The sequence below is a fragment of the Mchenga conophoros genome, linkage group LG18 (assembly GCF_057382185.1).
Source record: "Mchenga conophoros isolate Kocher_MC1m ecotype Shallow Benthic linkage group LG18, M_conophoros_male_GT1.1, whole genome shotgun sequence".
Taxonomy (NCBI): domain Eukaryota; kingdom Metazoa; phylum Chordata; class Actinopteri; order Cichliformes; family Cichlidae; genus Mchenga; species Mchenga conophoros.
Genome location: NC_140543.1, coordinates 5905971 through 5977885, shown reverse-complemented (window position 1 = coordinate 5977885; position 71915 = coordinate 5905971). Strand labels below are relative to the sequence as shown.

Below are 71915 nucleotides of genomic sequence, written 5' to 3'. Positions count from 1 at the left end.
GGAGTCGTTTGAGACACAGCAGCTGAGCAAATGATCATTTCATGCTGAAGACATCCTCAGACAGAATTAAATACATACATAAACACAGCCTGGTGCCAATAACACAGCTAATGACACTGCTGTATCACTGGCTTTACTGATTAAAGACCATATCTGAAGGAAATCTTTGAACACAACAGAAAGTGACCTTTTAAACCTGCCACACTGATGCTGCATTCAAGGACCATTAAACACATTTTAAAGGACTTAAGAACATGAAGAAAATGTGACTTGTTTCTCTGTAATGAAGCTGTTTTAGTGAAGAAAGTTGAAAGGTCACAGAGCGACTGCTGAATCTTCTGCTCTAAACATGAACTCTGAACTTTGTGATGCTTCAGGAGGAAAACTGCTTCAGTTATTCTCTCAGATTAGTTTCATATTTTCTGCATCAGATTTGAGTGAGATCCTGGAATGAAGACAGAAGAAAAGACTTTGTTCAAAGTTTGATTTATAGTCAAACCTTCCAGTTTATTCACACAATAAAACATCAACACAATATATGAATTCATTCATTAAAATCACAGTTTTTCCTCATTTGTTTGATGATTTTGACAAAAACAAACACAAACACACACACATGGTCTGCCATACTCATAAAGAGAAATGTCGACATTTTTCAAGACAAATATTCCAGAAACATTTAGAGGATAGAGAAGTTTACATTTTCATGTGGAGAAATATTTTAGTAAATCAAAATGATGATGAGCAGTGATAGCCTCCATAAACAGTCACAGGAAAGATCTCCTTTAAAAACTCAGAAACATCAAGAGAACAACTAGAAGATGTGGAGGTACCACCCATAATGTTTGACTGACAGCTGATCTCTGTGCAGAAATGATGGAGAGAAAATAAAATGAAACTAAAATACAGATTTAAACCCACAATATGAAAGACTTCAGTCTATTTCACTTTAATCAACTCAGCTGTGGCTCCAACATAGTAAACCCAAAGTCCAGCATAGAGCGGCTGAGTGAATGTGGTCTGGACTCTGTGGAGGAGAGTCATGGTTTCAGAGACGCTGTAGAAGGACAAAATACCTGCTCTGTGATCCAGGTACACTCCTACTCTGGAGGAACGAGGACCTGAGACACGAGTTTTGATGTTGTTGTACCGAAATGTAAAACTGTTGTTGTTACAATCTAATGACCAAGATTTGTCATTATGTCCAAATTTACATTTAATCCCTTTTCTGCTGATATTCTTGTATGCGACTGCTACATAAACTCCTCCCCCTCTCCACTCCACCTCCCAGTAACAACGTCCAGTCAGACTCTCTCTACTCAGAACCTGAAACAACCAAGTGAATCTGTCTGGATGATCAGAATAAGACTGTTGTTGATTCATTAATGTTGCTTTTCTGTTCCCCTCTGATAATAACAGCAGTTTGTTTGCTGTGTTTGGATCCAGTGTGATTTCACATGAATATTTTAAGAATCCAGCTCTGGTCTTTGGCTCTGGTGGATCTGACAGTAAATCATCCACTTCAGTGACTGTCAGTGAGATGTTTGTCCATTGCTCTCTCAGAATGTCCTGTAGTTTATCTCTGACCTCTGACACAGCTGCTGTCACATCCTCAAAGTAGCTCAGAGGACGGATATTGATGCTGGATGAGTCTGTAGACTCACTGAGTGCTGACAGTGAGGGGTAGTTGTGTAGAAACTGGATGTGATCCTCTGTGTGTGAGAGCTGCTTCAGCTCAGCATCTTTCCTCTTCAGCTCAGTGATCTCCTGCTCCAGCTTCTCCTGAAGCTCTTTGACTCGACTCACTTCAGTTTCCTGCTGGGATCTGATCTGCTGCTTCACATCAGAGCTTCTTTTCTGGATGAGATGGATCAGCTCAGTGAAGATCTTCTCACTGTGCTCCACTGTTTGATCAGCAGACTGATTGATGGCCTCCACCTCCTGTTGAAGCAGCTTCACATCTTTCTCTCTGTCCTGGATTCTCTGCTGGATGTTTTGTCGACTCACCTCCAGCTCTCTCTGCCTCTCAGTCCTTTCTGCTGCAGCTGAGACTGTGTCGTGGCCTTTATGTTCATCCACAGGGCAGAGATAACAGATACTCTGCTGATCAGTACGGCAGAACATCTTCATCACCTCATCATGACGAGAGCAGATGTTCTCCTGGAGCTTCTTGGAGGGCTCCACCAGCTTGTGTTTCTTTAATGGAGCCACATCATAATGAGGCTGAAGGTGTTTCTCACAGTAAGATGCCAGACAGAATAAACAGGACTTGAAGGCTTTCATTTTTCTTCCAGTGCAGAAATCACAGGCCACATCTTCAGGTCCAGCATAGCAGTGATCAGCAGGAGCAGCTTGGAGTCCAGTCTTCTTCAGCTCCTCCACTAAATCTGCTAACATGGTGTTTTTCACCAGGACAGGCCTTGCTGTGAAAGTCTGTCTGCACTGAGGGCAGCTGTAGATTTTCTTCTTTTCCTCTTCATCCCAGAAGCTTTTAATACAGTTCATGCAGTAGCTGTGTCCACAGGGAATAGTCACTGGATCCTTCAGTAGCTCCAAGCAGACTGAACAGCAGATTTTTGTTTGATCCATTTGATTCATGTGCTGTGCCGTTTCACCGTCTCTCAGTGACTGTCAGACAGTTTCACTTCCTCTGAACAGAAACAACCTCTGTGCTCTGAAGGGAAACAGATCTCTGCTCTTGTTCACCTTTAGACCCATCCTGATACAGACACATCTGTGAAGGGAGATATATTCTTACAGAGCGACCAAGAGCCAATCACATGATGCAGGGTGTGGTATGTGTGATTACATCATGCAGTAACAAGTCTAACCCAGTTAAAGTTTAATAGTTTATCTTTACTTGGTGCTTTGAAATTTGACAGTCAACACTCAGCGAGTTCATTTTATATTTCAAAAAGTTCAGCAAAGTTTAGGATGCTGTGATGAATAAAAATAAATCAAACTTTATATTTTGACATTTTCTAATCTTAGTTCATTCTCACACTTACAGAATGATGCATGGGAACAACTGACTCCACTAAATCAAACCTATGTTCAAATGAGATTATGATCATTAAATAGTAACAAATATTTAAATTTAGCAACAACAAATGCAGATCGGTCCACAATGTTTAAAAAACAAACAAACAAACATTATTTTGTAGTTTTTCCTGTGTACACAGTCACAGTGGAATTTAAATGAAAACTTTCAAGTTTAATTCAAGGTTTTAGTAAAATTTTGCCTGAACTGTTTAGTAATTTTTCACAAAGTGTCCATGTCAGTAATTCATTCAAATGTATTTTGGTCTTAAACTGATCCAGTAAATGTAACTTTTTCTCACCTACTTAATCGAGTATTTTAGTTGTTTAACTGTCATTATAACTAAACTGAACATCCAAAGCTTTTCTCACTGCAGTTTTGTTGTGCAGTTATAGCAGCACTTTGAATCATCCACAGTTTTATAGAACTGTCTGTTGAATTGTTGTTTTGTTTGGTGCGATGGTTCATTTATTTAAATATTGATGATAATTTGATATATTTGATTATTTATTACAGGTGCAAACAATTTTTTTTTTGTTTCACACATGGTACAGCAGTAATGCATTCCCATACACAACCTTCCTTTCAATTAAAGTAACACTGTTTCCATGCAAGAAAAGGAGCAGGAAGAAGAATAAATTCTTATTGATACCTGCCCCCTATCTGTGGTAATACAAGTAGGCAACCAAAATTACACTATGACAATTTTCTGCACATAACAAAACAAAGCAAACAGAACAATATACTCAACAATGAGCAATACCACTAAATATCAAACTAAAAGATCATTTTTCTGCAATTAAATTCTATTCTTTTCAACTTCTTCATATTGGTTTATCATTTTATTCTTATAGCAGATTTTAAATTGAGAAACATTTATACAACACTTAAGATGATCACTGAGAGAATTCCAGTTTCTTATGCCGATGACTGTTGGACACATTTGCCTTTGTGTGGTTCGAGCAAACAGGTGCTTAAAATAAAACTTCCTTCTGCCGTCCCCATTTTCTGAACACAATACAAATAAACTTTGTAACTTAAGAGGTAGTGTTTTATTTTTCGCCCTAAACATAATAGTTAAAGTCTGTAATTTCACTATGTCTTCTAGTTTTAACAATTTCGATTTTATAAACAAATTATTAGTGTGTTCTCTATATTTAACAATATGCGTAATTCGAATCGCTCTCTTCTGTAATAAATATAATGGTTTCATATTAGTCACGTATGTATTCCCCCATACTTCAACACAATAGCTCAGATAGGGTAGAAACAATGAAAAATATAATATTGTCATTGTCTTGTAATCTAATATATATCTAACATTACCCAGGATATAAATACTTTTAGCCAACTTTTTTTTAACATGTTCAATATGTGATTTCCATGTTAACTTGTCATCCACTATTACACCCAGAAAATGGAATTCTGTCACTCTTTCAATTAATACTCCCTCTATAGATAATACTATCTCTTCCTCCTTTACACGGTTTCCGAATATCATAAACTTTGTTTTTTCCAAATTCAGTGATAACTCATTTACATCAAACCATTTTTTCATTTTTTTCATTTCAATAACCATAATTTTAGCCAATTCTTTCAAGTTCTCTCCGGAACAATAAAAATTTGTATCGTCTGCAAACAAAACAAAATTCAACATTTTTGACACATCACAAATGTCATTTATATATAAATTAAAAAGTTTTGGTCCTAAAACAGAACCTTGAGGGACCCCACATTCTATTTTCATTCTATCAGATGAATTGCCTAAACACTGCACATACTGAAACCTATTATGTAAATAGCTGCTTAACCAGTTCAATACTATTCCTCTCACACCATAAGTTCTTAACTTAGAAATCAAGATGGAGTGTTGCAGAGTGTCAAAAGCTTTTCTTAAATCAATGAATAGTATATTTATTATGATGTGTTGCTGATGAAATGTCTTCAATAGTATTCATTAATGCTATTGCTGTTGATCTGTTCCGTCGAAATCCGTACTGACTTTCGCTTAACAGTTGATGTTTTTCAATGAAACTATCAAATCTTTGTGCAAAGAGTTTTTCAAGCACTTTAGAAAACTGTGATAGCAATGATACTGGTCTATAATTATTAAAACTATGTCTGTCTCCCGATTTATAAAGTGGGATAACTTTTACCACTTTCATTCGGTCAGGAAATACAGCCGAATAAAATGAGAGATTAAAAATATAACAGAGAGGTTCGATTATACAATCCAAGGTCTTTTTTACGATGACCATGTCTAACCCATCATGGATGTCTTGTTTTTAGATTCTGCTACAATGATTTCTTTTTCAGTGATTTCCCCTAAAAACATAGACTTTACCACTCCATCTCAAAATCATCTCAAATCATCTCAAACTGGTTTCTTGAACATGAAGATGAGTTCACTGTACTCCAATAGAGCATCTTTGGGATGAGGTGGAACGGCAGATTCAAGTCAACAATTAATGAGCATGACTTCATGACGCAGTTCTGTCAGCAACAGGGGTCATACCTGCTATAAACAAGGTGTACCTAACAAAGTGACCAGTAATTGCATATATGCTGTTATGATGAATGTTTATAATAAATATTAACTGAGAGAGAAAAGATACACCAACGCTACTCTAGGGTAATAACAAAACGAGGGAAATTAACAAACTACATCTAACTGTTTTGGATTCAGAACAATTATTTTCAGCCTTTTATAAGGATTAAAATTTAATTCTGGATTAATTTTGGCAGCTTGAACTAGTTAAAGAAGATGCTGCCTATCCTGACATTTATATGAAAAGTCAAAACTACTATTTAAGCACAATGACGACAGACTCCAGGCAGACAATCCTGTAAAACATGCAAATATGAAGCATCTCTGATGGCTCAACACAGTAAGAAGAAGGGATGGAAATGATGTATAACTAGTTGAATACTGGAATCAGTGTTTTAAGCTGTGATGTAATAAACTAGTGCTGGGAAAATGAAAAAGAAAGAAGACAAATGTTTCCCTTTTGTGTTTTCCTGATTATGTGTCCGATATTTAAAAAACAACAACAACTATCTATCATGTACAAACTCTTTACAGGAATAAACCTGAAACCAATTGTTCTGCTGGGGAAGTTTTGTAAGTGGTACGAAGTTTAAAAACCACCATTCACCTGAGGGAGGCTCCCAGGAGCTCAGGTCTGACTGGTTTCAGCGACCAGAAACTGGAATGTACGGTGAGCAAACTGTGTTAAAATGCAGTGACTGATAAAAGACGGATGAGCACCATCACCATCACAATTAGTTGATCAATATTCTCAATAATATAACAAAAGGCTTTCTTACAGACTGTATTATAATACAAATACAAACCACACATGGATTATTGCATGGTCCTGAAGCCAGCAGCGCCCTTGGTCATGAGATTGGTTTTAAATGTTTGCTGTATTATTGTTTTTAAATCATTGGAGTATACAGATTTTAAAAGTGTTTTATGATTACAATAGTTCGTAAAGTAGCAGAAGTATTCACACATCACAGTGACGGAGGTTAAAGGTTAATTATCAACCTTCTGTGGAGGAAATAAGGTGCTTGTTGTGCATTACGTTCAACATTTTCCTAATGTACCTTCAAACAGCTAATACCGCTTGAGCATTCCTGTCTGTGCCTAATGTCGAGTCATAGTCATGTAGTTTCTCTTTTCAAGTTCTTCTTGATGAAAATCAAACTTTAACCTTTGACTTTCATAAATGATGTGACAGACGTAACACCATGTTAAGTCTATTTGGCAAATTCTGATCAATTATGAAGGATTATCCAGAATATTCTGACCGGCTACCTTTGATAACGCAGAAACAGAAATCTTGAGTTGTGGTATCAGGGTGCTCAGCCCACAGATATTGAACTTCACATACCCCATCTGCCTCCATTTGGGACTGCAATGGCCTTAAAAGCCCTACACATATCTTCCCTACTTAAGTGCAGCCTTTTTTCTAATGGAATTACAATATCGGCATCTGGTCTCTGACTTCTCATCAATTGTGTGGGCGTCCTTTAGAGGACATTTCATCGGAATAAAGGCAAATACGGTGGTGCCTTTATCTGCAGAAATATGTGGCCTGTAGCCAGTGGGTGGGGCACCACATGCTCGCTCTCACTGTTAGATTGGATAGAAAAGTCTGCAGCAGGACAAGCGAATATTAATGACGTTAATACGTTAGTACCTGAAAGATCCCTTTGGACTGCTGTGCCATGGATAGTGGGAGGATCTTTCCATTGATGAGCATCAGTAGTCTAATCAGTTTAGATTCTTAAATTCGACTTCATTCTTTGACTTTTCCCATTTGTCTGCAGAACAATTTCACAACATTTTGAATTCCTCTATAAACATTAATCTCGTTTTTTTCCTTTTGTCTGCAACGCTTGTTCCTAGCATGTCCTCGTCCATGACAGCATTTAATCTTATCTGAGCAATTCCTCTTGGTCTCCTGTATCACTGCTCATCATTCGACATGCTTTTCCCAGTATATCCACGGCCATTTTTGTATTTATGCTTGTATTTTCTCCCAGACTGGTAAACATCAACAGAGCTCAGCAAAAGAACTTTTAGTTCCTATTTGAACTTTATTAATACAAGTGTTTAACCTTTTCATGTTTATAGTTTTATCTTTCTTTGTAAAGTCAGCTGTTCTGCTGCTCTCTATGTGATTGGTCAGATGCCCCCAACGCCACCCCTTTCATGTAAACAGGCTAGTAGCTAAAATGGGAAACCCTGATTTACCTTATAGAGTTGATAACTAGCGTCATGTGATCACTTAGTCTGATTGACAATGTTGGGATAAGTTAATCAAGATAACAGAAAGATTTCTTGAGTATGATGAACAATGAATTTAACTCCTAAATGTGACTTCCTAACACAGAATGTGATGACGTCATACGCTTTGTACTTTGATGTGTGGTGATTGGAAGTGTCTGTGTGGTGCAGCCTGGACAGACCAGACCAGCTGCACCACACAGACACTTCAAACCTCACCCGAGGACAAAAAGCACAAGAACAACAACAAAAAAAGAAAGAAAACAAACCTTAGAAACATGCAGGGTTACAGGAGAAGCCAGCCGTGCAGAGTCTGAATTTAACTCCTATTTATGACTTCCTACCAAAGAATGATGATGGGAGAATTTCGATTGATTTATTAACAGATTTATTACGCATTAGTTTTATGGGTCTGTTCCACTTAAGGTCAGATTGGTGTCTATGAACCAAAATGAGTTTCACACCAAGACTAAACTCGTGTCATGGTTTGCATTATGCAGTGGTTACAGTGGTGACACTTATTAGACTCTGAAGTCTGTGCACCAGTTTTTCAGGGTCCTATAGGTGCAATTGTTGCGACCACTGTAAATGTGACACCATCACAGAAAAATTGTATAAAATCAGAAGAAGAAAGAGAACTCTAATATGATGGCTGCACACCAGCTGGATCATTATAACAACATCACATCACATGAGTAACTTCAACATGACGAGACTTCAAGGACTCCAACAATGTTCATACAGTGAGGATAAATAATGTTTTTTTTTATTATTTATTATAAAAAGGACACAATATAGATATATAAAATGCAGCCAGAACTCCAATAACTAACATGTCCATTAATTTGACACGTTGATTTATATATAATTTCTTTTTCTCTCTTAGCTTTTCAGCTCCACATTTTTGCCATTTCTTCCACACTCAACTCTTTTCTACAAGCTGAGCACACAGTGAAGGTAGGGGAGGGCTGGTGGCATTAAGAGATTTGATTGGGCAATCTAGGGGCCAGTTAGTTCTTTCCTTTGGTGAAAGTTGGGCTCTTCAATTCAGCATGGTACAACTCCAAAGATTCTGCAACATCAAACCCTCTGTCTGCTAATATTACATCCAGTTACAAGATGAGCTTCCCGACCCCCTGAACTACAGATGCCCTACATGACTGTTAGGACAACTTATGTATTGCAAGTATGCAGTACTAAGAATAACTTGATGTTTCTGACTTTGCATTATGAATTGTTTATCCACTGACAAACATTTCAAGTTCTACTAAATTAAAAGACAATTTGTGGTAACCTGATTAGGATTCAAAAAGAATAATTAACAACACTTCTTGTAATGGTGTTAAAATCAGCCCAGCTTTTATTTTCACATGCAAAAAGTAAAAGCAAATCAGCCAACATACTGGACACATAATTGTCAATTATACGGTCACCATTGTTACTGGTATTGAAAGCTTATTGATAATTTGTCCAAGTAAGGAATGCCCTCTCACAAATGTCATGTGACAACCTCATTGGCTTACGGAACTGTGATGTCACACACATTTAGAATCTTACCACCACTGTGATCCTTCGATCCTTTGATCCTAAAACCTATAAATAGGGGTGAGACGCAAGAACTTTTAGTCCGTTATTCGCAGCATTTATGTTTGCAGCATTCAAACGAACGTTCGCCAGAGAAGCCCTTTTTGGATCCTTTTCAGAGTCACTGTTAACAGATTCCAACATGTCTCCAAGAAAGCAGAAAAAAAGAGAAAACGTAAAGCCCAGCGCTCCTCCTTGCAATCGAGAAGACGATACGCAACTGCAGAAGATGTGCTTGGAAGAAATGCATGAGGAAAATCTCATGAACAATCACAATACGCGACACCCGCCCCAGCCAGAGTACACCAATTACATCTGGGAAAGTTTTTTTAAACAACGAACGGAGATTATCTCCGTATTACTGAGAGAGCACTGTGAGAGAAGGACCGCTGAAGCAGATAAACTGTTCAGACAGCTTCTCGATAAGGAAGATATTATAAAGGAGAAAGAAATGGAACTCCTAGACATGCAGGGAAGGATCTTTGAGCTCCAAGCAAAGCTTAATAAAGTACAAGAAAAACCAACAGAAGAAATCCTCCAACAGAAGAAAAACGAGAAAGAGAGGGAAAAAAAGATTCAGGAGCTGCAAGTAAAGCTGGATGAAGCTCTGCAAAAAAATCAAGAACTCCTCCAAGAGAAGAAACAACTGGTCATAAAACTCCAAGGCACTGAGATAAATGAAAAAGTGCTGAAAGGAAGGGTTGAGTTTCTTCGAAAGAAAGCGCAACAGACCATGAAAAAGGAAGATATGGATTGCAAGCTTCAGGACAGCGAGAAACACAAGGAAGCCTTGCAAATAAAGCTTGATGAAGCTCTGCAAAAAAATCAAGAACTCCTCCAAGAAAAAGAACAAATGGACATAAAGCAGCGCAAACTGCAAGGCATGGAGGGAAAGTACAAAGCACTGCAGGCGAAGCTTGATAAAACACTGAACAAAAATAAAGAGTTGCTTCAAGAAAAAAAGCAACTAGAAATTAAACAGAAAGAAACGGACTCCAAGCTTGAAGGCGTGGAGGAAAAATACACCGCGCTGAAAATAAAGCTTGATAAAACAGTGCAAAGAAATAAGGATTTCCTACAAGACAAAGAACAATGGGAAATAAAGCAGAAAGAAGATAAACAAATTCTCCAGGACTTTGAGAGGAAAAACCAACAACTGCAAGACTGTTATAACCAACTGAACTCCAAAACAACTGAGCTGGAGGGGGAAAAGAAAAAAGTGCAAAAACAATGCTCAGAGATGCAGAGTAAGCTCAGTGACATGCTGAGAAAAAACACAGAACTGGAGAAACTTTCCAACAATTTGAAGTGCAAAAACACTGAGGTGCAGATGTTAAAGCAGCAAGTAGAGAAAACAAACAAAGACCTGCAGTGTACACTTCAAGAACTCGAGAGAAGTCAGCAGCTACAAGACGCACACAACAAATTACAACACAGTTATACAGAGATGCACGAGGCAAAGCTTATGCAGGAGGCCAAATGTAAAGAACTGAAAGAAAGGCTGGAAGAAAAACAAGCCAAATTAGAAGAAGTGGAGACAACATGCAGGAAACTTGAGAAGGAAAACACACAAACAATTGATGAGTTACGAACCCTCATCCTAGAGAAAAGAGTGCTCGTGGAAAAGATCACGGAAAAGAAGAAAAAACGCTTCCGCTTCTTCTGGAGAAAGAGCACTCCTGCTTTTTCTACTTTTTCTACTTTTCCTTCTGCTGATGTCACCCCATCTTCCTCCTCCACCGTTGCATCGTAATTTTCACCTTAACTCCTAACACCTGCCCCATCTCCCCCCCCCCCCCCCCCCCCCCCTCTCTCTCTTTCACCCTCACCCCCAACCAGTCCCGACAGTTGACTGGCCCCTCTAGAGCCTGGTTCTGTCATAGGTTTCTTCCTTTAAAGGGAGTTGTTCCTATCCACTGTCGCACCCAGTGCTTGCTCAGAGGGCATAGTTGGGGTTCTCTCTCCTCTCTTTCCTCCTTTCTATCCCTTTCCTTTACCCTCTTCTTTACCCCCCACCCCTCCCCCTTTTCTATTCCCCCGCTTTTCTATTTCCTTAATAATTTAATAATAAACACAATTGGCTACATTTTAAATGTGTCTGATCAACGTCTTCATTCAAGAATGAATTGTCTTTCTCACGGAGTCATGTGTATTTTGTGTTTTCCTCGGGCTGGTGGTCCCCGCGGTCGTTCAGCCCCGGAGTCCAGAGTTTTAGTGTTTTAATCACATTTAGTGTTACATTTTAGATCACCACAATAGGATATCCATAATTTAGGATTCAGGCATTTGTTTTAGTTCAATATCGTAATCATTCTATGACTGAGTAGTTTACAGAAGCTTCAGTCTGCACCAATAACTTCTGTTGGAGATATTTGTTCTTATTTTTTATTATTTTGAAATTAGTTAAAGTTTGTTGTTAGTTTACTTATATTTTGGGGTTTATTTACAAGTTTATTTGTAGGTTAATATTTGTTTCAATGTTTTGTTTGTTTGATGTTACCTTGTTAAATTAGTCAGTAAAAGCTGTAGGGCCATTTTGTTTCTATAAATAAAGAGACTGGTATAGGACCAGCATGCACTGGGGTGAGCCTATGGTTTTTTTTACTAGAGCAGGAGAAGCAGCAGGACGTAACTAAAAATGGATCTTGTTATTGCTTGCCAAACTGGATAAAATAAACCATAAAAACACGACAACAATCAGCTGTCAAACTGTACAAGAAGTTCACAGTAATGTAAAAGAAGTTATATCACTTTATTTTTAAACGTACGCACTCAGGGTCAGGACTGAAGACACTGATCGAGAAAATACTCTAAATATAAATATTCACCTAAACATTCAAAATTATTCAATTGCATGAAAAGAAATATGAACTCTCTACAATACTGGCTTCTGATTGGTTGAAAAAGCAGGTGCTGAACTTCAGAAGAGCTAAACCTGCAAAACTGTGTAAACCCAGAGTGGATGCTGCCCTCTGACCTTTCAGAAGTACGATCTTTTTATGAAGACACAGAGGCAGAGTTATTATTCATCAGTTTAAAGATGATATTCGTTACATGTTCTTCACTCGTTGTCTAGTAAAGTCCAGAGAATGAGACACATGATTTCAAAACATACAGCTGCATGTTAGAGATCACAGAGTTCTTCAGTCTTATGAGAACTCATGGAGACTAAATGTCAGACACATCAACAGTAAATGTCGTTCCTCCCCCCGTGAGTTTGTGTCTTCCACACTTGTTTACACAAACATCTGAGGTTTGAACAGTGTGCAAAACCACATGTTACAAAGCTGCTGAGCTACTGAATACTGGAATATTTCATTCAATATCACCATCTGACCAAAGGACAAACACAGAGAGGATTAGAGCGCCAAACTTTGTTTCAAACTGTTTCAGAGTTTAGAGGCAAAAAGCAGAATTTCTACCTGGACAAAGAAATCAAAGCAGGAGCAAAACAAGCTTTTTACATTTATTCAAAGGCATTATGTGAATGTACTCTGAGCCACAGCCTCCTAAAGTAAAGACATTTGATCATCTAAACCAGACAGAGTCATGTTTTCAGCAGTGTCTGTGTCCTCCATATAGACCATGCCATGGTCCACCTAGGGTGACCAGGTGTCTGACTTTATGTGGGACTACACAGCGCTCAGTCCTTGTTTCCCTGTGCCACACACACATTGAGCCAATGTCCAGTTTTTTTATTGACTCTAGTTTCTGTCGATCGGTAGGCCCACAAAAAAACCCTGTACAGGAAGTAGATTTCATCTCTCTGATAAAAGGAGTTCTAATCCCTGATCCTATGAGTCTGACCCAGTAGATGATATTGATATGATCATATTTATGCCTTTGTTGTTCAGGCACGTGCAGAGGGGGGGGCTATAGGGGCTTGAGCACCCGCCCCTTTCCTGATGGGTGCCCAAAGTGCCCTTTTGTTGAGGCAACTTTTTAAAAAAAATTTTTTTCTTTTGTGTGCGTGCGTGCGGAGTCCTGTCTGTGCCCCTCAACAATAATATTTAACTATTAATCACAGTTTTGCTAAATAAAAGGATCTGGCTTGCATCAGTCACATGATCACATTTAACCAATGATCGCCCTTGACGACAGAACGCGCTGGTTACGAGCCGGGAACGAGCTCACAAAGAGCACGCGCATTTTTAGCGGTCCGGAGCTGTAGGAGAAACACAAGTTAACTCAGAGACACAGACTGATGCGACAAAACCAGTAAGTAGGTGTACAGCGTACACTGTAGTGTATAGCACACAGGAGTATTGGCTTATTACGGACACGTTGGTAAGTTGTCTTGTTGCAACTGACGAACTGAAACAAACGAGCGTGCTGTGTGTGCAACAGAGCGACAAACATTACCTGTCCTTTTATTAACTACACAAGTTGTGCTGGTCACAGCTGCTGGCTACCTGTGTAAGGCTGTCATGGGTCTGTAGCTCTGTCACCGTTTTAGGGAACATATTTAGTTTTAAAGTATTTAGAACATATTTAGTTTTAAAGTAAGTTTCCGGGCTTTTCCTGCCTTTCTGGAGGGATTATATTTCACTAAAAAACGATCTAATATGCATGTCCACATAATAATAATTATAATTATACTATATTAAAACACACACGCTGTATTTTAAAGAACATACATTAAGAAGCAGATTATATTAGATTTATATTTTAAATAAGACAAAAGTTGGATTTTACAGCAGTAAAATTATTGTATCTCTACAGTTTAAAAATGTAATAAGCTTTGCCCTGCACAGAGTGGATAGTGAAACAAATGGAATCATCATAATGACATTATTTCATATTTATTACTTCCCCCTCCTCATTGCTTTATTATTGTAGCTCTAGTAATGAATAATAATGTAAGGATTCTGGATCAGCACCATGATGCCCATAGTATATACAGTATTCTGAAGAAGGTCTAAAATGTCACTGTGTGTGCGTGCATGTGTGTGTTTTATTTAGATGGATTTAAAAAAAAAATATTACTCATGATATAACATTGTCCAGACATGCCTAGTAAGGACATGAGGAGGAAACATATCTATATTTACATATCTATATTATTGCTAATATTTACTGCAATATATCTATATCACTAAAGCACTTCTGGATGGATGCAAACTGCATTTCGTTGCCCTGTACCTGTGCATGTGCAATGACAATAAAGTTGAATTATATTCTATTCTATTCTAAACAGTAGGAGCTGTGTGAGGCTACTAAAGGCAGGGCTATAACATTTTTCTGTCATCATTTTATTATAGATTAAGTGCAAGAGTTGTTAGGTGTGGATAATTAGATTATAGTTTATTGCAATAGCAAGTTGTGCCTTGTTCTCACATAGCAAGTGGAGAGTGATATATGAAATGATGGGATGGAAGGAAGAAGAGAAGCAAAGAGTGATTCACAGGCAGAGCCTAAATTATTTCTCACAGTTTTTTGTTGCCTTATGGTTCCAAGCGCTGTCACCAATCTTTGCATTTTGTTATTATCTCATGACACTTGTTTAATCAGCTACCATCTCTCCTATGGACTTTTTAATGTCTACAGTCTCAGATCAACATAGCCCTGCCCTTCCCATATTAGATTCTTGATGAATGTGTGTTGTTGTTATTCAGCCTGGTTCAATGTGCCCCTTTTTAACTTTGAGCACCCGCCCCTTTAAACCTCTCTGTACGGCCCTGTTGTTGTTTCACAAAGGGTTAAAAACATTCACAGGTTGGACTGTGGTTCTCCTTTTAGCGTCTCTGCTGGAATTTTAACTGTGAACCTCTTAGATCCAAACTTCTGAACTGCTCATCTCACAGAGGACAAAAGGGAAGAACCCCAAATCTCTTCTTCACCTCACTTTTATACCTGCTCACCCTTTCTCCCCCCTTCCCTCAGTGGACGTCACATCTTCATACTTGGGCCAATCAGGTTGTTGACATTTGATCATCTGATGTCCACCCACACCTCATCTCTCTCTCTCTCTCTGACTCACAAGATTTAACACAAAGTTTAAACTTTAAAATCACTTCATTACATTTTCTTTGTTATTCTTAACACAGAAAATTCACATTCAAAAACTTAACACAGAATAAAACAGAGTAGCCAGTAGTGGGACATGGTTCCAGCAACTCTGATGGTGACGGCCCGTTTGAAGCTGAAGCTCCGGCACGTGTGTCAAAAAATCAACACACTGCTTCAGAAACGCTGTGCTGAGGCTTGGTTTGACTGAACAGAGTCACGTGATCAATGACGACTGAAGCTTCATTCAGCACGTCACTGCTTCAGTACCTGATTCAAAGATTTATAAGGAATTGAACCATTGGTGGGATTTGTGCTGTGTTTTGGTGATTTTGTGTGAGCGAATCAGTGTGTGACATAATTATAGACATGGAGCCAGGAAGAGAGGACGCTCTGCCTGTTCCTCAATAAAAACCAGTTCATCAGCATTTCTGCTCCCAGGTCTAAAATGTACATAAGAAATATGATGTACACATAATTATAATGATATAACTTATAGTATATTATATATAAACGTACCAGTCTGCTGGTTAATTACATGATCAGGTGGAGGCAGTGACCTCACAACCTCCTATAAGCTTTAAGTTAAGGTTACTTTATTTATACCCACAGGTAAATTTGCTTTACAGAACAATGATAGCATTTGGCCTCCCTTCACAAACACACACACCTAATGAAACCTGACAAAACACATATTTAGTAATTAAACAAAGTGAATCAAATCAAAAACAATTCTTATTGAGTTCAGTGACAGCAGCAGGGACAAAGCTGTTTTTATAATGCTTTGTCCTGCATCTTGGAACTAGAAACCTCCGTCCTGAAGAAAGAAGCTAAATCCACCCCGTAGAGGATGGGAACCATTTTTAAGGATTGATTAAGCCATCTGTGGTACCTGTTTAGAGTACAGGGAGTCTAAACAGGCCTGTGACTCATCTATCAGACGGCTGGACCATCTCACTCACTAATTCAGTCAATTTTTCTCTGTGACAGAGGTCTGACTGAACCATGGCACCAAACAAAAAGATAAAACAGACTCAATAAAAGAACAAGAAAACAAAGTTCAAATCTTTCGCTCAATGTGGAAATGAGCAAGTTTCCTGAAATCAATAACCATATCTTTTGTTTTAGATATGTTCAATTGGAGATAAGACTCCTCCCACCACTGAACAAAGTCATCAATGATTGGACCGTGGTGAGTTTCACCCTCTTTCAGTAAGCTGACAATAACAAAGTCATCTGTAAATTTAATGATGGCCCTGTTTTCATATCTGCTCTGACACGTGTTTGTAAAGAGAATGAATAATAAGGGCGATAAGAGACCCTGGAGGAGAAGCTGTGGAGGAGAACACTGGGTCAGACAGAACCCCATTTATTCTCACTCTTTGTGACCTGTCAGTTAAAAGATCTAAAATCCAGCAAACCAGGTTTTTCCTGATTTCAAACTCTTCTAAAAGTCTTTTCATTAAAATATGGGGCTGTATTGTATTAAAAGCTGAAGAAAAATCAACGAAAAGAAGTCTTGCAAAAGTCCCTTTACTCTCTACATGTTTAAGAATCAGATTTAGTCCAAAGCGCGTCCTGCACTCCTCTGTTGGGCCTGCACGCAAACTGCATTGGATCCAGCTGATATTCAATCTCTTCCATAATCACATTTCTGATGATGTTTTCAAAGACTTTCATGACAACTCAGGTGAGGCAACAGGCCTGAAGTCATTCAGGACGTTTGGACGACTAGATTTAGGGACATGAACGACGACAGCTTCCTTCCAAAGCGAGGGCACATTTTGTATTTGAAAGGATTTATTGAAAATAAGCTGAAATTTAGGACTGAGCTCTTTAGCACAAGATTTAATTAGGCGGCACTAATGTTATCAGGGCCCTGGCTCTTGTTCACATTAACTGTATGAAAGGCCTTTTGGACATCGCTGAGTTCAGTGATGAAGTGTTGAGTAACTTTCAGTTTCTGTTTCAGTTCAGAAGAACTAAAACGAGCATCAAGCATATTCAAATCTCTGTCTGGCTTAAAACCGTCTACAATGATCTGACTGCTGCTCTGGGGATTTTGAAACCCTGATATGGTTTTCATACAAGTCCAGGCAGACCCAAAATTTTTTGCAGCAAATTTTCTTTCAAGAAGGTTTTTGTAGATCTGTTTTGCTTTCAAGAGCTCGATTTTCAAGTCTTTGGTGACTGCCTGAAAGTCAGTAACAGCCCCCTCTTTAAAAGCCTGTCTCTTTTTCCTTAAACAGGATTTGATGCATTTGGTGACCCATGGCTTATTGTTAGGGTACACTTTAGCACGCTTAAGGGGTATAATCATGTCTTTACAAAACCTGCATATGAGCTAACATCCACCAAAGCATCAAGACTGAATAAAAACTTCCCAATCTGTCAATTGAAAACATTCCTGCAAGGTAAGCACAGATTCTTCTGACCACATGATTGATTGATGATAACACAATTTTATCACCCCCCGAAAATTCATGTTCAAAGCAACATATCAGCCCGATATCACACAGAACTGTCACATGACATCAAACACAAGCTGTCAGCTCTGCAGAGTGGGCAATCATAATGAAGCAGTTCATTATAAGCTGCAGACTCAAGCTGCTCTTCATATATTTGTCCACCAGATGTCACCAAAGAGGACTGTGATGAAAGCTTCGAGTAATGAACCGTTTTTCATTACAAGCTTGGCCAACTGACTACAATCTACAATAAACTAATATGGCTTTTCAATCCTCTCTTCAATCACTTGGTACCACCAGGAACCTTTAAATGGGCACTCAAGCTGCCTGGAGACTGTTTTGTCGTGCACATCAGAGAAACCACAGGTAAGACAATCTTATCCAAAAGGTCAGTGTAACAGTATTGTTTTCCACCAGCTTAACCAAACTTCCCACACTAACTGGAATTTCTTTTCCCAGGCAAACATTAAACAGCAGCAGCTGGAAAACTGGAAAACCTAAAGCCAAATAATCAATAAGACATAACCAACTTTTGTATGAGTGAGTATTGATAAACTGAGCATAATTAAACCTCAGTGAAACCACATATAAGTTCTGGTAACTGGCACATATTTATGTTTAATATGTTGTTTTATATTTTGACAAGTTTCAGGTGTTTGTGCGACTGTGTTAACCATCAGTAAAACCACATATAAATCACACTTCTGTGTTTAACAATTACAACACTTGATGCTGTTTTTCTGATTCAGGATTATGTGTGTGATGAGTTGGCCACACAGTTCTTATCTTTCTGCTTCACACACACACAAAACTGCCGAGGTTGAAGCTGGCTTCAGTCTCTTTCTACCCCAGGTCTCACCACATTTCCAAAATGTAAACTCTGAGTCTCATAAGAAATGTGGTTCAAAAAGATGTGCTGATCTATGAATGCATCCTTACTGAAAGCTAAAGATGTCCAGCAGACAGAAACAGCAGCTGAATGAACAGTTATCATGAGCGAGTGTACAAACACTATCACAGGAAATAACAGAAATAAACTGTAGTTTCCATTTATACCTGTAGTATTTTTTCAGCTCCATGTCATCTTCCAATATGTCAAAATATGATTTCATTGTATCTTAAACAAATACAAACTTCTTTCTTTTCCCAGAATTTAGACAAATGAACAAAAAATAAATGATTATTTATTTAGGTATTAAAATAGGAAAAATCAGTTTAAATTAGAGCACCATTAAAACAAGAAATTAGCACAGAAATGCCAAAAGACAAAAACAGAACAATAAAGTGTCTTTAAAAATGATTCAAAAACAGTTGTAGGAGCAGTTTTATGAACCATGTTCTGTTAATATACTGACTAACCAGCAGCAACACTCTGTGTTTATTTCCATCTTTACAGTCAGGCAGAAACATCTCACAGCAGCTGGAAAAACCAGTGAGCACACTTTAGAGGAAAAAAGTGAAAGTTTATGTTCAACTGTAAAATATTCTCTGTAATGTAAATTGTTCTGCTCTCTGACAAACCATCAGAGGTGCAGCACGTGTATCATTTGGTGTTTGAAGCAGAAACAAAAGCAAAGAGTTAAAGGAAGACACATTTGAAGAAGAAGGAAAATGAAAACAAGACGTCACTGAGCAACAACCTGACAGAACGAGAGCAAACAGTTTACTATCAGAACTGAGGCTGATCATTAACAGGGAGCAGCAGGTAACAAGGTCATCAGCAGTGGAGGAAAGTATGGAAGTAATACTCAGCTTCATATTTGAAGATACTCGAGTATCTTAGCTGCAGGTCTGGAACAATGGTTTTATTTCCTTTCCCATTAAACATCTCACACAGCCCCTCATCTGTGACCCTTAGCAAACCCACTGGATATCTACCTGCACATAAAGGAGATCAGATCAGTTCCATCTAGACCAGCTGTAACAGGAAAATGCTGCTTACACTTTGATGCATCACTTTCAGTTTGTCATATAAGACAATATATCAGATTGAGGCATTATTTTCCTGCAGTGAGTAAATCTACTTTGTACTTTACTCTTTTCTTTTAGGTAAAGGCTCTAAACAGCACTTGTACACTGTGGAAATCCCATAAGAACGTCTCCTGAACTCTGAAAAATAACAAAAAAAGACTAAAAGGAGGTCATGGGTGCTGATGATGATGATGATGATGAGGAGGAGTAGCATGCATTTAAAAAGTGACTGATGTCCTAGAATACAACAGAACAGTGTCTCTACAAACGTATGAAAACATGACAGTCTTGCATTAGTTTGTATTCTTATGATTTCAAAAAACGAGGGAAAAATCTCCTTGAAATGCACAATTCCTTTTTGTTATTTCTTAGTGTGTGACGTATTTTATTGGCTTTATGATTGGTGCAAACAGTTTCCTGATTCATAATGGAAATAGATTTTAGACACAGGAGGAACACGCAGTGATCAGCAGGAGCAGCTTGGAGTCCAGTCTTCTTCACACTGAGGAGGGACATATATGCAGGAACAGTTGTCATAACTGTTACAACCACCAGATGGCGAAAGAGTCCCACTGCAACTTTAAGCCATGAAGGATGTGTCTTGATGTTTGCTTGTGATAAATCTGCTTTATGTGAGTCTTTTTCAGAAAGTAACAGTAATATGTCTGATTATATGTCTTTAATCAGTAAAGTCTCGCTTTGCTAGAAATAAATCAATAAATAATAAAATTGTAAACATGCAGCTGTATGTTAGAAGTCAAAGGGTCCTTAAGTCTTCTGTAAATTGACGGGGATCAAATGAAGGACACAAGTATCTGTTCTTACTCTAATAAATGCTGCTTTAATATCCAACAGACTATTTTCCTTCCTCATCAGCAGTAAACAGCTCGACTGCGTCTGTGCATTTGTGTCCTCCATACTTGTTTCCACAGACATCTCAGGCTTGATGCCACGATGCAGTGTAGAAACCTGACAACCCTCTGACTCATGTTCAAATGTTCAAGGACATTTCTCAGGATCATGTATGACCCCTTTTTAACATTTGGACTTTCATTAATAATATTTGTGTTTCTGAGTCATTTTTGTGGAGACTTCTGTCCAACGTAGTGTCCAAATGAAGCCTGAAGCTTTTCTTCACCCTCTTGTCAGATGGTCAGCAACAAAACTCTGTTCCAACCAATGTCTGATAAGAGATGAGACACAGCAGCTGAGCAAATGATCATTTCATGCTGAAGACATCCTCAGACAGAATTAAATACATACATAAACACAGCCTGGTGCCAATAACACAGCTAATGACACTGCTGTATCACTGGCTTTACTGATTAAAGACCATATCTGAAGGAAATCTTTGAACACAACAGAAAGTGACCTTTTAAACCTGCCACACTGATGCTGCATTCAAGGACCATTAAAAACATTTGAAAGGACTTAAGAACATGAAGAAAATGTGACTTGTTTCTCTGTAATGAAGCTGTTTTAGTGAAGAAAGTTGAAAGGTCACAGAGCGACTGCTGAATCTTCTGCTCTAAACATGAACTCTGAACTTTGTGATGCTTCAGGAGGAAAACTGCTTCAGTTATTCTCTCAGATTAGTTTCATATTTTCTGCATCAGATTTGAGTGAGATCCTGGAATGAAGACAGAAGAAAAGACTTTGTTCAAAGTTTGATTTATAGTCAAACCTTCCAGTTTATTCACACAATAAAACATCAACACAATATATGAATTCATTCATTAAAATCACAGTTTTTCCTCATTTGTTTGATGATTTTGACAAAAACAAACACACACACATGGTCTGCCATACTCATAAAGAGAAATGTCGACATTTTTCAAGACAAATATTCCAGAAACATTTAGAGGATAGAGAAGTTTACATTTTCATGTGGAGAAATATTTTAGTAAATCAAAATGATGATGAGCAGTGATAGCCTCCATAAACAGTCACAGGAAAGATCTCCTTTAAAAACTCAGAAACATCAAGAGAACAACTAGAAGATGTGGAGGTACCACCCATAATGTTTGACTGACAGCTGATCTCTGTGCAGAAATGATGGAGAGAAAATAAAATGAAACTAAAATACAGATTTAAACCCACAATATGAAAGACTTCAGTCTATTTCACTTTAATCAACTCAGCTGTGTCTCCATTTTGCAAAACCCAAAGTCCAGCATAGAGCAGCTGAGTGAATGTGGTCTGGACTCTGTGGAGGAGAGTCATGGTTTCAGAGACGCTGTAGAAGGACAAAATACCTGCTCTGTGATCCAGGTACACTCCTACTCTGGAGGAACGAGGACCTGAGACAGGAGTTTGGATGTTGTTGTACCGAAATGTAAAACTGTTGTTGTTACAATTTAATGACCAAGATTTGTCATTATGTCCAAATCTACATTCATAACCTCCTTTTCTGCTGATATTCTTGTATGCGACTGCCACATAAACTTTTTCTCCACTCCACTCCACCTCCCAGTAACAACGTCCAGTCAGACTCTCTCTACTCAGGACCTGCCACGGTCCAGTGAATCTGTCTGGATGATCAGAATAAGACTGTTGTTGATTAACTGCTGTTGCTTTTCTGTTCCCCTCTGATAATAACAGCAGTTTGTATGCTGTGTTTGGATCCAGTGTGATGTCACATGAATATTTTAAGAATCCAGCTCTGGTCTTTGGCTCTGGTTGTGACAGTAAAACATCCACTTCAGTGACTGTCAGTGAGATGTTTGTCCATTCCTCTCTCAGAATGTCCTGTAGTTTATCTCTGACCTCTGACACAGCTGCTGTCACATCCTCAAAGTAGCTCAGAGGACGGATATTGATGCTGGATGAGTCTGTAGACTCACTGAGTGCTGACAGTGAGGGGTAGTTGTGTAGAAACTGGATGTGATCCTCTGTGTGTGAGAGCTGCTTCAGCTCAGCATCTTTCCTCTTCAGCTCAGTGATCTCCTGCTCCAGCTTCTCCTGAAGCTCTTTGACTCGACTCACTTCAGTTTCCTGCTGGGATCTGATCTGCTGCTTCACATCAGAGCTTCTTTTCTGGATGAGATGGATCAGCTCAGTGAAGATCTTCTCACTGTGCTCCACTGTTTGATCAGCAGACTGATTGATGGCCTCCACCTCCTGCTGAAGCAGCTTCACATCTTTCTCTCTGTCCTGGATTCTCTGCTGGATGTTTTGTCGACTCACCTCCAGCTCTCTCTGCCTCTCAGTCCTTTCTGCTGCAGCTGAGACTGTGTCGTGGCCTTTATGTTCATCCACAGAGCAGAGATAACAGATACTCTGCTGATCAGTACGGCAGAACATCTTCATCACCTCGTCATGACGAGAGCAGATGTTCTCCTGAAGCTTCTTGGAGGGCTCCACCAGCTTGTGTTTGTCAAATGCGGGGGATATAAAATGAGGCTGAAGGTGTTTCTCACAGTAAGAGACCAAACACACCAGACAGGATTTCACGGCTTTCATTTTTCTTCCAGTGCAGACATCACAGGCCACATCTTCAGGTCCAGCATAGCAGTGATCAGCAGGAGCAGCTTGGAGTCCAGTCTTCTTCAGCTCCTCCACTAAATCTGCTAACATGGTGCTTTTCAACAGGACAGGCCTCGCTGTGAAAGTCTGTCTGCACTGAGGGCAGCTGTAGATTTTCTTCTTGTCCTCTTCATCCCAGAAGCTTTTAATACAGTTCATGCAGTAGCTGTGTCCACAGGGAATAGTCACCGGATCCTTCAGTAGATCCAAACAGACTGAACAGCAGATTTTTGTTTGATCCATTTGATTCATGTGCTGTGCCGTTTCACCGTCTCTCAGTGACTGTCAGACAGTTTCACTTCCTCTGAACAGAAACAACCTCTGTGCTCTGAAGGGAAACAGATCTCTGCTCTTGTTCACCTCCTACAGGAAATGAGGCTCACCAGCAACTGCATTTACACCATGTTGTTTAGACCCATCCTGATACAGACACATCTGTGAAGGGAGGCACTAAAGAAATATTCTTACAGAGCGACCAAGAGCCAATCACATGATGCAGGGTGTGGTATGTTTGGTTACAGCATGCAGTAACAAGTCTGACCCAGTTAAAGTTTAATAGTTTAACTTTACTTGGTGCTTTGAAATGTGACAGTCAACACTCAGTGAGTTCATTTTATATTTTAAAAAGTTCAGCAAAGTTTAGGATGCTGTGATGAATAAAAATAAATCAAACTTTATATTTTGACATTTTCTAATCTTAGTTCATTCTCACACTTACAGAATGATGCATGGGAACAACTGACTCCACTAAATCAAACCTATGTTCAAATGAGATTATGATCATTAAATAGTAACAAATATTTAAATTCAGCAATAACAAATGCAGATCGGTCCACAGTGTTTACAAAAACAAACAACCAACCAACCAAACAAACAAACAAACAAACAAACAAACAAACAAACAAACAAACAAACAAACAAACAAACAAACAAACAAACAAACAAACATTATTTTGTAGTTTTTCCTGTGTACACAGTCACTGTGGATTTTCAATGAAAACATCAAGATATGCTTGAAATGAAAACTTTCAAGTTTAATTCAAGGTTTTAGTAAAATTTTGCCTGAACTGTTTATTAATTTTTCACAAAGTGTCCATGTCAGTAATTCATTCAAATGTATTTTGGTCTTAAACTGATTCAGTAAATGTAACTTTTTCTCACCTACTTAATCGAGTATTTTAGTTGTTTAACTGTCATTATAACTAAACTGAACATCCAAAGCTTTTCTCACTGCAGTTTTGTTGTGCAGTTATAAGCAAATCATAATCAAAGCACACAAACACCGCTTTTCGATGTTTGTGAAAAAAGAGTTTGAAAAAATGAAAAAAAAGCTGAGAAAACTAATAAAGGCAAACAGGAAAATTTTTGTTTGTCTTAAAAACATTTTCAAGTACCACAAGAGTGACACCGTGGCCTCAGATGAAAGTATGGTTTTCAGCCTCCCAGGGTCAGCCCCAGAAGGTCCTCGTCTCCAGAGTACAGAGGCTCATCGAGCCCCTGCCCGAAACACACTGCTCCGTTACATACGTTCTTCTCCAGTCAACTTTGACGCCATTAGATCAGACGTTAATCAGTTATTTGAGAAATTAACAAAGAATGAAGAACTCTTCACCATTCACAAATCAGTAGAAAACTTTAGAAATAGTGGTGGAACCAGAGATTTTACTGTGGAGTTAATAGGTAAAGTGTTTGATCTACTTATGACGGATCGACTGTATGAAATCCCCGAACCTCTAATGGGTAGATCACTGTCAGACACCGTCATCTCCAGGACTCCACAACCAGCACATGGCTCAAAGCGGCCCTTTTCTGCTGAAGTCCTCTATGTCCTCGTAGAAGACGCAGTAGAAAAGTTTGTACAAAAGCTTTTGCTCTGGGTGGAGAACGAAGACAAAAATCAAATAATTGAGGATAAGGTTTCTGTGGCTGTGGAAGACATCCAGAACTTTATTAAAAGAACAGGGACCCCAACAAAGGACACAAACACAGATTCAGATGGCAGTGGAAGAGAATCTGTTCAATCACCTGTAACACCAGAATCTGGGAGCATTAATCAAATTCAAATTCAAATTTTATTTGTCACGTACACAGTCATACACAGTACGATATGTAGTGAAATGCTTGGACAACTGCTCGTGACCTAAAGAAAACAAAAAAGGAAAAGGCTATGAATAAGATAGGAAATAAATATGAAAAATTTAAAAGGGTAAATTTAACTAGGAAGGAATAAAATATAAATTAAGGTTAAAAATGAAATAACTGTACAACACAAATTAGAATGAAGGGTAAATTTAACTGGGAAGAATAAGATAAAATATATAAATTAAAGTTGAAAATAAAATAACTGTACAACAAAATACACAATATAGAACTATATAAGAATGTATGAAGAAATATAAATAAATATATACACAATAACAGCAGCTGTACAAGTATTAACTTGAAATGAAGAATATAGTGTCCAGTGTTGTGCAATCCACATTATGTCTTGTGCAGTGCAAATATGCTTAAAGTGATTTAAGTGATGAAGTGAAAACAATGTCCAGAAAGTCCAGTGTGTGTGTAAGAACCATATGTGTGGGTCAGTACTGTGTGGTGGTGTGATTGAGAGACCGTATCGCCTGTGGGAAGAAGCTCCTCCTCAGTCTCTCTGTGTTGGTCTTCAGGGAGCGGAATCGCTTTCCTGACCTCAGCAGAGAGAACAGTCTGTTGTTGGGATGGCTGAGGTCCTTCACGATCTTCCTGGCCTTGGTCCAGCACCGCCTGCTGTAGATTGAGTGCAGGTCAGGGAGCTCGGAGCGGATGGTGCGCTCAGCTGACTGCACAACCCTCTGTAGAGCTCGTCTGTCCTGCATGGTGCTGTTCCCGAACCAGGTTAAGATGTTTCCCGTCAGGATGCTCTCTATGGTGCACGAGTAAAAGTTCCTGAGCACCTTGGAGGGCAGTTGGAAGTCTCTCAAGCGTCTGAGGTGGTAGAGACGCTGATAGGTTTGTAGCATAAACCTATTAGCTGGAACGTTAAGGACAATCTGCTACGCAACAAAAAGCAAGACACAAGGCTCTGGTTTACTCATGCATGAGGGAGGTATCTGGCTGGAGCCAAGTGTCGTCCCACCACTTGACCTCCGTCAGAGACTCTCAGCCAGGTTCCCCACAGCACTCCTTTTATTGTGGTTACATGAATATGCATAGGGTCATTAACATATAACATCTTACATAGGTATACATGTGAACAAAGAATACTGTGTGTGTGTGTGTGTGTGTGTGTGTGTGTGTGTGTGTGTGTGTGTGTGTGTGTGTGTGTGTGTGTGTGTGTGTGAGGTCAAGATGTGACCCTGTGAAGACTCCCCAAAGCTGGTGCCAGGACGTCTGAACAAAAGGCTCTTATACTCAAAGAAATATACGTGTGCTTGCTATACCATGAATCAATAAGGAGAAGATAAACTCTCCTAGGGAGTGTGATCCATGCCAGGACACTGTGTAGAGGAATGTACGCACCCCCCTCTACACAGAGTTAATACAGACCTCTTTTAGGATGAGACATTCTTTCAATCTACAATTGATTATACACTTCTAAGCATATGTGAGTAAATATTTCTAAGCATAAATGACAATCAACAATACAAAACCTATCAGACGTTGACGGGCCTTTTTCACCACGGTGTTGATGTGACAGGACCATGACAGGTCCTGCGTGATGTGAACTCCGAGGTATTTGAAGCTGTCCACTCTCTCCACTGGGCACTCGTTGATGACGGGGGTCTGGTAGTTCCTCTCCTGCTTAGTGCTGAAGTCCACTATCAGCTCCTTTGTCTTACTGACGTTTAGAAGGAGGTTGTTCCTCTGGCACCAGTTCTCCAGATTCCTAATCTCCTTCAGGTAGGCCGCCTCGTTGTTATCAGAGATCAGGCCCACCACGACAGTGTCATCAGCAAACTTGATGATGGTGGTGGAGCTGGTAGTGGCCACGCAGTCATATGTGTACAAAGAGTACAGCAGGGGGCTCAGAACACACCCCTGGGGGGCTCCAGTGCTGAGAGTGGTGGAGGCTGAGACATGTCCGCCCATCCTTACTGCCTGTGGTCTGCCAGTTAGGAAGTTGGAGATCCACTGACACATAGATGAGCTGAGTCCCAGATGCTCCAGCTTGGTGGTGAGTGTGGAGAGAATTATGGTGTTAAATGCAGAGCTGTAGTCTATGAAGAGCATTTTAACATAATTCCCCCTTCTAGTGTCCAAGTGAGTAAGTGATGTGTGGAGGAGATGAGAGATGGCATCGTCTGTGGAACGATTTGGACGGTAAGCGAACTGTAGTACCCCAGAAAGATCCTCTCTGGCACCTGATCCGACACCTCAGACACCAAAACCTGGGAGCATTACCCCAGAAAGATCTTCTCTGGCACCTGATCAGACACCCCAGACACCAAAACCTGGGAGCATTACCCCAGAAAAATCCTCTCCAGCACCCGATCACACACCTCAAACAACAAAATCTGGTAGCATTTCTCCCCAAAAATGCTCTGCCAGTGTTTCAGGCGTTCTCAAGGATTCCTCTGACATGTCAGAGATGAGGTCAGAGGTCAAGGATTCCTCTGACATGTCAGAGATGAGGTCTGTATCAGTGTCATCTTCTGATGCTGAGAAAATTTCCAATGACCTCGCCTTTATCCTCATCATGAAATCTAAATGTGAAACTCAACACTTTTTTGCCAGAACCGCATCTACTACAAAAGAACTACAGGCGGTCATCAACCGTCTGAGCGATCTGATGCAGCCTGAACTCAGCAGCACAGAGTCCGCCACAAGTCTGATGAATGACAAGAATAAGTTCATCAAGGAAATGGCCAAGTGCCTCATCAAGGAGTTTGGCTCCCTAGAAAATGTGTTAAAGGCTGCAATGGCAAATGATTCGTCTTTTGATGAGGCTCTGGTAAAGCATCTAAAAATCCGCCTCGGAGTCATCCACAGTCCTCCCAAAAAGTCCAAAATTTCCAGGTTTTTTTCAGCATTGGGAAAAACTCTGCGAAAACCTTTTATGGGGTTCACTAAAGTGACCATCCTGGCTTTTCCCACCGCCCTGCTTCTTTTAACATCTTGAAGCAGAATTTTAGTACCAAATCCAAACTGTAGTTCATGCCATCTCGTCTCCTTTTTGATTTCCATCCCCTCCAACCGGTCGCAGCAGATGGCCGCCCCTTCTGAGCCCTGTTCCGTTGGAAGTTTCTTCCTGTTAAAGGGAGTTTTTCTTCCCCACAGTCGCCTAGTGCTTGCTCAGAGGGGGATCATTTGATTGTTGGGGTTCTCTGTAGTACTGTAGGGTTTTGACCTTACAGTACAAACAGGGAGGAGACTTTGTGATTTGGCACTTAATTTTTAAAATATCTAATTGCTATGTTTTGTCTTAATGCTTCACTTTGGTTGTTGATGTTTGTGCTCATTTTGATTCTAGATGTAGACCTACCATCTGAAAATTAGCACCTCACCCACTTGTAGCATTTTTTCTTTAGTCCAGGGGTTAACACATTTTTTAGTTTCAAAAAGGGGAAATACCTCGGTTACTTTGCTACTGACCAAATAAATGATGATGCTGCTGCCTAGTAACAACATGATCAGCTGGTCCTCTTACTATTATAACTAAAGTTTTCACACAGGGATCATAAATGATATGAAATAGAAATAAATACCTTGATATGACATCAAATTAAGATTTTCTCTATTTCTGTCCAACATGCCGTCCACTACCGCTGTAGCTGTTGATAAGTAGATAAGCCCCATAAGATCACACAGTTGGAACATGGAGAGGACACAGCTGGGGTCACTTTGTTGGGATGCAGGGGTTAGTACTGCTGCCATAGTAACAACATGATTGGCTCGTCCTCTTACTCATCTCCAACAATGACTTCATTTTAAAAGGATGGAGCCGTGACTAAAATGTATACTTATATTAAATGCCCCTGCAGCAGTGACCCTGTCTCTCGCCTTGTGAAAGCTGAGATGATTTTTTTGTTTCCTTCTGTGCCTGCACGACTTCTTCAGTATTTCAGCTACATTTGCCATCGGTGGGAAAGTGCAAAAGTAAGCACCGTGTTTTAAAGATGTCTGTAGACATTCACTGCTGTAGCGCTCTCCTGACCTCCTCTGCATATGATGATGATGATTTAGACTAAATTTGGAGTCATCACACAGTCAAACCTTTTGCCCCTGATTTTCAGTCCAGTTCCTGAGTAACTTGGCATACCTCAGCTTCTTTTCCTTGTTTGCATTCTTTAACACTATCCCTGCTAATGATGACATGTTCCAGCAGTCTGTTTTCCATCAAGCAATAGTGTTAAACAGAATCTCCTGTGAACGCAGCCATTTACTCTTTCCTGTCTTGGAAGTGTTACCAGTGAGTCTCTGAATTCCTCTCACAATGGGGCCCATCCTATATTTCAAGTTTGCATTGGTTGGAAAAAAAGTCACTTAAAGCAATGGGCCAATGTCCAAATTCTCTGTGTCTTGTCCTGCATCTTCTCCCACAGTGTCTGCGCCCTGGAGTGGGCTATCAAGCGTTTCCTCATTCATTGATGCACCCGTTTAATTCAAGTCAAGTACAGTTTTATTGTCAACCCAACAACATACACTCAAGTATACAGTGGGACGAAATATCGTCGTCCTGGATCAAAGGTGGAAACTGTAAAAATAAAATGGGAAAATTCAAACATACATACATACAACTACACAGAAATAAGATAAACTAATAGTAAGTACAACAGAATACTTGAATACAGAGAATAAGAATAGAAAACAATGAGAATGAGAGTAAATAAATACAATAGTACGCAGAATAAATACAATAGTACACAGAATAAATATAATACACAGAGTCAAGCAGTGAAATACAGCATAGTGCAAGAATTAGGAGTTAGAGGAGAGTGTTATGTAGTCCAAGAAGCGTGTGGAGGAGAGAGCTCAGTGAGGAGAGGGCAGCATGGTGTTCAGGAGCCGGACTGCTTTGGGAGGAAAATGCTATTGCACAATCTTGCCGACCTGCTCCTGATGACGCAGTGTCGTCTTCTGGATGGAAGGGTGGTGAACAATTGGTTGGAAGGGTGATGCAGGTCAGCCATGATGCTAGTGGCTTTCCCAATGCACCGTGAGGTGTAAATATCCTGTAGACTAGATAGAGAGCTGTCAATAACGCGCTCAGCGGTCCACACAATCCTCTGGAGGGCTCTGCGGTCGGACGCGTGGCAGCTTCCATACCAGACTGTGATGCAGCGGGTTAGGATGCTCTGTATGTTACCTCTGTAGAAGGTGTTAAAGATGGGTTTGGGGATGTGCACCTTCTTCGGTCGTCTCTTGAAATGCAGTCGCTGCTGAGCTCTTTTTGTCACTGATTTGGTGTTACTGGTCCAGGACAGGTCCAGGGGCGGATCTAGAGAAAATTTCCTAGGGCGGCATGGAAATCAAAATCAAAGCCTTTTTTTAAACACATATGCAGGAGTTAAATATGGTTAAAATGATTAATATGCAGTAAGTATACATATAAATATTAAACAGCAACAGTCTAAATGTAAAGTGCATTCTAAACTCCACTTCAATAAATTATATGAATGTGCAAAGAGTCATTCAGGACTGTAAAACGTGAACTACAGAACCCAGAGTCTTCATCATTAAACCTCTGGTTGCTTCATTTTTCTATTTTATATCAGATACTTTAAAGTTTTTAGTAAAGTTGCATTGTCATGGTGAGGCAAAGTGTTTTATGTGAGTGCGTGTCATGAACGGCTTTAAAATGCCTTTAATTAAAGAACAAAGCGGGGTTTGAGTTCCAGTTACGACAGACTGTCGCTACTTCTAAATGGAACGCAGCCTTCCTATGGCGGACAGCTAATAACAGGAATCGGACGCGCGGTCCACCCTAGTCCACAGCAACCACCATAGCAACCGCCTAGCATGACCTTAAAAACATATTCTGTCTTCATAACTATCAAAAACGTGAAATGATTTGCAAAGTGTGAAAGTGTTACAGCTGCAGAGAGCTATGGCGGTATCTTTGGAAGCTGTTTACATAGCTAATAATATACGATGTAACCATGGAGACAGAGTCAGTCACATGAGGTAGCGGTGCACGTTTACTACAGCGAATAAGGTGATTGTGTGCACAGCGTCCACACGCTGCCCAGGGTAAAGACATTACTTCAATATGTTTTCATATTTATATATATTTACTTCTGTTGTCCATCACCTCAGGTCCCTCATTACAGTTTCAGCCTACAAATGTGCTCTGTCGAAATATGAACACATTCAAAAAACATAAAGTTGTTTACAAACATTCATGTCTCAGGACAAGAAGACCACAACAGCTTCTGTTCCACTGCTATACATATACTGTACTTATTGATGAACACTTCCCACAGGACCTTCAGTCATTTCTGACAGGAAGTTTATGTCCATCCTTTAATACTTATGGATGAGGTAACATCAGGCAGCAGTCACATGCAGGTTTGTGTCCTACTTGCATAAGGTGATCTCTGCACATCCAGAATATGCTCACCTCATGGACCTGAAACTTTCCATAATGCACTTCAAGGCACATGATCTCACATGTGAGGTAAACCTAAGCTGCTCCTTAGACTACCATGAGCTGGATGACTGAGAACCTGCACAGACATCTGTGAGGTAAACATATTTTTCTGTGAGCATCATTATGTCAACTCTAGGTTTCATGTGCTGATCCGGGTGCTTTACATTTATTCTGTTTTAGAGCAGGTGGAGAGGGGGAACCAGATGGGAGCAGGTTCCACTTTGGGTGAGGAAGTGGAATAAGTGATTACCTTTTTGTCTCAGCTCGTCATCACAACTAAATTCATGTTCAAATGAAGCTTTTTACTGTGACACTGATATCTGTATTTGTAATTGTACCTGCCTTGCTTTGTCACTCCAGATTTCAGCACAGTTCTCTGTACTTGTTTATATGACGCAGTTTGACAGCAGCAGGGCTTTATGTTTGCGGGTTGTTTAATAATGTGAGGCCTTCCTCAAACCGCTGCCTCAGTTCATGCTGAAGCCATCTGCCATTATCTACTAGAAATGCTGTCAAACCTAAAGTGAGGATGTGGTCCCAGCTCGCATAATTAGAGAGAAAAAACCAAAGTGGTCTTCTCTGCTGAATATGGTGCCATGGTAGAAGCAGCAGACAGATGGATGTCTTTACTGACAGTCATGTTTTCCTGTGGCAGTTACTCTTTGATGATATGCTTTACATTACCTTTGTTTTAGGTAAGTATCATTAAAGTAAAAAAGTAAAAAGTTGCTCCTTAAAGGAAAATTCTACCATCAAATTTTGAGTAAAGGTAACTGAACCTGGTGCTATATTAATATTATAATAACAAATATTAGTACATCAAAATACAAATGTTCAAATCTAAATTCCAATTCTAATGACTGTTAAATATCTCATCTGTAAAAAGCCTGTATTGAAAACAGTACAGTACTTAAGGTCCAGCAGAGCAGTTATTAAATTCTGTTCTTTTGAATTCTTTTGGCGACAGAGAAAGACCAAACTCAGAGTTGTCAAGTTCAAAAAATGATATTTTGTTTTACATTTCCAGAAATAGAAACCCGCCACATGAACACACACGCTCAGGTCTGAAAGCCTTAGAAGCCAGCATGGTTATACATAGTTCTGCTATTCGTCACACACTCCGTTTACTTAGTTTCGCTTTTTCTGTCTGGTTTCCCTTGTTTTATTAATATGCCTCTGAAGCTCTGCACTAACTTCTGGTTTTTCAACTTCTCCTTACTAACGTCTCTGTTGCCAAGGCGACCAGTCACCCTCTGACCTAGTTCTTTGTCACAGACTCTATCACAAAGTACAAAAAACAATATAATACTATTTGGGACTGTCCAATAATTCAAGGTTTCTGGATAAGAATCAAAGAAGAAACAGAGAAAATCCTACAAGTAAATCCTGCACTGAACCCACCATATTTCTCTTGGGAGTTATACCTAGAGAGAGGTATACCATAGATGAAAAATATATACTGATAGCTAAGAAAAGGATAACTGTGAAATGGAAACAAACAAACTCACCATCCATAACTCAATGGAAACAGAGACTGAAAAGAGTTCATACAATGGAAAGAATGACAGCAAGCCTGCAACTGAAGGTGGAGATCTTCCACCAGGGATGGATGTGTGGCCAGATACTTGGGTGAATGAACACGAACTTTGGAACATTGTAATATAAAGCTATAAATCTCCCCTACGACATATCATTATATTAATCGTGGTCTGTTTTTTTCCCCTCTCTCTCTTAAATGGTCTTATGTCAGAGAATGTTAATATGTTGCTTGTTTGTTTGGTTATTGCCACAAAAATTACTAAATAAAAAGTCCCCCCCCAAAAAAAAAAAAAAAAATTAGTTTGATCTTATTTAATGAATAAAACATACATTAAATTAAACAAAGGTTGAGCTGTATTTATGGGTGCAGCATGCTAGCAATGCTTGCTTAGCAACAAAAAACAAACTAAAATTTAACCTAATCTAAACCCAAACTGAGATAAAAATAAAACATTTCAAGACTTTGAACTTGGAAAACTAAACTAAAAATAGGGGGTAAATCTTTATTTTTAGCGATCTCTCTGCTGATTTTCATAAATGTTCCCTCTGACATTTGGCCTCCATATAACAATAATAATTTAAAAGCCTAAAAGTAACTGAAACTACTAAAAACTACACTGAAAGAAGAAAATTCACTCTGGAGACTAACTGACACTAAACTGACCTTAAAAATTCAAAATGGAATGAAAAATAAAAACTAGAAAATTCAAAACTAATAACTCTAGTAAAAGGTCACCTCCGTCTTTTATCTACAGTCCATGTATTCAGTAGCATGTCTTCTTTAAAAATAAGGCTTAATCTTTATTTAATTCAATAAATGTAATTAATATATTACACACAATTAAAATAAAAGTCCCCCATTCAGAGTCTGTTCACCTTAATTAAGACTAGTAATTAGGTTTAAGAAAAAATAGAGATGAAAAAGGAATATTTTTTTTTAATAAACAGCTGACATTACCTGAAACAAACTGATATTTTCACATTTTATTTATTCATAAGGCTAATTTATGTCTAAGTTCTTATTCTGTTGATCTCTTTAAGGTCGACGTTTGACATAAACAATTAAACAAAACCACGTAACCTTTAACATTTTAATGATTCTGTTATACAGACGGGCTTTTCTTTAAAAAAGAAAAAAAAAGAATAAACATCCACTGAGCTTGCAAAGCATGCATGAAGATATGTACATTTGCATTAGAACGTTTCCCCGCCCGTCACAGCAGCTTTCGAGAGCAGCGTCCCTTCTGTTCAGTGCACTAAACCCAAATCTCCGAGTGTACATGCTGCACGTTTATGGCTCGTTTTCTTTAACACACAATCCTTCACTCTCGTTTCAAAACAAACAGTATCGTTCACATCTCTATATGTTACCTTAATATTCTTTCATGCACATTTTTAAGACATTGAAGTAATCATAAACATCTCTAAGAGTTTGACTTTCTCTTTCTGCTACAGTCTGGTCTGCAGGCTCAATACTGGCTGAACAATCCTTTCTGTGGCATCCATGAGCTTATTTTCCTTTGCAGTGACTCAACCGAAGCACAAGAAAATGATCACAGAATTATAAGTAAACATTATGCTGGAAATAAGACATTAACACTCTGTTTTTAAATTGAAAGTGTAAATATATATTTTTTTAAGTTTTAAAATGAATGTAATGTTTTGAATTATGGATGGATACTGATAAGGATGTAATGATTTATTTCTGATAAATCTCTTGTAAGGTCTCGAGTTCCTTAAAGGTGGAGAAACAAAACTCATACAGTAACCAGAGTTCATGACACTGAAACTTTTAAGTCGCACTTTCCCGGTCGCGGTGTACGTGCAGAAGGCTGATATCAGAACGTGAGCTGCATTTGTGGATATGAACAAATACAAACTAAAATGGCTGAAGGTGTAAGGCAGAAGTTTCCCCCTCAGTAGCACAACGCTGGAGGACCCAAAAATCCCTCCATGTTCAGGATTGGAGATCCTGTGGAGAAAAAAACAGCACATCAGACTAATACTGTGGATACGAATCCTGACTGACGTCTGTCATTACGTATTCTTACCTGTTAAGTCACTTGTGTAATGAGCCCTTTTTCAGGTTCGTGTTTATCATCCAGCTCCTCGTCAGAGTCTGAACACGAAAGGGAAATCGGTCAGCGTTTTTATAGAAACACCACAGAAAATGTAGGACGATAAAAGAACGGTGGAGCCAGGATTTTAACTGCCAACCTTCAGATCAGAAGACGACCCCTCTGAACCCGGACGGCTCAGGTATTCATGCCAACTAAATGTATTATCCTTAAAGACATTAATGGCATCTACAACTGCTTAATAGCAGATGATGCCCTTCGCTCTTATTTTGAAAATTCAGCCACTGATAACCAGCCTGACAATTCCCGTCTTGTCAGGTTTCATCATTTTTAAATTTTCTTGTTCATTGACCTGTGTGAAACAACTGAGGCGCGCTTGTCTTAATCGTCTGCAGGAGGCTGCAGGTTCAAAGCAGCTGCAGGAGGCTGGTGTGAGAATAAACCTTCACTTTTAATTCTTCACATTTTACAGAAACGGGAATTATTTTTGTATTTTGTGTTATCGACTGCAGCTCTGCTTCTGCTCTGGAGAGTGTCTGTGTCTGCAAAGGATGGGCCCACCCATTGTATGGAAGGCTCACTGCAGAGGCAGCTGAGTAATTGAATTATTTTCTAAGCAATAAGATGTCTGCAGATGACAAAGCTCCTTTCACTGTGCAGTGAAACAAATACTGAAGGAGCTACGCCACTCATTTCTGGGTGTGAAGTGCAAAGCTGGAAATCTAAAAACTCTAATAATAATAATAATAATAATAATGATGACAATAAAATGAACTGTATATCTTCATATTTTGTGTCTGTACGCTCATTTAAATGGGAATGAAGAGTCAGAATCATCAGACTGAGCAGTCTGAAAGAGCGACAGCTGAAGCGAGCGTGTCGGGTGTGTTTGGGTTTGTCTGATGTCAGTGGGAGGAAACAGACCTGCCAAAGACTCTGGCGGAGAGTAGAACTGCCCATCAGATAAAGGACCTGGACCCAGGAGAGGAGCCCTACTTGTATCTATGATGGACTGATGTCCTGAAACACAGAAGGATGAAGGAAGCAGGAATAACTGCATCAGCAGGACATCAATGAGGTTAGAATAACATAACAGTGGTGAAATAACTTTCATTTATCAGGTGAGTAAAGATTTTGTTCATGGCATATAATTATTAATAATTACCTGAGAAATAGCAACAGGAAGCTGATGCATTACACCTTTTACTCTAACATTATAATAAATAATTATAATATTAACTTCTTATCCCATGATCTTTTATTTTAAATAAAACAACTGAATAAAATTACTCAGTATGTAGCTTTGAATGTTCACCAGCAGGTGGCAGTGTTTCACCAGAGCGCCTGCTGCTGTTCTTTATCGTTTTCTTGTTTCTTTTTCATTCTCCACTCAGAGGCTCTTGAGTCATAGTACTTGTTTTTTCACATTCTTTTGCTAACTTACAGGAAGGTTTTAAAAGGAGCCTGTAAGGTAAACGATCTGTTGACAGAGATCACAGCAGTGACAGCAGCAGTACTGCAACAGTAATGAAGGCGCCTTTTTTATTATTAGCTCAATTGAGACTCACTGTTTTCGTCTTCGATCTCCTGAGGCAGGACCTTGAAGTCGAGCAGCCACGTTTCTATCCAGGCCAGAACGAAGGAGATGATGGGCAGCAGGTACCCAAAGGCCCCCTGACTCAGCAGCTACACAAGAAACACACACGTCCCAATATGAATATGTAATTCTACACAAAGCATACAAAATCTGACCATTTAAAATTTAGAAGGTGCAAAAACAAATATTTATTATTGTTAAACAGCAGCAATTACAGGTTTTCCTGTACAGGAAGTTTGCTTCACTTCCTTAAATCCTCATACATGTATGCATCGCCATCGAGGAATATGGAGCAAAGACTGCAGAAGAAAATTAACTCCAACAACAAACTGTCCTCTAAGAGGTTTTTGTGTGTGGACATTGACACCAATACTAAAATAAATAAAGATATTATTAGAAGTAAAAAACTAAAGTCAGTGCAACATTTTTGTTACAAATAATGAAAATATTAGATGTTGTCAGGTTTCTTAGATCAAAGCTTTAAGTACCACCCTGTTTTCTGAGGTGTGTGTGTGTGTGTGTGTGTGTGTGTGTGTGTGTGTGTGTGTGTGTGTGTGTGTGTGTGTGTGTGTGTGTGTGTGTGTGTGCGCACACCCAGGAGTGCAGACAGTTAGGAATTGTAAAGCTTCTTCTTACCTTCGACAAAATGACTTTAGCAATCAGGAAAGCACAGCTGACTGCAGTGGTGATCTGCACAAAGACAGAAAACATCAGAAATGCTCATGCTGTTATTTTTGCTAATATTTTAAACAGAACCCCTTTTACCTGAAAACATCCTCATGTTAATGGTCTTTAACTCTCTAAATATACTGAATATAATGAAGTGAAATGGAAAAATCACAGAATCAGCCTGTAACAAACACTGATGCCCCCTGATGACATATTTAATGCACAGAAACAAGAATTAGTGCATCCACTTCACTGTGCACCCAACAATGTGAGCTCTTGCTGGGCAGCGCCCTCTGCTGGCGCAATTACAGAAGCACTGTTGTGGCATACAGCCTTAAAACCTACCGCGATGGCCCACCAGTGACGAAGCTTGCAGACAGCGTAGGCCAGGATGAGGACGGCAAACCTGAAAACTGCCAGCAGCTGAGGGAGGGGAGGAAGGTGAAGGTGGCACAGAAGGAGGAGGGAAACAAAAAGGAAGGAAAAAATAGTGAAAAAACCCCCCACATAAAATAAACGATATAAAGTTGATCATTTAAAGCAAAAGAAAGAACCTTACAAAGATGTCGAAGAAGGAGGCGTGGTAGTCGTAGTGCAGGACTTCTTGTTCCAGCCGATTCTGAATGCCGCCGTTCACCTGACAAACACAAACAGCTCATCATGACAAATACTCTGAATGTTAAAGTTAACCCTGACACAACTGAGGCTAAAATGACCTGAGTGAGGCAGTTATATTCTTTGTTACTAGAGGAATATTTTATGCAAGTTTATTCCATCTAAAATAACAATCATAAGTTTTAATACAACACAAAAACATGAGAAGTTGTAAGATTCAAATAAACATTTGGGGTTAGGGCTGTGCGATGACCCAAATCTCATATCCTCATGTAAGACATTTCTCATCCTGATAACGATGTACATGACAAAAAAGGGCTTTTTATGTAAACTCTGTGAACCCGACTTGTGTGAAGTGTTTTCAGCTGGGTGTCGTGTTCCTGGAGCCGAGTGTTTTGACTGGTGCATGAAACTATATGTAACGGCCACCATGTTCTTTGTATTTATTACGTGCTGCGAGGAAAAGCCTGTTCTAACGTTTGAGTCTAAGGTTTATTTTGAGCACCTGACGGCTTTTTTGCTTCTCATCTGTAAACTCTGTCAACAACCTTTCACATGATTCTTGCGTAGGTGGTAGAAGAGGTTTGTCGTGTTTGAGTCTGTGGTGGGAACCGGTTTGCGGCATAATTTGCATAGTAGAGTTTTCTGGTGTGTGTCAGACTTTTCATAACCAAATCAAGTCCATGCTACAGGGGCCGGCCCTCATTAGGAATAAGGTCCTCGTTTTGTTTCGACTAGTCTTTCTGTTTGGAGCTACCTGGTTCTGCCTCATATTCACTGGCCATGCTGGTATTCTCTGCGCCCCGATGGAAAAACGTTGCCGTAAACAGCTTATTTTGGAAACCACGAAACAAACGATAGCGTACAATTTGAAACGATAGTTTTTTCATTTCGTCATCAATATATTTCATCATATCGCACAGCGCTATCTTGGGTCATAAAGGACCTCGCTCGGTGACTTCCTCTTGATTTTATGCCTTAAACTGAGAGCTGGCTTGACAACATCAGCAGTGCATCAGTTCTCTAGAACCAACAGGAAATCTGAGGGTGTTGGTGCTATATTTAAAGTCTCACTTCAATAAAACAGCACTCATATCTGCATGTATTAAAAAAAGGACATGAAAAATGCAGCGGCACACAGTTTGCAGACCTCAGCTTCACCTTTGCTTTTGATGACCTCAACAGATTTTTACTTTCTGCTCCGCTTCCAAAAATGAAACGCAACTGCATCATTTTCACTCACTGAAACAATCCTGCTCTCATTTACAGCTTTCACCATTTTAGACTCTATTTGCAGATCTCCTTTGATGCCTTTTTTTTTTTTTAAATAATGGGCTCTCCCTCGCTCAATAACACATTTTGCACAATGAGTCACCGCAAGATACATGAAGTTAACCACAGGATGCAGAGGTTAAGCTTACAGATCTGCAGCACTCGCATCATTTCCTAAGCACAGCAGCTGAAAATCTTCCACCCCCACCGGCAATGGATGGAAATCATCCGTGAGGCAGAGGAGGACGAGATAGATCAAGAAGAGTAACTTACAGGAACTATAAATAAAGGAAATGTTATTCTTGTTTGAGAAATATCTGAAAGAAAGACAAAGAGTCTCACACTTCAAGTTTCTTATTTCATGTATAAATCCAGAACAGCTGCTCAAATTTCACCTAAAACTCGTGTTCCTGGTTTTGTTCTTCCTCGTCTTCCTCTCAGATTGTTTCCATCCATCGCTGGTATTGGTACACTCTGATCTTAATTAGCTAACAATATGTATAACTGGAAAATCACTGTGCTGCAGTTGTGTCTGTGAATCTTTGCCGTGAACTGATGTTTCTGTGCATCACTCTGAGAAGCAGTGCGAGTCTGTCATTTTTGCAAAATTAAGAAACAGCAACATGAGGTTAGAAAGATAACGTTTAAAGATATTGTGGTTTTAAGCACTGATAAAATGGTTTAAATGTGTTTGTGAGGTTCTGCAAATATACTTCGAGTAAGGTTGTTTAGCAACTGTGAGAAGCTACAACTCAGACGAAGTCGTGAGTTTTAACATTAAATTCACACAAAAAAAGACTTTTGCTTCATTTACAGTTAAAGCTAAAAGCTGTCAGCATTAGCTTGTACAGACCTAACAGTGAATAATGTGCTGTCACCTAAACAACAAAATTCAAAACTGAGCTCAATCAAATGTGAAAAATTACCACAGAAATACTGCGTGGGTGAAAAATGAACTTCCTTTTGTTTCAAATGTCTCTGAAATGAATCTCTCTCACACAGTTTCAGATTAGCTCAGTGTGGCTAAGGTTAGCACTGCCAGAGTAAAGCAGCCGATAACCGTTTGACCCGAGAGATGCAAAACCACACTCCATGGTTTGGATCTCTCGGGTCAAACGGTTATCGGCTGCTTTACTCTGGCAATCTACTCACACAGCTGCTCTGTTTCTAGATCAAAGTGATAAAGAAATGCGATCTCTCAATCCCCGCTACAACATCTTAGACTCAACAGCTAAAAACCTTTGTATGTTGGTAAATATGAATTGAAATATGAAATAATTCACTTTACCGACTAAAGAGTGCAGCTAGTTGCACACAAAGCTGGGATCAAGATTTCCCTTCATTACTTCTTATACTGGTCTTCGTCACTGTGCTATAATTAATATTTCGATTTATATGAGATGATAATGTACATTTTTTATTATCATCCTAAATAGATGTTTGAAAAACTAGGTACATTAAATGAGACTGGAGGATTTCAGCTTTTTGTGTTAGAGGGCTGTGAACTCGACTCCCCTCTGTGATAAACACAGAAGCAAACTAAATGAAAGAGCAGGAACTTGGACTGAAAACACAAAGTACAGGTCTTGCTCGCTAGTTTACTCAGTTTCGTGATCAGCTGCAGTGGCATCATCGGTATGAGTGGAATGAATTGTTAGACAGAAAGTGCCACACTGTTGAAGTCAGTGGCTAAACTCAGCTCTGGAATTTAGCTCTCCAACAACAACACGATCTGCAACATATTCAGAAAGTCTGTATCCAGAGATTCTTTCTAGAACTTCTTTTATGGCGCTTGTACACAAAGAAGCTGCTCCTGACCATCAGAGGGAAGATTAATCAGAGGCCAGAGATTAATAATAACTAATGATTAAATGCAGAGTGGTGTATAAACACCATTGAATTCCAACTGCAGTGCTCTTATGTTGAAGGCTGATTTTTTAAATCAACAAACTGCCAGCAAAAATACAACATCGACATCCTGAGTTGTCTTTGGTTGGCTGGCAGCTCCAACTTAAATCCAGCCTACATACTAATGCACGCCTCATATTTGAGAAGAAACAATCAGGATAGAAAAATGATTGATTACCTAAATAATCCTGTAGTAACAGGATTATTTTGGAGTCCTATGATTTAATGACATAACTGCTTCATCAACATTAGGCAAGAAAAAAGAAGCATATACTTACTATAATAATGTGTCAGTTATTGCACAACCAAGACGTCTCAGATGTGGTTTGTATAAAATAAGTTAGTATTGTAATTATGAGCATAATACTGGTATTAACATGGAGCTATTCTCCTTATTTTCTGCTACATAGAGATTTTTTGTTGTTACTGACCATTTCTGTTATTTTAGTTTGAAACATTATTAAATCAAAAACACTGTTAAAAACAAAAGATTCATATAAAACCCCCTCAACGTGATCAAATGCAGCAAAAGATTTTAATTTGCACCCATTAGTAATGCTGACAGACCTATACTTAGCCTATACTTAGCAGGGTGCGTCACCTTCATCAGTGTCCAAATGTGTTTTTGAGGCAGAAATTGCAAAAAAATGTATCTTTTCATAGCAAAGGTATTAAAGGCAGTAAAGGTATGAACCCTGTCTGAATGTTGGGGTTTTCTCTCCAATACTGTTGGGTCTTTATCTCATAATTATAAAGCACCTTGAGGCCACTTTACTAATGATATATAAAAAAAACTGAACTGAATTAACACTCAGCACTTCTCCTCCAACTAGTCCCACAGCAGCTAGTCAAAACAGAGTAACGTGTTCAGTGCTACAGCTGAGAGGAAGGAAGGAAACTTCTTCACAAAAAAATAAAAAAGTCATCAAACTGTTGAGTAAAAACTGCTCAGGATTAAAGTCATGGATGATGAAACGTTCTCCATTTTGAAAGTGAGCAGGTTTGCAGTGCATTTGCAGGGTGTTCTTCCAGTTACACAAAAGAGAACAAGTCCGTCTCTCGTGGACAGTTATTTTAGTGGCCGAGGTCAAATGGAGCATTCTGGGAATGTGTGCCGCAGTCAAATCACTTCCTCAATCAGCTGCATGACCTCGATCCACTCGTCCAGCATGCAGGCTGTCCTGCTTCTGCTCGACCTTGACACAATTCAGTTCTCCAACTGTAAAAGTTGTTTCTCGGTGCACAACTGCAGGCATTTTACAGTTCCAGAGCGATAAAACACAGTAACCTATCATGACCGAGGACGACTGACAATAATGTAACGGCTTCCTCACGATTAATGGTTAACAGACCTGTTTTTAACAAGTCAGATAAGATAAAATAGTAAAACATGTAAACAGGCAAACTGAGCAGGAACCGTATTAAAATATGTGCACAAGATTAAAAAACTTTTTTTTTTTTCTGTAGTTCATAAACTCTGTTTGTTTGTGGTATCTAAATGCACCCTTACAGGAATGTGTTTGATAATTCTGCTGACTTTATCCATCTCTTATCGTGATGGCATTTTAGTAACATTTTTTACTAAATGTTCCTTCTGGCTTTTTTCACATGTGACATTTACAGAAAAAGCAACAACGCTGAGCAACATCTTCAAAAAGGAGAGCGACAGAGTCCACTCGGCTTAATTAATGATTGCTGTCATCTAAGAAGATAAACGTGTTCAGAATAAATTAAAACTCTCAGTCAAACAGTTCAGAGTCCTGGAGGACACAAACACTGCTCCAACATGCTGGACGCTTCAATACTGCAGCACGAGCCTGTAAACTCTCCATTAGTTTAAATCAGCAGACCCTGAGATCACGGTTCAAAGCAGAAAAAACAAAGATCAGCACCCTGCACATACTGCAGCATTTCAGTAACTAAAAACCAGAAAAGTTCCTGCAAGAGCTCCTCCTAAACTGCCACCATGATAAAAGAATAGAAACAAACATATGTTTTTGTTTTTATCTGGATGGGTTAACAACACTGCCGTTTTGTTAAAGACAAGAAGTTCTTTCCTTTTAAAACAAAGCATGGATGTAATTTGATAAAGTTAGTTAGCTTTCTAACACTCATCCAGATGTTAGTGGTGGGGCAGTGCTGAGAAAGCACAAATATTTTGGTTTGGTTAAAATATCCTGTAGCATTAATCTTATTGCATATTTTTTTATAGTCCATTTAAATAACTGTGGAGGAGGACAGTCTGGTGCAATCTGGCCGCTGCGTTGTATGACAGCGCACAGATCTAATCAGGTATATCAACGGGTATACCTTTTTAATCCATCTTAAAGGACGTTGCCATCTGCGACTGATTTACTTATGGACAATCCTGTGGCTCTTATTTTGAAAGTTCAGTGTCTATCTGCTCTACCTTTATTCTGTCATCACTACCAGCCGGCTCTCTGGTTATGATGCTATTCTGGGAGTTCTGTAGTTGCTTCTCCAGAGAGTCTCTCATCCAGCTGTCTGACTCCACCTAACTGGACTGAAGCCCTCAACAGAGGCCATCTGCAGAACCTGCACCATGTCAAGAACTGGCTTCTGTACCTCTATATGAAGCTCACCAAGAGCAGAACGAGGATAGCTGCCACAAACTGATGTGTAAGACGGTGGATTTGGAGCTCAACTGGATGAGAGACTCACTGAAAAAGCAGCTGGTTTTATTACTCAATGATTTGTTGTTACAAAGATAAAAATTGTGAACAGGAAGAAGTAATGGTATTACTTCTCCCTTGTCACAAGAAGTCACCACAGCAGGTAGATGCCTTTCCTGAACCAAACCCAATGGGATAAGCGTCTCCTTCTGGGATCTTTCACCTGGTAGGCGAACCACTGTAAACCACGATACCAACTAAACCACTTGATAGTTTAGTTAAGAAAAGTCTGTACAGATAAGGAACGTGCATTCTTCACCAGCTTTAAACCTTTGTTCACATGTAATGCTATATTCCACACTTTGCTATCAGTTGTGTACAAATCGGTGGCTACTCATGAGTTCCTCTGAACTTTCATACAACTGAGCTCAACAAAAAAATAACTGTCAGTCAGCAGAGGAAACTCATTTTTCCTCCAAAGTGATTTAGTGCATCAGAAATCTACGGTGTGTTTATTTTTGTTATTCAGTTCAGTTGTGCGTCAAGCTGACTGCTGTTAATCGTACCGATCAGGCACAAAAGTAAAAGCAGATAGGAATGATACTGTCAATCCGAAAGTCCACCACAAGCTGAAAGAAACAACTCTAAATGCTGTAAAAGAACAATAAATGTTTTTCCACAAAAAAGCAAAACCAAAGGCTCTGAGCCTGGCCTTTTAACGGCTTCACCTACTTTGGAGTTTTTTAAAAACTTCAATACTAGTGTTTTATCTTTCCTGACTTTGTTTAACTTTACTTTTAAATAACCCTTTAATCTCTGGGAAATAATAAAATCATCTTCACTTTTAGTTTTTTCTTGAGCAAAATACATAGAAGACAGCAGATGCATCCAATAAATTTCTCCCGAGTAGGCTGACCCAGTCAAAAAGGCTCACTGTCTGGTGATACATCTTAATCTCGTGTGGTTTTACATTGCTGTAAAAACTTTATTACTACAGATATCTAATAAAAAAACAAAACTGCTGTCACAGCCACTACAAACACAGACTTACATTGAGTTCTATGATCCAGAGCATGGTGACGAACAAGAGGTCAAAGGTGACAAAGAGGCAGAAAGTCCTCCTCACATCCGAGATGCATTTCTTCTCTCCGATGTCGTACGGCTCCAATCTCACAGAAACGGCCGGGGAGTTGACAGACCCCATGCCTGTTCTGACAGGGATCTGTGAGTAGCTACCGCTGCTGCTGCCTCCACGTCGGCCTTCCATCGCTGGCCACCCCACCTGGGCAGGGCTGGCCCCACCTACTGGTCAATTTTAGGAAAGAGTCAGAGGTGGAAGATCATTGGAGCTGGAAGCGAGGCTGGTGTTGGTGATGTGGAGTCACTGTGTGGAGGTTAAAAGCATCACTGCATCTGTAGAAAAGAAGATGAAGAAGGTAAAGAAATGGCAATCTCCTCTCAGGGAGTAAACCTCAGCGATTTTCTAAAGCATCTAAGTCTTTGTAGACATAATAAAAATTCTGACAATCGTCTGCTTTTTTTTTGAACAACATAGTAAAGCAGAATAAGCTCCATCAGGCTGTGGATTTAGATTGTTGAGTTAGATTTTATAACGATTTGTTCATAATACAAAGCTTTTAGAGATCTTTGGGCTTTGCAGTGCTAAGAGTGTTTATGTTTCTGGTTTCTGAGAGCAGAGCTAAAAACAAAACAAACAAAAAAAAACAAGCACAACACAAAACCACCAAAATCTAATTCAAACCACTAATCATGCACAAAACCAACCATATATGTGCAAAGTTGTTGATGCTCTCTGTATGGTTGCCACTCAAACTCCTCACCATATCTCAAAGACTGAACCCTTCAGGAGAAACTCATTTCTGCTGCTTGCGTCTGTGATTTCTTCACTACTCAACGTTGCTGAGATCTGGAATGCAGATCGACTAGTAAATCAAAACGTTCACCTTCTGGCTCAGTTCTCCTGTCACCACCACAGTCTAGTGCAACACCTGAGGTGTCGGATGTCAACTTCAAATTGCTCTTTCTCTTATAACTGAGCTTAAATTGGACTTTTCTACTAAAAAAACCCTGTAAAAATCACTGTCACATGACCCAGAAAAAGATTTCAGTTATCATCCAACTTCAATGACTTTTGGACCTCATACCATTAAACACTGTTTACACTGTCTTTGTTTTAAGGAACTGAAACCAGTTGTGCTTTTGCTTTAACTGTCAGCTGCTGTGATACACAGAAAGAAAAAGGCAGGATGGAAACGTGATTTGTACAGTCTGGTCCCAGCAGGTTTTCTCTGGTGATGTGGTTTCACAGTCTTGTGACTTTCATGTTTTACATGAATTAGTCTTTTTGGTTCACAAAATGCATCTATTTTAGGGCTTTAGTCAGGTTTAAATGACTGTTAATTACCTGAAAAATAAATCTGTTAAAAGAACCATTCAGTCACTTTGTAATGGGACGTATCTTCAGCACAATCGTATGTGCTGTGCACCTGAAACTAATATCGTTCACCATTTGGCGCTTCCTTCTCACATGCCAGAGAGCTATTACAGTTACACCGCAGATGGTGTCTAAAACAATTTAACCCTCAACTTCCTAGCAGTTGCATCATTACATTATTTCAGCATTTGCAGTTATTCCAACTGTTTTATTAATCCTTAACATACTTTTCATTTACTTGTTCAACTTTACAAACTTTACCCAGTATTTTCCACATAAATCAGCTAGCACCAACATTAAAACCCAATTACATTTGCCACGCTGCAATGGATCCTGGTTTTTATGTGGATGTTGTTTTCACACAGACTGCCCTACTTAATTATTACAGCCAAATTACACCTCCCATATGGCAATGGCACTCCCTGACGGCTGCAGCTTCCCTTGGAAGTCTAATGCGTCAGACCGGAGCTTAATTACTCAGGAACAACAACAACAAAAAAAAGATAAATCCACATATATATCCACATATATATTAGCGTCTGAGTTGCAAGGGCCAGCAGTCAAAGCAATTTTAAATTACATTTTATTTAAACATATGGGATCCCAGCACCACCCTCTCCCCAGCCACCTACTCCACCTCTTCCAAAGTGAAGGTGTGGTATCAGGGTGCTCAGCCCCGCCGTGAGATGTAATGTCTCCAGCACGTCCTGGGTCTGCACCAGCTTACAAAACAAAGAAACAGATTAGAGCTGGGGACCTATCGCTGTTCTAAATGTCTTTGAGTGGTTACAATTTCCACTGCTTCAAATCTGTTAACTAACAAGTTTTCATTTAAATATGTGTATGAGACTCCAACGTATTTACAAGTAGTAACCTCCAGGTCTGAAAAATTAATCCAGAATGGAAGTGCAAACAACTAACAGGAGCAGTTCCTCTGAAAGACACCAAGGCTGGTGCCAATTCCCGCAGTTAGAGCAACAAATACTGAGGCAGCAGTTTGAACAGGCTTGCCAAAGCTGGACACAGCGGAAGATTGAAAAGATGTTGCTGGTCTGATGACTGCTGTGACATTCAAATGGTAGGGTTAGAATTTGGTGTAAACGACATAAAAGAATGAACATCTTGCCTTGTATTAACATTTCAAGTTGCTCATAGCGGTGTGAGAGTGTGGAGAATATTTTCTAGGCATACTTTGAGCCAATTAGTACCAGCTTAGCATTGTTTAACCACCACAGCCCAGCTAATGCCGACCATGTCTATCACTTTATAACCACACTGTACCCATCTTTTGATGGCTGCTTCCAGCTCAAATCATCTCAAACTGGTTTCTTGAACATGAAGATGAGTTCACTGTACTCCACTAGAGCATCTTTGGGATGAGGTGGAACGGCAGATTCAAGTCAACAATTAATGAACATGACTTCATGACGCAGTTCTGTCAGCAACAGGGGTCATACCTGCTATAAACAAGGTGTACCTAACAAAGTGACCAGTAATTGCATATATGCTGTTATGATGGATGTTTATAATAAATATTAACTGAGAGAGAAAAGATACACCAAAGCTACTCTAGGGTAATAACAAAACGAGGGAAATTAACAAACTACATCTAACTGTTTTGGATTCAGAACAAATATTTTCAGCCTTTTATGAGGATTAAAATTTAATTATGGATTTATTTTGGCAGCTTGAACTAGTTAAAGAAGATGCTGCCTATCCTGACATTTACATGAAAAGTCAAAACTACTATTTAAGCACAATGACGACAGACTCCAGGCAGACAATCCTGTAAAACATGGAAATATGAAGCATCTCTGATGGCTCAACACAGTAAGAAGAAGGGATGGAAATGATGTATAACTAGGGTGAGTTATAACAATGACAAACCCTGGTTTACTCCTAAACTCAAAAAGCTGTGGCTGGAAAAGAGAAAGGCGTTCAGAAGCGGAGACAGGGACTGCTACAGAGAGGCCAAGTACAGGTTCACTAAAGTAGTGGACATTGCTAAACATCAGCACTCTGAGAAGATGCAGCAGCAGATCTCAGAGAATGACTCGGCCTCTGTGTGGAAAGGTTTTAGGAATATCACCAACTACAAGCCTAAAACCCCCCACTCCACTGATGACTTGCTCTTGGCCAACACCCTTAACGACTTTTACTGCCGTTTTGACGAGCCATCAGGCAGCCTTCACACCTCCAACGGCCCCAACAATAGAGGCACTTTGGACACTCATTCCCCCACCTCTCCCCCCTCCATAGAGCCATCACCACCTTCAAACTGTTCACCTACAACACCCCCCTCCTCACCCCACACAAAAGAGGATTTCACACCACCTCCTCCCACCACAACTCTTCATATTCATGAAGCAGATGTGAGGAAGCAGTTTAAGAGTCTGAATGCTCGAAAAGCTCCCGGCCCAGACGGTGTGTCTCCTGCCACCCTCAGACACTGTGCAAACAAGCTGGCCCCAGTGTTTTCTGGCATTTTCAACTCCTCACTGCAGGCACGTCATGTGCCTGCCTGCTTCAAGTCCTCCACCATAATCCCTGTCCCCAAGAAACCTAGGATCACTGGACTAAATGACTACAGACCCGTGGCTCTGACATCTGTGGTCATGAAGTCATTTGAGCGCCTAGTTCTCTCCCATCTCAAGACCCTCACGGCCCCCCTCCTGGACCCCCTGCAGTTTGCATACAGAGCCAACAGGTCTGTAGACGACGCCATCAACATGGCCCTACACTTCATCCTGCAGCATCTGGACTCCCCAGGAACCTACGCCAGGATCCTGTTTGTGGACTTCAGCTCTGCCTTCAACACCATCCTTCCAGACCATCTCCGAGGCAAGCTTTCCCAGATGAATGTGCCTGATCCCATCTGCCGGTGGATCACTGACTTCCTGACGGACAGGAAGCAGCATGTGAGGCTGGGAAAGAATGTCTCGGACTCCCGGACCATCAGCACCGGCTCCCCTCAGGGCTGTGTTCTTTCTCCTCTGCTCTTCTCCCTGTACACCAGCTGCTGCACCTCCACCCACCAGTCTGTCAAGCTAATCAAGTTTGCAGATGACACCACCGTTATCGGACTCATCTCGGACGGGGATGAGTCTGCCTACAGGAGGGAGGTTGAACGTCTGGTGTCCTGGTGCAGCCACAACAACCTGGTGCTGAATGCCCAGAAGACAGTGGAGATTATTGTGGACTTCAGGAAGCACACAGCCCCACTCCCCCCCATCATCCTGACTGACACCCCCATCACCTCTGTGGACTCGTTCCGCTTCCTGGGTACCACCATCACCCAGGACCTGAAGTGGGAGCCCACCATCACTTCCGTCATTAAGAAAGCCCAGCAGAGGATGTACTTCCTGAGGCAGCTGAAGAAATTCAACCTGCCAACACGGACGATGATGCAATCCTACACTGCAATCATCGAGTCCATCCTCACCTCCTCCATCACTGTGTGGTACGCTGGAGCCACTATCAGGGACAAACAGAGACTGCAGCGTGTTGTGCGCTCTGCTGAGAAGGTGATTGGCTGCAGACTCCCATCTCTGCAGGACCTGTACACCTCCAGGACACTGCGGCGTGCAGCTCGGATCTCAGCTGACCCTTCTCACCCTGGACACAGTCTGTTTGACCTGCTCCCCTCAGGCAGGAGGCTCCGGTCCATTCGCACCAGAACCTCTCGCCATAAGAACAGTTTCTTCCCCTCTGCTGTCGGACACATGAACAATAACCGTATGACTGTTCCCACCACTAACACATGACCCTACGCTGTGTTCACTGCATCATTCCATGTTTGGCACTGATCACCACCTGCACTCATGTATATATCATGTATATATCTATCCACTTAGCACTTTTAATTCTTATTCTTATTTTTATATTTTTATGACAGTATGTTTGCACTGAAGCACCGCAGCAATTTCCTAATGTTGTAAACCTGCTCAACATTTGGCAATAAAACCCTTTCTGATTCTGATTCTGATTGAATACTGGAATCAGGGGCGGAGCGTGGGGGTGGCTTACTGGGCTTAAGCCCGGGTTGTTTTGTCAGAAGCCCGGGGTCTTTTGGAGTGTAATTTTTTTTCATAGTTAGATGCCTGGCTGACAACTGTATAAAACAAAAAGTACACACAATATTCGAAGCACATAGTGCACACTGTGGGAATTTACGACTGTGCGTGAATCCCCCCTGATATTGGTATGATCCGAGCTCAGGCACTAAGCGACTGAGCGAGGGGGCGGGGCAGCTGCTGCCTGTGTGCGCTGTTGGAGAAACGGAGCCAGCCATACTAAGGAGAGCTTAAGTTTGACCAGGTACCAAAGCAAATCATTCGTACCGTACAAATAATGTAAATATGACGGTGAATCACGAAAGATTGATATCAAACTGATCACTTGACCAATATTACGTTACTTGCTCTTCAAGTGAATCAACAAATGGCGAAATGAAAAGCCGAACAAATGCTATTTTTTAGAGTCTTAGCTTACGTGTGTTTATTTCATATTTTCAGTTCTTACCCTCCCCGACTAAATCGGTTTCAGTTATGTACTGAAATATAAGAATGGACATTAGAGGCTTCTTTCAAAGAAAAAACTCAGGTAAATGTTATCTTATATATTATGCTTCGTATGTTGTTCAGTATATTTCTATGCAAAACAAGAGGGATTTCAGTACAAAGCAGGATATTCACATTTGTAACCAGATATTTACATACACTTTATGGAAAATACAAGAACATTTTTTTACTGTACAACATCAATTTAGAGTAAACTTGTTTGGGATAAATATTGAAACATTTTTTGAATTAGTTAAATGTCAGAATAAAGAGAGACAGAGCTGTCTATTTTTATCACTTTCATCAAATTTAGGAGTACATGTACACTAAGTTTGTTAATTAATAAGAAAACTGCAGACGATTCCATTCTGAGCTGAAGAAGCTTCTGATAGGTTCGTAGAGTCCATGTGAGTAAATTGGTGGCACACCTGTGGATGCATATAAGGCAAAACACAGAGCCTGTTTCTTTGAAATGGGAAAATCAAGAGATGTCAACCAAAACACCAGGAAAAGAACTGTGGAGCTCCATAAGTGTGGCTCAAGTTTGAATACAATTTGGTGCCATTTAAAATTAAGAAATACAGATAGTTTCTCACTTTACTCTTAAAGTTAACAAATATGTTTTTTATATTTATCAATCTAAAAAAATAAACATTTAGTCTGATTTGATGTTACAATTTAAAAAAGTGTTTTTATCTGAAGAGTACATAAATATCTGGTTTCAACTGTATATTTGATGATTGTCAGCACAGAGAGGGAGAGAGAGGTGAATGAGGACAGAACAGAGATGAACAAGAGCAGGTGAGACACATGTGTTAGTCAAATGGTTGTTTACCAAAAGTATCAGCGTATCACAGGTCCTCATGTATCTTGTACCTAGTGTTTCTTTTTAGGTTTGTTATTTTTCAAATTCTATATTAAGTTATGCAGGCTTGTTTGCACAACAAGGCTAAATAGTGGACTTTGGTAGAATTAAAAAATAAGTGTAGTGCAGGTCTATGATGATTTTTAGTGCTACTATCATCTAGTTCTGATTCTGGTTCTGTCTTGGTTAAGTCCTCAGTAGTCCTGATTTTGAACTGTTGTAGTCCTGTTTTAATTCTGGATCAGTTCTGGGTCTGGTTGAATTGGGGTTTAGTCCCTGTGTCTTGATACAGCCCCGACTTTGTTCTGCCTTGCTGCTTAATTTAAAAAAAAACTAGTTTAAGGTGTCCTGTATATGTGATATATTTTTTTCCTATATGAAGTCATTCTTTTTTTAACAAAACTCAAAACAGAGCCTATTAATCTTTCAGTCATTTCTAAAATAATAATCCCACATGCATACTACCCTTTAGGTCTAAGCCCCGGGTGTTTCAAATATCTGGCTCCGCCTCTGACTGGAATCAGTGTTTTAAGCTGTGATGTAATAAACTAGTGCTGGGAAAATGAAAAAGAAAGAAGACAAATGTTTCCCTTTTGTGTTTTCCCGATTATGTGTCCGATATTTAAAAAACAACAACTATCTATCATGTACAAACTCTTAACAGGAATAAACCTGAAACCAATTGTTCTGCTGGGGAAGTTTCGTAAGTGGTACGAAGTTTAAAAAAACAACATTCACCTGAGGGAGGCCCCCAGGAGCTCAGGTCTGACTGGTTTCAGTGACCAGAAACTGGAATGTACGGTGAGCAAACTGTGTTAAAATGCAGTGACTGATAAAAGACGGATGAGCCCCATCACCATCACAATTAGTTGATCAATATTCTCAATAATATAACAAAAGGCTTTCTTACAGACTGTATTATAATACAAATACAAACCACACATGGATTATTGCATGGTCCTGAAGCCAGCAGCACCCTTGGTCATGAGATTGGTTTTAAATGTTTGCTGTATTATTGTTTTTAAATCATTGGAGTATACAGATTTTAAAAGTGTTTTATGATTACAATAGTTTGTAAAGTAGCAGAAGTATTCACACATCACAGTGACGGAGGTTAAAGGTTAATTATCAACCTTCTGTGGAGGAAATAAGGTGCTTGTTGTGCACTACGTTCAACATTTTCCTAATGTACCTTCAAACAGCTAATACCGCTTGAGCATTCCTGTCTGTGCCTAATGTCGAGTCATAGTCATGTAGTTTCTCTTTTCAAGTTCTTCTTGATGAAAATCACACTTTAACCTTTGACTTTCATAAATGATGTGACAGACTTAACACCATGTTAAGTCTATTTGGCAAATTCTGATCAATTATGAAGGATTATCCAGAATATTCTGACCGGCTACCTTTGATAACGCAGAAACAGAACTCTTGAGTTGTGGTATCAGGGTGCTCAGCCCACAGATATTGAACTTCACATACCCCATCTGCCTCCATTTGGGACTGCAATGGCCTTAAAAGCCCTACACATATCTTCCCTACTTAAGTGCAGCCTTTTTTCTAATGGAATTACAATATCGGCATCTGGTCTCTGACTTCTCATCAATTGTGTGGGCGTCCTTTAGAGGACATTTCATCGGAATAAAGGCAAATACGGTGGTGCCTTTATCTGCAGAAATATGTTGCCTGTAGCCAGTGGGTGGGGCACCACATGCTCGCTCTCACTGTTAGATTGGATAGAAAAGTCTGCAGCAGGACAAGCGAATATTAATGACGTTTCTGAGTGTTTCGATTCCATCAAGAACAAAAACAAATCTTAGCTAACCAACACTCACTGGGTTTTAGTGGATTACTATATTTCACAGAAATATTACAGAAACAGTTTCTTTGGTACAATAATCCAGCTGTGCAGAAATCAGGGAGTCGGGAAGAAGCAGCTCATTAAATTCTGTGCTTGTTTAAGACTGAAGCACATATTATATCATCATAATACCAGAGCTGAACTGGATGACTCATTCCTCATTAAATTACTTCAGATGTTATTTAAAAAATATATATATTTTATGGAAGTAAAGCTGCTTGTGCTGCCACCTAAAGCAATCATAACGTGGCCTCAAATGTTAAAGTAACCTTATGAGCAGGAACTGATATAAGAGACTATCAGTTATGGAGACAAAGATAAAGACAAAAAAAACAAAAAAACAACTGTATTAAATTAAATAAGCAAACTGATATGAATGAACCTTACATTTAGATAATACAAATCATCAGCAAGAATAATAAAAAACAAGCAAAAACAAATAATAAAACAAATCTCAGCTAACGTGGAAGCTACACTGCAAGGTGGTCTGTTTAATAAATAAAATGTGACAGGTCACATACAGGACCATTAACATCTCTGTAAACAGAACTCAGCTCCCACAAAGCTCCAAATGAAGAAAAACTGCATCTGCATGCAGAGAACTGTTTGTGGAGACATCCAGCATATCGACGCACAGTGAGTGAATGATGAAGAACAAACCATAGCGAGGGGCAGGGCTACTACACTGCATTGTGTCCATCAGGTAAAAAAAGAAAAGAAATCTGTTGGCTAATCTACACCATATCAATAACAGCTTCCTTAAGGTTTTAAAATGCACTGCAGCTGCATTTTAAAACATATCTACAAGCAATGCCAAAGAAACACACAGGTATGAGTACAGAGGTACTATGAAGGTAGCTCACTTCTTACTGGAGTATATCACCATAGTGACTTAAACTGTAGAGCAAACCTGCTTCAGAGCAGGTTGTGTTTGAGATTACGGATCAACAAGTATGAAATCACCACTTAGCTACCAATCAGTTCTCTGGAAAACTGCTTTACAACAAGTACCTGAAAGATCCCTTTGGACTGCTGTGCCATGGATAGCGGGAGGATCTTTCCATTGATGAGCATCAGTAGTCTAATCAGTTTAGATTCTTAAATTCGACTTCATTCTTTGACTTTTCCCATTTGTCTGCAGAACAATTTCACAACATTTTGAATTCCTCTATAAACATTAATCTCGTTTTTTTCTTTTGTCTGCAACACTTGTCCCTAGCATGTCCTCGTCCATGACAGCATTTAATCTTATCTGAGCAATTCCTCTTGGTCTCCTGTATCACTGCTCATCATTCGACATGCTTTTCCCAGTATATCCACGGCCATTTTTGTATTTATGCTTGTATTTTCTCCCAGACTGGTAAACATCAACAGAGCTCAGCAAAAGAACTTTTAGTTCCTATTTGAACTTTATTAATACAAGTGTTTAACCTTTTCATGTTTATAGTTTTATCTTTCTTTGTAAAGTCAGCTGTTCTGCTGCTCTGTATGTGATTGGTCAGATGCCCCCAACGCCACCCCTTTCATGTAAACAGGCTAGTAGCTAAAATGGGAAACCCTGATTTACCTTATAGAGTTGATAACTAGCGTCATGTGATCACTTAGCCTGATTGACAATGTTGGGATAAGTTAATCAAGATAACAGAAAGATTTCTTGAGTATGATGAACAATGAATTTAACTCCTAAATGTGACTTCCTAACACAGAATGTGATGACGTCATACGCTTTGTACTTTGATGTGTGGTGATTGGAAGTGTCTGTGTGGTGCAGCCTGGACAGACCAGACCAGCTGCACCACACAGACACTTCAAACCTCACCCGAGGACAAAAAGCACAAGAACAACAACAAAAAAAGAAAGAAAACAAACCTTAGAAACATGCAGGGTTACAGGAGAAGCCAGTCGTGCAGAGGTGAGCCTGTGCGAGTCTGAATTTAACTCCTATTTATGACTTCCTACCAAAGAATGATGATGGGAGAATTTCGATTTATTTATTAACAGATTTATTACGCATTAGTTTTATGGGTCTGTTCCACTTAAGGTCAGATTGGTGTCTATGAACCAAAATGAGTTTCACACCAATGATCTAAACTCATGTCTTGCTCTCAAGGCCTGATTTTATTTTAGTAGTGGGTCTAAAATGAGGAACCACGAGTCCAGATTCTGCTGCTACTTTGACCGTCACAGGGAGTCACCTGCGCCTGTTTGGCAACTTAAAATTCCCGATCAGAGACCGAAAGCGTACCGCAAACACCTGCCTAAAGAGGAGGAAATGAGACCAACAAAACCCGCAGCAACACGGCGCCGGGGTATTTAGCACAAATATATGCCATTAAACCAGAAAAATAACAAAATGAACGAGGTGAAATAAAACGAAACAAACACTCACGGTACATCTGCACGAAGCCATAGCAAACCCGAGCGGTTCCTTTGAAAGCTAGCTAGCCATTTTGTTAGCTTAAATTCGTTTACTAAAACCCGGTTTTTAAATTCGACCTCCTACAACTTACCTCTAAAACTCGCTGTTTCGGGTGTTGTTTTTTTTTTAATATGCTGTCATCCAGATGACTTCAGCGGGGAGAGATCAACCCCAGTAGAGCGGACAGCTCATCTGTTTCCTCCTTGTCTGGTCGGACAGGATGGAGTAGCTGCATTAAAATAAACTCCCGCGAAGGACTCTGGGAGATGTAGTATGCAGCTGGACCAACAGCTGAGCGCGGACAGAGTGGTCCCCCTGGCGGCTGTTACTGCATAACTACACACAAAGTGCTTTCCATATCAAAATAATTACAGTTTTCTTGGTTATTATCATAATTATAATTTAGTTTTAAGCTTTTTTTTCCAGTTCAGTTCATTTGCAGAGAGACTTTGCTTTTCAGTTTAGTTCCTATTTGAAAATGTTCCGTATTTGTTTAGTTTTATTTATTCACGTTATCAAATGCAATGACTTAATTTAGCTTGTCGGTTTCTATTTATTTATTAATGTAAAAAATGTTCAGTTTTATTCGCTTTTTAATACTCTTAGTGTTATTATTATTTATTATTTTATTTATTTATTTACTTTTACAGATTTTAACTACGCACAGGTCTATATTAAAGTCCACTTAAACAACATGCTACAGAGTCATCCACAGACAATATTTAAACATCTCTATAATCCAAGCCCTTGTTTAAGTAAGTCTAGTTGTTGGCCTGTACTGTATAAATCCAGAAGCTTCTCGTTCTGTCTTTTGTTGTTTATTTAAATGGTAAATGGCCTGTATTTATATAGCGCTTTACTAGACCCCAAAGCGCTTTACATATCCAGTCATCCACCCATTCACACACTGGTGATGGCAGCTACATTGTAGCCACAGCCGCACTGGGGCGCACTGACAGAGGCGAGGCTGCCGGACACTGGCGCCACCGGGCCCTCTGACCACCACCAGTAGGCAACGGGTGAAGTGTCTTGCCCAAGGACACAACGACCGAGACTGTCCGAGCCGGGGCTTGAACCGGCAACCTTCCGATTACAAGGCGAACGCCCAACTCTTGAGCCACCATCGCCCAAAACTCTGTCTCTCTCTCCCCAGTCTCAGTCATGTCTCTGTGTTCTGTCTTCCTGATCTGTTCCTATGTTCTTCTCTTTGTGTTTTGTGTTTTGTCTCCCCAGGCTGTCACGTGTTTCAGTGTTTGTTGTGTTTGTGCTACTTCCTGTTTCATTTTGACTGTACCTCATCTCATGTGCATTGTGTTCAGTTTTGCTTGCTGCTGTGTTCCCAGGTGTCTCCACTTCCCTAATTACCCCTCATCCCTCTGTCCTTTGTCAGAGTGTCTGTTCTCCTGCGTCTCCAAGTTCCTAGTGGTCTATCCCATTTAGGTTTTCCTGCTTAGTTCCTTGTTTCCGTTTGGTTTTCTTATTTTTGTTCTGTTTTGTCAATCAGCCTTAACAAATGCCTCTCCTTCAGTTAACTCATTTCAGTCACCACACGTCTGCATTTGGGTCTTCTCTCTGCCAGACAGACATAGATTTAACAATGTCTGTGAAGCTGGATTTAGGAAATGAGTGCTTAAAGTTTTTAGAACATGTTTATGTTAGCTAACTAATGACAGAACTGAGAGCTCACTGGAAAACAAGAAGATTTATAAAGATTGTTATCAGAGCATATCAGCTAACAGATGGGTTTTCCAAATCAGTGCAGCTAGCAAAACAATGTAGAACCACTTACTGCTCAAGAGACGCAGACTGAAAGTGGACACTATAGCCTTAATTTCTTAACATAAAAGTCCAGAACATCTTTATTGCAGCCAGGGACAAAAGTAACCCCTTAGACTGCTTTTTAGTTTTAGTTCCCGTTTTCCACTATCCTTTTTTTAAAACATTTCTTCTGCAGCCGCTATCAGGCTGCTATCAGTCTCTCCCAGAGGTGGTAAAAGTACAGACATTCTGTACTTAAGTAGAAGTACAAATACTACTTTTAAAAAATAAAAGTTTAAATACTGATTCAACTTCTCTATTCAAGTAGAAGTAAAAAAAAAAATACAGGCTCCGAAATGTACTTAAAGTAAGAAAGTGAAAAATAGTTCTTTGCAGGATGTTTCAGAAAGATTCTGGGTGGGCAGATCAGCAAATCTGATTTTCCCTTCAAACAGCTATACACAGGATGATTTCTTTAGATGACTCATCATTTAAAATACTTCAGTGCTTACAGTTAATGCAGACTCAGGCATGGAAAGGCTGGTGAAACGCGATCACTTTCAGTCGGTTAATCGCTGCATTTATGTTCGCAGAATTGAAACGTTCTCCAGAGAAGTATTTTGAAACACCTGGATCCTTTTCGGAGTAGCTGTTTATAGATTCAAACATGTCTCAGAGAAAACAACCCTGCAGATTTCTGAGGTAAGTTTTCTTTCTTTTTTCTGTAGGTCACTAACAGAAAAAAGACCCACACAGGTTCACCTCACAAATATATAATTGTTTATATGTAGGTAATGTCCTCAAGTTCTTGATAACCACTTTTTCCTCTCTCCCTCTTTTTTTCTCGTCTGCTGTTGTGTGTTTGTGTTTATTGTGTTGTCTCTTTCAAACAGCTGCCGGTCCTCACCTCAGCAGTGCTGCCGTCTCCTGTAACCCTGAATGGTTCTAACCTACTTTTTCTTTCTTGTTTCTGATGTTGTGGTAGTTTTTGTCCTCAGATGAGGTTTGAAGTGTCTGTGTTGTGCAGCTGGTCTGGTCTGTCTCTAGACAGCTCAGGCTGCACCCACCAGTAAATGGTGGAGGCTCACAAGGACATAGTCAACACACACAAGTTTCTGGCTTTCTGAACTCCTCTGCACGAGGGTTTCTTCGACGAGGGGAGGGCAGTGAGGCACAGCCCCCCGTCCCCCGTGGCCCTGCTATGCCCGCCATAGGGAGACCCTCTGCAGAGGACCTGAGAGAGCCAGGAACTTGTGAGTTGTGTACATCCACTCAGGCATCATTCATACTTGCTCTGTAGGCAGTTCCTGTCAGAAGGAAAAGGCAGAGCAGGAGCGCCGGGGGGTGGAAGACAGTGCCTCAGTGCCTCTCTCCTTCTGACATTGTGAAAAAACCCCAACAAATTTATAATTGTTTATATGTAGGTAATGTTCTCAAGTTCTTGATAACCACTTTTCCTCTCTCTTAGGGAAACCCTTTGCAGAGAAGCTGTCAGAGTTAGGAACTTTATAGGTTTTTGAGCTCAACATCATATTTATATAAAACTAAATTTTCAGTGAACATTTGAACCCCACTCGGTCGCGACAGATGGCCACCCCTTTCTGAGCCTAGTTATGTCGGAGGTTTCTCCCTGTTAAAAGGGAGTTTGTCCTCCCCACTGTCGCCAAGTGCTTGCTCATAGGGGATTTTGGGGCTTTGTTAAATCAACCGCTGAGAAGTTCACTGGCATCAAATTTAGGACACAGCAAATACGTAAATTTGTCATCAAGTGAGGAATCATCCATTTGAAACATATTCGCGAGTCATATTTAGTTTTGTATAAATATGATTTTAGGTACACTAAGGCCAATCACAGACTAATTTGTACAATTTGGGGGAAAATAAATACAAAATTTGGAGGAAATAGATTTGTCATTGTGTCAACACATCTTTGTTACATATGCAGTGCTGGTGTTATATTCTTAAGAGTTTGTTCATTTGATGAGTATATCTTTCTGCCTTGCTTCACATATTTACTGCTTCTTGGCTAGCTTTGGTCATGCTTGCATCAACACAGGTAGAAACAGATACACATCAGAGAATCACCATGCATCGGCCTATCTAAATGCAAATGGAAAACGACAAACCTCTAAATATAAATAACTTTTAGATTACTAAAGCTATCAATGGATCCACAGTTCCCAGAGTGAAAACACATTCATATTATGTTCAAGTCAGTTGTTATCCAATATTAAAACTATAAAATAGAATAAACACTATTTTTAGTTTACTTATTTAATAAAGAAATTTCTTAGAATTTTCAGAAAAACTAAAGTTATATATAGCAAATTAAGTAAGTACAAAGCAAGTAAAATTTTATTTGTATTACAATTTTCAACATAAACATCACAGAGTGCTTCACAAGAAACTAAAACATAAAAAAATAACCACAAGGAAATTTTAAAAGATGAGTTTTTAGCTGTTTTTAAACGAGATCACGAAGTCCCTAAATCCCAAGTTCATGCACACAGCTGTTGTCACGAACGTTGCACTCGCTTACGTCACTGTCATGAGACATTCTCGCAAAAAAAAAAAAAAATCACGGTTTAGTAACGCAGTAATGCAGCGTTACTAAACAGAGACACAGAAGGACAGATATTGTTCCTCACATTACTAACTTTTTCAATGAAGAAAGAAAGAACATTTTTACAATCTTCATTCAATGAAACTGGACCAGCAGGTGGAGCAGGAGCAACAATATCGCTAATGATGTCAAATAATACCTTGGGGTTACCTCTGCTCCTTGAAACTAAGTCTGAGAAATAAGCAGCCCTTGCATCTCAAACTGATGCGTTAAATGAAACTAAAAGGGCCTTTAAATGAAAGAGATTAACATGTAGACAAGTTTTCCTCTATAATACAACAGGAATTGAATAGCAAATACTGTCATTTTTTCACAGGGACGGTTCTGAGAGGACAAACATTGCCTAAAATAGAAAGACAATAATTATTAAAAAGATTTGTTAGTAAATCAACATCGTTATAGGAAGGTAAAACTAAATTCAAAATATCAGAAAATTTAGCAGCAGCAGTAGAGGAATTTAAGGTGCGAGACCTAACCGCATGTCGAACAGAAGAGAGGAACAGATGGAAAGTCAAGTTAAAAATAAATGTTTATTGAATCTTGTTTATATAGATAGATAGATAGATAGATAGATAGATAGATAGATATAGATAGATATGTGTGTGTGTGTGTGTGTGTGTGTAATAATCCAGTTTACTAGGATCTATGACACGATGCACGTTTACCAAATGTACACGTGCATGTAGCGAGAGACACCATTAACATTTTCTAAGAATGAAACTTAGCATCTAGCATCGTTTTTCATATGCATTTTCAACTGTACCGAAGAACTGAAACTTTTTCCACATGTGCTACAACAATAAGGTTTTTCACCCGTGTGGACTCTCATGTGTCTTATCAAGCTTGACTTAAGGATAAAGCCTTTCCCACAGCCTCTGCAACAGTGTGGTTTCTCACCTGTATGACTTTTTATGTGGCTTGCAAAATGTGCTGCGTTGCTAAATCTTTTCCTACAGGTGCTACAGTAATATGGCTTCTCACCTGTGTGAATTCGCATGTGTCTATTCAAATTTGTTTTTAAATGAAATCTTTTCCCACAAGTGATACAGGAATGTTGTTTTTCACCTGTATGAAAATCCATATGCATTTTCCAATACGGCTTCCACTTAAATCTTTTCCCACATGTACTACAAGAATATGGCGTTTCACCTGTGTGAGTTCGCATGTGTGTATTCAAATTTGTTTTTAAATGAAATCTTTTCCCACAAGTGATACAAGAATATTGCGTTTCACCTGTGTGAGTTCGCATGTGTCTATTCAGGTATGTCTTCTTACCAAAACCTTTTCCACAAATGCCACAAGAATTCTCACGTAGGTGAATTTTCATGTGTCTATTCAAATTTGTGTCTAGATGAAATCTTTTGCCACATGTGCTACAGGAATATCGTTTTTCACCTGTATGATATTCCATGTGTATTTTCAAATCTTCCTTCCGATTAAATCTTTTCCCACAGGTACTACAAGAATGTGGTTTTTCACCTGTGTGAAGTCGCATGTGTCTTGTCAAGTCTGACTTCCAACTAAATCTTTTTCCACAGTAACTACAAGAATGTGGCTTCTCACCTGTGTGAATTTGCATATGTCGTTTCAAGCTTCCCGTCCTATTAAATGTCTTTCCACAGCAACTACAACAATGTGGCTTCTCACCTGTGTGAATTTGCATATGTCGTTTCAAGCTTCCCGTCCTATTAAATGTCTTTCCACAGGTGCTACATGAATGTACTTTCTTGGAATTTTTAACCATCGGGTCTGCTATGATTTGATTCAAATTATTTCTGTGTAAGTCATTGTCCTTGCTTTCACACTGATCTGTGACAGGAGAGTTGTGAGAAAGGAGCAGGACACTGCTTGGTTCTGGTTCCCTGTAGTCACTTTCTTCACTAGCAGGAAAAGTTTCAGTCTCCTGCTTTTGTTCAAGCGGTTTTCCCTCTTCAGTGGTACCGAGTTCCTTGTGTTCCTCTTTAATCTGTGAAGGATCCTCCTGGTCCAGACTGGAGTTCGTCTGGTAGCAGACGTGCTGATATGTGAGCCCCTCCTTGTCCTTACAGTCATGTTGTGGAAAATCTGAAGGGACAGATTAAAAAAACAAAACATACATTTGAGAAATTACAAGGTAACCTTAACCATTAGCAGGTCTCCACATGGTAAGCATGTTATTCAGATATACCAGTGAAAGGCATGTTGTGGGGAGAAACTATTTTGCTGACTCAGTGAAAACCATTTTGGCTGCTCATTTACAAACTATATGAAAAAACACTCTTCTTCTGTGATCGAGTTAAGTTTAGAATCATATATTTCAGAAAGTCAAATATAAATATTTACCATACTTAACCCAATCCGGAATCTGTTTGAATATTTTTTCCCTTTCCATGCTGCAGAGCAAACCTCAAATTCTTGAAAACCGGCAGAACAAAATCTACACCCAAACTTTGTTGGGTGTAGATTTTATCAGAGAAGGTGGTGGACATTTTAAACTTACACTCACTTAAACTGACTTCTTATTTTCTCCTCAGCTTCTGCATCAGTTAATAGTGGCAATCTAATTTTTGTATCACCTATCAGGGGAGATTTCCAAAAAAAAAAAAGTCAGCTGTAAAAAAAACACAAACTATTAGATTCTCATAAATATTACTGTGTCGTACTTTCTGTGATATTAGGTGACTGTTGAGTCTGTAATTTCAGTGATATCTAAAATTGGTTCAACTGACTTAAACTCTTGCCTTGAACATCTCACATGTGTTTCACCAAGATTTTTGCTCCTGTTCAAAACTCATCCCCAAAATGTTGCATGAAAACCTTCTACGTAAAACTGATATCAGACCACCACCTCTTTCTTCTAGCTCCTCCATGGTTATCAACCTGCCTCTATGTGCTCCCAACAGAGAAGATGCCATAACCGACAACACAACACTGTGCGTTTGTGGTTTGATTCATATATGTATAACAGCAACAATCAAACATCAAAACTGGGCAAGAACAAAGATCAAATAAAACATAAACAGATCACCAAGGATGAGAAAATAAAGGTGATTTGTAACAAAACAAACAAAATGTAGGAGAAAACAAAACACTTGATATAGAAAGGCTTGTATTAAAGGTTAAATGGCAGAAAACACTTAAATGTTTATTTAAAAATTAGTCAAAACCTTTACATGACACCTAGTGAAGTACATTTTTATTTAGATTAACCATAAATTTCCTGAGCAGTCAATTCAATTCAATTTTATTTATATAAATGAATAGGATTAGGCTGCTCAGGGCTTCCCATGGTGCCCGAGTGTTTCTTCTTCACTCACCTCTTTTCGCGCTGTGTGTTTATACTACACCACTATCACATTTTATAGAATTGAATTATGGCACTCTCTGCTTTCCTCCCCCTCCACTCACCTCCAACTGGTTGCAGCAGATAGCCGCCCCTCCCCTTTCTGCTAAAAGGTTGCTTTTCCTCAAAATTGGGGACTTTAAAAAAGCCAATGTGAGCCAGGAGCTTTCAAATATAAACAGTATACTCGACCAGAGAGGAGAGGACATTGGATCACAGTTACAGCACGATTAGCGAAGCCTATCACCCTGTGCCGTGTGCTGCACTCTGACTTTCTGTCCACGTCATGATTATTCTGATGCACGCGTACAGAGGCTGAAGCTCTCCAAACCTGTTGTGAGGACTAAAAAAACTGGAGTAAGGAGGCTGTGGAGGAGAGACGCACGGCTTGGAATCTACAGACTGGGACACATTGAGGGCTACTTCTAAAGGCTGGGATGAGTTTACGACACTGTCACCTCCTATATCCACTTCTGCAAGGACAGCATTGTGCCAGGGTGAGTTTTAATAATGGCAAATCCTGGTCCTCCTCTGCGCTTCTCCCTGTACACTAACTGCTGCACCTCCAGCCACCAGTTTGTCAAGCTGATTAAGTTTGCAGATGACACCACCGTTATTGGACTCATCTTGGACGGGGATGAGTCCGTCTACAGGATGGAGGCTGAACGTCTGGTGTCCTGGTGCAGCCGCAACAACCTGGTGCCGAACGCCCAGAAGACAGTGTAGATTTATTGAGGACTTTAGGAAGCAAACATACCTATTCTTTGCAACTTTACTTCAGGGTTCCACATGATGTCCAGCTCCTGCCCAGTCCAGACGATGACATCTTTGGTTTTTGGCTTCAGTGAAAGCTGGTCACTTTCCTGATTGAGGGAGATTTCCTCTTGTTCATCTTTAGTCTGTGGAGACTCTGGGTCCTGCTGGTCCAGACTGGAGCTCCTCTTCTGGTCACAGACCTGCTGGTTATCCAGAACTTCATCTTCAACACAAGAACACAGGAAAATAGTGACTAATGTTATGACAAGAAAATGTCAACATAGTCAATATTCTGACCCCGAGTCTCCCTAAGCTTTAGCAACTTGACCTTTTTCTCATATTTAACAAACCAAACATTTCATATTCTGCTTGCTTGTAAGTGAAGAGAGAGTCAATGTAATGGATGTCTGGTGGGAAGGAGTTCCAGAGATCTCAAGAAGAATCTCTTGGGAACACCGCATTGGAAATGAGAATTCTTGGGAATTTACATTTTATGACTTGGTTGAACCGACAGGAGCCAGAGAGAAAATATTTAAACCAGTTTAAGAGTTTGTCAGTGATTCTAACAGAGGCTAAACTGTCAAGAAGGTGTTAGAGAGTGTTAAAGTGCTAATTTTTGTGACTGCCAGTGATTAGCACACAATATATAAAAAATTTAAAAAAAACATACAAAACCACACAAACAAATGAACAGCAGGATGATCTGAATATGACAATGAAAGCTAATCTTTTAATATTTTACTAATAAAATACCCTGGTCACTTTATTAGGTACACATTCCTAGTACTAGATTGGAGCCCCTTTTGTCCTCAGAACTGACTTAATTCTTTGTGGAGATTCAGCAAAATGCTGGAAATATTCCTCAGATATTTTGGTTTATATTAACCCGAGAGCTTCACACAGCTGCTGCATATCTGTCATCTTCACATCCATGATGCAAATCTTGTGTTCCACCACATCCCAAAGGTGCTCTATGAGGTTGAGAGCTGGTGACCTAAGTACAGTGAACTCACTGTCATTTTAAGGTAATGGTGTTGTAACCAATTATACTAATCAATTGTTGTATCCCATCTGCTTCAAGATTCAACATGTTATGTGTATTCAGAGATGCTCTTTTACATATCTTAGTTGCAAAATGTGCTTATTGGACAGTCAGGTTGAAGCAGTCTGTTCATTCTCTTCTGACATCAACAAGGAGTTTTCACCCAAAGAACTGCCCTCACTAGATTTTTTATTTTTCGGACTACTCTCTGCAAATCATACAGATGCTGGAAAATTTCAGCAGATCAGCAGTTTCTAAAACACTCAGTGGAGCCAGTCTGTCACAAACACCCACACCGCAATCAAAGCGATTTAAATCAGCGCTCACTTTGAACTTCAGCAGGTCATCTTGATCACATCTACATGCCGAAATGCACTGACTGCTGCAATGTAATAGGCTGATTACATTTTGGATTAAAAAGTAGCTGAATGGGTCTCTCAGATATGCAAGTGATATTTAAGGTCTTTAAGGTGTTTTAAATATTCCCTCTCATGCGCTGAACAGCAAAGAATTCTGTTCATATGCAGAAAGTCATCATTTATGAGGCGTACAAATCACTAGTCCAACTTGGTCCTTGTGGCCAATATCCACATTTTTCATTGCCTCAACGGTTTTCCTACATTCTGCGTACAGTTCTGAGCCAACATGACTTAAATCTATATGCAGAAAATAAAATATAGATTTAAAACCCAGTTTTTATTTTACTGTACTAACACAAAACATGTCTTCAGTGAGGCAGCATGCCAGGCAGGAATGCACACCGCCTGTCTTTGTGAGCTCTTTTCATGAGGAGTTAACTCTGATATCATCATGTGATGTTTTTATATGAGTCATATTCATTTCTGAATTATGAAATAATAATAATATTAATATATTACAGTTTTGCATACCTGTTGTGGTCAGCTTTACTCCAGGTTTACACAACAAATCCAGCTCTTCCCTTGTCCAGACATGAATGCCTTCAGCCTCCTGCTTCAGTTCAAGCTGCTCTCCTTCCTCACTGCTGCAGGTTTCCTCCTGTTCCTCTTTAGTGTGTGGAGGCTCTGGGTCCTGCTGGTGGAGACTGGAGCTCCCCTCCTGGTCACAGACCTGCTGCTCATCCAGACCTTCGTGTTCAACAAAGAGACACAAGAAAATAGTGACAATAGTCACCTATGGAGAATTAAGTTTATGGTTTCATGGATTCTTCCATTCTTGCAGACTTTGCCAGAGAAACATTTACTCATAGTCATTTGTTGATTGGGTGTTGTTATTAACCCTGCAGCTGTACAACTGTGGTCCAATTTTTAGATGTGACTGCCAGTGATTACCACACAATGTAAAATAAATAAATAAATAAATAAAAGAAAAAAAAACATACAAACAAATGAACAACAGGATGATTAGAATATGATAATGAAAACCTACAGCATTTTAAGAAGGCCGGTATATGTTAATGCTAATTTTCTAATATTTTACTAGTCAATGCACACTCAGTGGTCACTTTATTAGGTACACAGTGCTAGTTACGTGTATTCAGAGATTCTCTTCTGCATATCTTAGTTGCAAAAAGTCATAATTGCACCTACTGTTGCCTTCCTGTAGGTTGAAGCAGTCTCCCCATTCTTCTCTGACATAAACAAAGAACTGCCTTCACTAGATAATTTCTCTTTTCGGACCACTCTCTCTAAATCATACAGACGTTTGTGCAGATCGGCAGTTTCTGAAACACTGAGAACAGCCAGTGTGGCACAAACAGCCACACCACGCTCAAAGTAATTTAAATCCAACTCGCCTCCCCAAAACGACGCTCACTTTGAACTAACAGCAGGTCATCTTGACCACGTCTACATGCCGAAATGCATTGACTGCTGTCATGTAATTGGCTGATTATATTAAAAACTATTGTAAATCAACGCATGAATTTACTACTAATAACAGAAATCCCCACACCTGTACTGTGTGACTTTATCCCGGGTCTGATATCCAGCAGTCTTAGCCGACTGATCTCCTCCTCATACCGGACGATCGTTTTTTCAAACTCTGAGAAGATTTGTTCTGCGGCAGCAGTTAATCTCCCCTCTATAAACTCTCTCAGATGAAGAACTGAAGACATTATTGCTACAACAACCGATACATTCAAACTAAATTCTTCAAACAAAACTCATTCACGATGCAAGCGCTGAACGGCATCATTTCCGCTATTCTTCTTCTATTGAACTTCCGGTAGACTGGAAGTATCAAAGGCGCATTGCTGCCCTCATCAGGTCAGTCCAACAAAAATCAAGTCTGGCACTTTCCAGAAACCTGGATAAAGAATTAATGGTTTCAAATGACCAATTCATTGTGCATAAGGCTTCTTTCTGCAGACCATCAAACCATGCTTAACCCTTTCTGACTTACATGCCTCACACTCATACTGTTGCTTTATTATCATCACAGCAGCAGTAAAGTAAGAATGCTTTGTTGATAGAAAGATTTTTAAATATTTAAAGTCCCCCCCCCCCCCCCCCCCTTTTTGACATTTTTAATGTGTTCAGGTTAAACCGTGCTGCTTGATGTTACTGTGTGCCTGCTGTTTTCATCAACAGTCTTGTTCTGTTCTAAACACTCAGATTCTCTTAGCCTAGGTTGATATTTTTGCCACGCGATTATAAGGGATATCGTGGAATAAAGAAAATTCATTGATTAAAGTTTGATTTAATGGAAAAATCTTTAGTTTTTTCCAACATTTTTTTTTTTTTTTTTGAAAATATTTTTATTGAAAAAAGAAAACAGTACTTGCAGTTACCGAAATACAATCAACCTTTCTTAATTTTCCTAATTAACATATATATATATATATATATATATGAAAAAAAAAACAAAAAAAACAAAACACAACGCCCCCCCCCCAGTCCCACACAGATCAACACAACCATCAAACATATTAGAGGAATATAACAGTAACAAAAGTAGATTTAAACAGGCAATACCTCTAGACTAGCAAAATAAGAGATAAAGGGTTGCCACTTGTGAAAAAATTTGGCTGTGCAACCTCTCAACGTATATTTAATTTTTTCAAGTTTTAAAAAAAACATGACATCTTTAAGCCACCGGGAAATAGTAGGACACTTAACAGACTTCCAATGCAACAATATTAGACGTCTCGCTAATAGGGATGTGAAGGCTATAATATCCCTTTGTGTGGAATCAAGTGTAAGTGAGCGAGCAGGAATCCCAAATACAGCAATCAGAGGACAAGGATGAAGAGTTACCCCAAGAACAGTTGACATAATAGCAAAATACCTTGTCCAGAAACCTTGTAGCTCAGGGCACAGAAAAAACATGTGGCTAAGGTGACAAGGAGAACCATGGCATTTATCACATTTATTTTCCACTTCTGGATACAATTCAGAAAGTCTAGACTTAGAGAAATGCACCCTGTGTATGACCTTAAATTGAATAAGTCCAAGACGAGCACAGGAGGTGGAAGATCGTACTCTCGCTATAGCCTGTTCCCAAGACTCCTCATGTATTCGAAATCCCAGTTCTTCTTCCCATGTACGCTTAAGCTTAACATTAGAGTGGTTACTAAAAGACAGAATAGCATCATAGAGTTTCGAAATGGTTCCTCTGTGATGAGGAATAAATGATAACGTAGTTTCCCACTGCTGTTCTGGAGGCAAAGAGGGGAAATTTGGGAAACACTTAGCAACAAAATTTCGAATTTGAAAATAGCGAAACAAATGGGTAACAGGGAGATTGTAACGAGAAGACAAGTTGGGAAAACTATCGAAAACACCATCCACATATAAATGTTTGAACTGTTTTATACCCTTGTCACACCACACTGAAAATGTCGAGTCCAAAAGTGAAGGGGGAAACAAATGGTTGTCGCTTAGAGGACCCGAGGAAGACGGCATTACAAAATTAAAGTGACGTCTAAACTGAAACCAGATTTTGAGTGTGTTAAGAACCACCTGATTATCAGTGTACAGAGAGGGTCTCACGGGTAAAGAGGAATAGAGCAAAGCCGGTAAAGAAGAGGCCTTACATGATGATAGCTCCAATTTACACCACGAGGAACCAGAAGATTTTAGCCAGTAGCAAAGTTTATGGATGTGAGCGGCCCAGTAATAGACTAAAAAATTAGGTAATGCAAGTCCTCCACTAAATCTGCATCGCTGCAGCAAAGTTTTAGAGACCCTAGGTGGCTTCCCTCCCCAAATGAAAGAACCAATAATCTTGTCCAGTGAAACAAAAAAATGTTTCGGCAAAAATAAGGGAATTGACTGAAATAAAAATAAAAATTTTGGTAAGATGTTCATTTTAACAACGTTAATCTTACCGATTAAAGAAAGGGGGAGATTACCCCATCTTTGAATATCAGATGTGACCCTAGATATAAGAGGAGACAAATTTGCTGATTTAAGGCCAGCTAGAGAGCGAGTCACGTTAATCCCTAAGTACTTAAACCCAGACGGACTGAGACGAAAGGGTAGATCGGACTGTTGAAGTTGACGTGCTGCCGTATTAACAGGAAAACACTCACTTTTCCCCAAATTCAATTTATAACCTGAAAACGAACTGAAGTTCTCCAGAATACTTAAAACAGCAGGGATGGAGCATGCCGGGTCAGTCATATATAATAACAAGTCATCCGCATACAATGATACTTTATGTGTAATTCCATTACGGATGATTCCCCTGAATACAGAAGAAGATCGCAATGTAATAGACAGAGGCTCGATGGCAATGGCAAAGAGTAAGGGAGACAAAGGGCAACCTTGACGACAACCACGACCCAGCGCAAAATAATCAGAGTAAACATCATTAGTATGAACACTGGCTTTAGGGGACGAATAAAGAAGCCGAATCCAGGAAATAAATTTATCACCAAAACCAAATTTCTCTAAAACTGCAAACAAGTACTCCCACTCCACCCTATCGAAAGCCTTTTCAGCATCTAAAGAAATCACAAGTTCAGGAAGTTCAGATAGACGCTTTGAGTAAATAACATTAAAGAGTGTACGGGTATTAAAAAACAATTGCCGTCCCTTTATAAAGCCATTCTGCTCTTCAGATATAATTCGAGGAAGCACATCCTCAAGGCGAGATGAAATTACTTTAGCCAATACCTTTGCATCGGCATTAAGCAGAGATAATGGCCTGTAGGAACCACAGGAGGTTGGGTCCTTGTCATTTTTGAGAAGGAGCGCTATGGTTGCTTGTGTGAAAGTAGGTGGTAATGAACCGGTTTCCAAGGATTCGTTAAACACAGACAAAAGCAATGGTGCCAATTTACCAATAAATGTTTTATAGAATTCAATTGGAAACCCATCCGGGCCCGGGGCTTTATTAGACTGCATAGCTGTAATAGCTTTTAATACTTCTTCAACAGATAATGGGGAGTCCAATTGCCCCGCATCATTAGCACCAATAACAGGGTTTGAAAGATTATGAAGAAATGCATTCATTTTAGCTTTATCCGTGGGAAATTCGGACCTGTACAACAAAGAGTAAAATGTTTTAAAGGTAGAATTAATTTCCAAGGGATCTGTAGTAATATTGTCATCAGAGTGTTTAATAATGGGGATCACACGCGAGGAGGCCTTTCCAACATTTAACATAACAAAGAATGATGTCCTCATAGATTATAATCATAACTATAATTATTTACAATCTGTTTGATAAAGGACGGTCTCTTGATTTCTCTGTTAAGTCCATGTAGTGGAAGTGAAATAACAAATCAAATCAAATCAAATCAAATCACTTTTATTGTCACATCACATGTGCAGGCACACTGGCACAGCACATGCGAGTGAAATTCTTGTGTGCGAGCCCCACAAGCAACAGAGATGTGCAAACACAACAACACAAACGAGCAAAATACAAGAATGGCCAACCTGAAACTAATAAATATATGTACAATATATAATAGTGTATGCATTTCTGGATGTGTATACTAAATATTTTCCTACGTGTGTGTGTGTGTGTGTGTATACACATTTTTACAAATTAAATAGTA

General features: G+C 39.5%; 4 protein-coding genes across 6 annotated transcripts; all 4 read right to left on the bottom strand.

The window, feature by feature from the left end:
* Nucleotides 1–470: 470 nt before the first annotated feature.
* LOC146553072 (tripartite motif-containing protein 16-like) lies at nt 471–2701 on the bottom strand. 2 transcript variants are annotated; one of them, XM_085254736.1, is made up of 2 exons: nt 1807–2701; nt 471–1105 (listed from the first exon to the last, which is right to left on the bottom strand). In XM_085254736.1, the coding sequence occupies exons 1-2, from the start codon at nt 2596–2598 to the stop codon at nt 1049–1051; spliced, it is 849 nt and encodes a 282-aa protein (XP_085110862.1). In that variant the 5' UTR covers nt 2599–2701; the 3' UTR covers nt 471–1048. The 2 variants fall into 2 exon arrangements, with proteins under 2 accessions (XP_085110862.1, XP_085110861.1); XM_085254735.1 differs by having other exon boundaries at nt 471–2701.
* Nucleotides 2702–21519: 18818 nt separating this feature from the next.
* On the bottom strand, nt 21520–23898 carry LOC146553071 (E3 ubiquitin/ISG15 ligase TRIM25-like). Of its 2 annotated transcripts, XM_085255468.1 has the most exons (2): nt 22850–23898; nt 21520–22148 (listed from the first exon to the last, which is right to left on the bottom strand). In XM_085255468.1, exons 1-2 carry the CDS (start codon nt 23639–23641, stop codon nt 22092–22094), a joined length of 849 nt encoding a protein of 282 aa, XP_085111594.1. In that variant the 5' UTR covers nt 23642–23898; the 3' UTR covers nt 21520–22091. The 2 variants fall into 2 exon arrangements, with proteins under 2 accessions (XP_085111594.1, XP_085111593.1); XM_085255467.1 differs by having other exon boundaries at nt 21520–23898.
* A 10676-nt stretch (nt 23899–34574) lies between these two features.
* stard3nl (STARD3 N-terminal like) lies at nt 34575–56668 on the bottom strand. Its single transcript, XM_085255559.1, has 9 exons — nt 56517–56668; nt 45321–45682; nt 38401–38478; nt 38187–38264; nt 37809–37862; nt 37144–37261; nt 36500–36595; nt 35549–35616; nt 34575–35469 (listed from the first exon to the last, which is right to left on the bottom strand). The coding sequence occupies exons 2-8, from the start codon at nt 45534–45536 to the stop codon at nt 35552–35554; spliced, it is 705 nt and encodes a 234-aa protein (XP_085111685.1). The 5' UTR covers nt 45537–45682; nt 56517–56668; the 3' UTR covers nt 34575–35469; nt 35549–35551.
* Nucleotides 56669–61322: 4654 nt separating this feature from the next.
* Nucleotides 61323–68172, bottom strand: LOC146553069 (uncharacterized). The gene is made up of 4 exons (XM_085255418.1): nt 67859–68172; nt 66817–67032; nt 64886–65107; nt 61323–62870 (listed from the first exon to the last, which is right to left on the bottom strand). Exons 1-4 carry the CDS (start codon nt 68019–68021, stop codon nt 61528–61530), a joined length of 1944 nt encoding a protein of 647 aa, XP_085111544.1. The 5' UTR covers nt 68022–68172; the 3' UTR covers nt 61323–61527.
* Nucleotides 68173–71915: the final 3743 nt, after the last annotated feature.

What these genes read in the sequence shown, in the direction of transcription:
- LOC146553069 (XM_085255418.1), bottom strand. Translation starts at nt 68,021, where the DNA reads ATGTCTTCAGTTCTTCATCTGAGAGAGTTTATAGAGGGGAGATTAACT. An exon ending in AGTAAAGCTGACCACAACAG is followed by an intron (nt 65,108 to 66,816) that starts GTATGCAAAACT and finishes CTTGTGTTGAAG; the next exon opens with ATGAAGTTCTGGATAACCAG. An exon ending in AGTAAAGTTGCAAAGAATAG is followed by an intron (nt 62,871 to 64,885) that starts GTATGTTTGCTT and finishes CTGTCCCTTCAG; the next exon opens with ATTTTCCACAACATGACTGT.
- LOC146553072 (XM_085254735.1), bottom strand. Translation starts at nt 2,598, where the DNA reads ATGAATCAAATGGATCAAACAAAAATCTGCTGTTCAGTCTGCTTGGAG.
- LOC146553071 (XM_085255467.1), bottom strand. Translation starts at nt 23,641, where the DNA reads ATGAATCAAATGGATCAAACAAAAATCTGCTGTTCAGTCTGTTTGGAT.
- stard3nl (XM_085255559.1), bottom strand. Translation starts at nt 45,536, where the DNA reads ATGGAAGGCCGACGTGGAGGCAGCAGCAGCGGTAGCTACTCACAGATC. An exon ending in GTCACTGGTGGGCCATCGCG is followed by an intron (nt 37,863 to 38,186) that starts GTAGGTTTTAAG and finishes GTCTTTGTGCAG; the next exon opens with ATCACCACTGCAGTCAGCTG. An exon ending in TCCGCCAGAGTCTTTGGCAG is followed by an intron (nt 35,617 to 36,499) that starts GTCTGTTTCCTC and finishes TTTCGTGTTCAG; the next exon opens with ACTCTGACGAGGAGCTGGAT.